Source organism: Diadema antillarum, unplaced genomic scaffold (genome assembly GCF_040938485.1).
Source record: "Diadema antillarum isolate AM-2024a unplaced genomic scaffold, OU_Dant_1.0 seq00001804_RagTag, whole genome shotgun sequence".
Classification (NCBI taxonomy): domain Eukaryota; kingdom Metazoa; phylum Echinodermata; class Echinoidea; order Diadematoida; family Diadematidae; genus Diadema; species Diadema antillarum.
The window spans coordinates 286,428-358,516 of record NW_027272480.1 but is presented as its reverse complement, the minus strand read 5'-3'; the positions used below and the strand labels follow the sequence as shown (position 1 = coordinate 358,516).

Here is a 72,089-nt window from a genome sequence, read left to right as displayed (position 1 = left end):
GCACGGATGAATGATTCCTCCGACGTAACTCCAGAGGCGCAGGTTACGATAGTCCACGGTATAATGTTCACAGCGAAATATGCAAAATCCAACGATCACGTCCAGTCGATGCGTTGAATGATGATTCGCTCAATAATGTTCAGCTAGGAATCCAGCCCGTCACAGCTTCGCCGTAACAATGTCCGTTGACATTAAAAATGGAGTCTATCTCCAATGTAGGCAAATTAATTATCTGCAGGCAAAATGTCTCCCAGGCCTTATCTCCACAAACATAACAGGTCAGCAGGTAACACAGGACTGACTATAACAAGTCGCTTCAGAGCCAGAAGTGACGTAACTCTCAGAGCAGAGGTGTTGGGTACTCTGCCTACTGCAGAATTTCTCTGGCTTATATACTATCCATTCACCCCCTTCTAGCACATTCTATAACTCTCTCCAACCTACTAGCCAGTCCAAGTTCCAGGAAACCTGGATGACTCACTGCCTAACTATGTACAAAACATCATTACCAAGAATAACTACCAATCACATTGGGCTACAGGGACAGTGCCTCACTCAGCCAAACATGTAAGCACTTCCCAGAACTTTCTGGAATGGGTGAAATCATTCTAGATTGAGTGAGCTATAATGTATTTCCTGTTACATGCATGTACTGTATAGCTACATTGTATACCACCTAGAAAATTCTCCACTTCTCTGGTCAGCCTGTATGTACTATATCTATACCACATAGAATGTTCTCCATTAATCTGGTCAACCTGTGTACATACACATTAAAACAACCATGCATACAGTACATCATACATGTATATAACTACCAGTGTGTACATTTGTGACAAATAGTTGTTATCTATTCTAAAAACAGTTGTTATTAAAGTTATTGTTTTTAACATAATTGATTTTGTTGTAATAGCGCTCTCATCAGTTTCCTGTAAAGGCGCTAAATAAGAAGCTGTTATTGTTATCATCACCATCATTATTATAAGTAGTATACACGTTATCATTAATATTATCGTTATTTTAACTATATATCATGCTAAGTCTTCATCACGTTTTCACTGCTTCTGAATAGGATGTCTTGTATTTGGAGGTAAAGTGCATGATTCTATAACTTTTGAAAAAAAAAAGATTTATTGTCTTTCTATGTTTTCTCTTACCGCCTGCTCTGAATCTCTGAAAACTATTCATTTATTTGTCGTATAGAATCTTTGTAAACATTATATCGTCTTTTAACTACTGTTTGTTATATTTTGTGTTATAAAACAGAAGGCAGCTTCACCCCCCCCCCTTTTGAACAATTAGTTCCATTAAGTAGGCCAAGGATATGAAGAGTTTGTTTGCAAAAACCGATGAGTCCATTGTTGAAGATTTTGAAGTACGGTATCTGTCATAAAGTACAAAATAATACTTTTTAAATGATATGTTGGTCACTACATAAAGGTACATTTTTGAAGTTATGGTAAAAAAAGGCAAAAATTTTCTTATTATTCTCTTTATTTTTCTTGACCTTTTATCGCAAATATCTCCATTTGGCAAATATGGACTTCTCGGTTTTTGCAAACAAACTCTTCATATATATATATTGTATTGTTGTAATATTACGTTTTGCTTTCTTTGAATCTGTATCGATTACAAACATGTTTTATTGGAAATAAAATCTTATTTGAATTGAATTGAAACTGAATTGATTAAAAAAGGAAAAATTATAGAATAGCCCCCTAACAATCAATAGCAGCGAGTATACCCATTTTATAATGAAATTTATAAATGAAATGAAATGAAATTTTCTTTAGTGAATATGGGCGAAAGTCACATTCTGCTACGTCTCCCTCTTGTGGCAAGTTTGAAAGAGAATGCGCATTGATTGATACAGCTACTGGTATGTCCGTGCATGCTAACTGAATATCAGCCTGATCCTCGATAACATGGAAACGGAGAAGGATACGGATACGAATTATGATGTAACAACAGGAAGAGAAATTAAGTAAACATGGGCGTCACCAGGGGGGGTGCGTTGGGTGCGAACGCACCCCCCTTCAGATCCTTAAAAAAAAAAAAAAAAAAAAAAATCAGTCTGCGAGCGACCTCAACGCCGAACGCTAAATAATTATTCTTTTCTAATTTTTTTTTCATATTTTGGCCCAGAGACAAAAAAAAAAAAAAAAAAAAAAAAAAAAAAAAAAAAAAAAAATCGTCGGCAAAAACAATTCGCACCCCTGGTTCTGGCAGCACTGATTTTATACATATCTACTAGTATTCTACAGTGTTTACTATTTATCGACCGTACTGTACATCCGTACGATACGGAGCACTTATACACGTTTGCATGTACGTGTGCTACTTACAAGTATGTAGGGTCTATGTACGTTACTTCTGACCAATCCATATTGCCAGCCCAAGAGCGAACCTTAGCCTCATTAAAAAAAAAAAAAAATGGAAAAAAAAATGGAGGGGTAAGCATATCATTTTGCCCCCCCCCCCCCCCCTTTCCATAATTCCAGAGACGGGAAGATTTTCTTATCTTTTTTTTTTTTTTTGACAGAAAAACAAAAAGTTACCACCATAAAAATATTGGAGGGGCAAGCATATTTTAATCCCCCCCCCCATAACTGATTATTCCCGAAATGAGAAGATTTTCTTGCTTTTGAAAGAAAACAATAATGTTGCCCCCATAAAAATATTGGAAGGCAAGCGCACCATTTGCCCCACCCCACATAATCATAATTCCCGCGATGAAAAGATTTTCTTGCTTTTTTGTTAGAATTCAAGAAATCTGTCCAATTATTTCACCCAAAAGCAGTGGCGTAACTACGGAGGGGGGGTGCGCCCCCTCCCAATCCGCTGCTAAAAAAAAAAAATACTTACCGAAATAGTAATTCAAGTGTTAGTAAACTGCTTTTGAATGAAAGGGTGATCAAGAAATAAGATATTTTTCTGTGATTTCTTTTAACCATAATTAAATAGGTATATAGTGTGAAACATCCTTCAAAATTAAAGCCCGGACTCGACAGAAGATTGTGATTCAGCGTGATTCCTGGTTGGCATTCTGCATATAAGCAGGATGTGCGCAGTATACTCAGTACATCCGAACGAAGAGTCGCTACAATGTTGCGCAATGTGATGTAGAATGTACACCTTTGTACCTTACGCTTCGTTATATCAAAGCTAGATCATTGATTTTGCAGTGTTGCTTTACATACTAGTCTATATAAAAATGTCTTGCATTGCCAATAAAAAGACTTGACCTGGGCTAATTCCTAACTTTTCCATGTGTATAATACACACACACAAACAAACACGCACAATTAGTTTAGGGGATGCTCTAAAGTGCAGATTTTGGACATCCTTCCCCCGCTTGGTCACTTCGACGCCCCCTCGCTGGTCATACCTCCCCCAGTCATGAACATAAACCCACTCCCTTGACTCCCAGTGGCGGATCCAGGGGGAGGGGTGCACCGGGCGCCCCCCCCCCCCCCTTTTAATTTCCAAAGCGAAAAAAAATAATACAGCTTCAAACGGCAGTTTTCAGACAGTAAAATGTCAAAATTTTCAAGCTCGCTCGCTCCGCTCGCTCGCATTTAGTCGTAATGCCATTTTCCTGAAGTTGCTGCCAGTAATTGCCGGCAGTTGCATCTGGTGCGCCCCCCTAATTTCCAAAGCGAAAAAAATATAGCTACAATCGGCAGTTTGGGGACTGTGAGAATGCCAAAATTTTCAAGCTCGCTCGCGCCTCTCGTTCGCATTTAAATTCTCTTGATATTGCTGCCAGTAATTGCCAGCAGTTGCGCCAGGTAGGCCTACGCCACCTTAATTTCGAAAGCAAAAAAAGCTATAGCTTCAAATGGCAGTTTTTGGACTGTAAAATGTCAAAATTTTCAAGCTCGCTCGCATTTAATCTTTATGCCATTCTTCTGATGTTACTACCAGTAATTGTCAGCAGTTGCGCACGGTGCGCCCTCCCCCCCCCTTAATTTCCAAAGCGAAAAAAATATAGCTACAAACGGCAGTTTTTCTTACTGTAAAATGTCAAAATTTTCAAGCTCGCTCGCTCGCTCGCATTTAATTGTTAAAGGGAACGCAAACCCAAAGAGCAATGTGGATTGAGTAAAAGCATTAACACTAGTAGAACACATCAGTGAAAGTTTGAGGAAAATCGGACAATCAATGCAAAAGTTATGAATTTTTTAAGTTTTGGTGTTGGGACCGCTGGATGAGGAGACTAGTAGAGGTTATGACGTATGAGTGGACAACCATATAAAGAAAATATAAAAGGAATTCCACAAAAATTAACTTTTCTAGCAAAATGAAAGAGTACTTGACTAACCGCTTTCATAAGGCAGGGAGATAAGTGCTACTCCTAACATATGTCAGTATCAAGCTGATGGAATGTGTAATTTTCATGAAAAATGATTTTTTTTTACGGAATTCCCCTTCATTTTCTTTTGTAGTCCACTCATACGTCATAACCTCTAGTAGTCTCCTTACCCAGCAGTTCCAACACCAAAACTTAAAAAATTCATAACTTTTGCATCGATTATCCAATTTTCCTCAAACTTTCATTGATGTGTTCTACTGATGTTACTGCTTTCACTCAATCCAACTTGCTCTTTGGGTTTGCGTTCCCTTTAAGCAATTCTCCTGATATTGCTGCCAGTAATTACCGGCAGTTGCGCCCGTTGCGCCCCCACCCCTCCTTTATTTCCAAAGCGAAAAAATATGGCTCCAAATGGCAGTTTTGGGACTGTAAAATGTCAAAATTTCAAAGCTCGCTCTCTTCGCTCGCTCGCATTTAATTATTATGCCAATCACCTCATGTTGCTGCCAGTAATTGTTAGCAGTTGCGCCCGGTGCGCCCCCCCTTCATTTACAAAGCAAAAAAATATGGCTATACAAACGGCAGTTTTTGGACTGTAAAATGTCAAAATTTTCAAGCTCGCTCGCTCCGCTCGCTCGCATGTAGTCGTTATGCCATTCTCCTGATATCGCCAGTAATTTGTTGTATCACACCGTCATTCCATAATCCATTTATAGGGGGTACAACCCCTCCGGCACTTCCACACCCTCCCCCCACTCTTGCTCGCTCCCTCGCATACTAACACCCCCCCCCCCCCTTCCCCAAGATGAAATCCTAGCTACACGCCGGTGCCCTTTCCCCGCTTGGTTTCCCTCAAAAAACAGTAAAAGTCTAGGGATTGAGAGCTTCCTATATTCCAAATGTCTGTCCAAAAAATCTCGTAAACATTTGATGTCAAAACGCACCCCCCTTGAAAAAAAGCTGGTGACGCCCCTGGTAAATGTCCACCAAAGTATGCATTTCTTTGCAGTAACATTACTTTTGATTTCATTTTCTCTCAAAGCAAAGTATAAACCTATAATAGGCTTTATAGGAAAACGCTATAATCCTGTCAAAACTTTACGACCTGTACATCACTGTTAAGGTCTAAAACGAGCGGCTATATATAGCGCTATTACCTCCAAATAATTATCATAAGGTTCTAGAGAGCGAATACTGTCAGCAGTTTACAATGAGCTTATGCCAATAAGGATGGGGAGGGTTGCAATGACCAAATGTTGCAGTTTGAGGAATACTTAGATTAATATAGTAATAAAATGGTGATGATGATGGCGGCGGTGGTGTTAATAATCTTCATGTATCTATCTATTCTTTCTAATTATATCAATATATACTTGTGTAATATGTGTGTGTGCATGTGAATGTGGTGCATACCCAAACTGTGTGCCCAGTGGCACTTGCATGCCCAGTGGCACAGGGCCACCAGTATCTTAGAAATTACATGTTTTGGTGACCCAATTGGGCCACCCAAATTTGTGAGTGTGTATATTGTTTATCTCATACAAAAAAAAAAATAAAAAAATAAAAAATCGAACAATAAGTCACGGCTGAGTAAATGCATTAATTTCAGCTAGATGCCGCTACTAGTTTTGCCAGATTGCAACGAGTTTTTACAACCAAACTCAGTCTTGTTCACGACCAAATTTGGTCATTACTTGACTCACAGCAAAATCTTGCAACCATTTTTAAAAAAATCTTTCAAATAGAATTAGATGTTTTCATATGCTATTAGTAATCATTCTATGAATATGTGAAGAGTTTGTTCGCAAAAACCGACAAGTCAATTTTCGAAGATTTTGAGGTATGGTCTCTGTCATAAAGTACAAAATAATACCTTTTAAATGATATATTGGTCACTACATATAAAGGTACATTTTTGAAGTTATGGTCAAAAGAAGCAAATTTTTTCTTATCATTCTCTATATTTTTCTTGACCTTTAATTGCAAATATCTCCATTTGGCAAATATGGACTTATCGGTTTTTGCGAACAAACTCTTCATGTGGTGTCATGGAAAAAGTAATGTTGACTCCTCTATCAAAAGTTCACAGCAGCTGGTACTTAAAGCCCCTTGTAATATTTGTCAATTTCAACACAATTTTAATGGTTAATATTTGTTGGATTTTTAAAAAAAAATTAAATTATTTGATTTTGTAATGATCTTTCCTAGTCACAGTATATTTCATTTGAAGCTGTATAGATATCGAACCTACCAATTTTTTCCCCCTGATAATCATTATGATTCTAATTTCTTTAGGGAATTCTAATTGAATGTTAATTATTTTATTTCTGATATTTTCTTTATATTTTGGGGTCACAAAATTTTCTGTCGGCCAGCAACAAACATGAAAAAAAAAAGTTAGTATTGGGCTTTGTGTAATTGTAAGAAATATACACACACAGAGACATATATATATATATATATATATATATATATATATATATACACACACACATATATACAGATGCATATATTTTCAATATATATATTCATAGGATGTGTGTGTGTGTGTGTGTGTACGTGCCTACTTGTAAACCACTGTTGAACACAAACAGGAAAGAATGAGTGCCAAGACATTATGCATTATTGTGAGTGCTACAGGACTGTAACAAAACAATTTCTATTTCATCAAAAATTACATTCAACGTGTTCAAGAATCACAGAAACAGACGGGCCTTTTTACTTCCCCTTTCAGTCTCCTCCAATCCACTTCACTCATTTCCACAAAGGATCAGGGAATTCAAGCTCTTATAAAAATATGAACCTACTCATCATTTATCATCTGTATACTGTAGTACTGTACGAAACATAATATATGAGATGATTTGCACAACCAAGAGTTGTGACCTGAATGGCACACACTATGAAATTAAAAAAACAACAACAACAACAACAAAGACAGACATACTGGCAATATTAACCTGGTACCATCCAAGTAATGCATAAGCCAGATATATTCTCAACATTAACCCATTAGCAACTGAAGATTCTGTACATGATGGCCAGTTGTTTACTGGAAGACACAGCAATAATTTCTCTCATTTTGACAATTTTCGACACTATGTAAAATAGCTCACTGCATGTTTATTTTTGCTCATTATTAGTTATGTTAATTTGATTTCAGATTCAGATTTCGATTTATTCGACACTTTCAGTAAATAAGAGGACTTTTATACAATCCACAGACTATGAGATTTTGTTCACAAATTTACATCAAGAATTAAAATCAAATAACCATATTGTGAAACCATTTAAAATGAATCATAACAAGTGATATATCTCAAGAATAATCTTCAAGGGCACCTCCTCAATACATACACCACATACATACACTCACACACGCACATAAATCTAATGACATAGGCACTCCTCATTCACACCATGGGCATAACACACACTCCAAATCTTCAAGGAAGCATAGAGTGAATCTGATACTTCTCTAGTTCTTCTGAGGACATCTGCATCAGTTTGGCAACCAAATAACTTTAAAAGTTAATTGACTCGTATTACCGCAAACACCATTTAAAGAGATATATGATTAGAAAAATTCAAATGAAAATTACACCCATCCTATCATAACTAATTTCTAATTCTAAACCATCAAATTTCTTAAGAAGGCAACGAAAAGAAGGAAAGAAGGAGAAAATTAATACTAACAAGAAGATAAACATTATGAAGAAGAAAGAGGAAGATGAGGAGACTACGATAAGACAAGTCCCACATACCAATATAATATGCATCAATGCAGTGGGGACTGCACTTATCATCATCTTTATAATCATAGAAAGTTTTTATGATGTCAATAAAATTTCACAAGTCATCATTAACTGGAATGTAAACCACAACTTCAAGCATAAAACATAATTAGAAAACCGTATGTTGCAAGAGTGTTCACTCTTCATGCTGAAGGTTCAAATTTTGCTCATCTATTTAGAGGGACAGAATAATGTTGGTGGATATGAGGATTGGACCTTTAACTTTTGCAAGATACCAAGAAGACACTTATGAAACAGTACAGAGCATACCATTCAAAGAGGAATTCAAAGTATGTTTGATGAAAATCGGCTTTGGAATGGTCGAGACAGCCAAAAACAAAGAAAAACAAAGCGATCGTAATAAAAGCTGGGTCCCACCTTTTTACAAGGATCACTTTGTTTTTGATAGCTCAGCCATTTAAAAACAAATTTTCATCAAATAAACATTGATTTCCTTTTGGAATTACATGCTCTTTCACATTTCATAAGAGGTTTCTCATTATCTCACCAAAAAATGTTTGAAACTTGAAGTTATAGGTCTCAACCAAAACTATATGATAAGGATTACATGCAGGCAACTTGTAGCTGCTCTTGAATCACCACCATCAGTACCACTCACACATTGAGGAATGAACGTGTGAACTTCCAACATGTGTACATACCTCCTTTTAGCATTATTAGGGGTTGAAAACACGAGGAAAAATATGAGGAGAAATACATAAACATAAAGAGAAGGAAGTAACAGAGGAATCAATTTGCATATCACTGATTCACACCTACAAAAGTGAAAGAAGGGTAGTATGACATATTTATTGTGTTGATTCGTATTTAGTTTGTTGTATTAAAGAAATTACTTCTGTTATTTTGTATAATGCATGCAGAGTATAAGTTATTTTGATTATGGTTTACAATTTGGTAATCTAGGGCCACCTCTCATCATATTATGATGGAAACACCACGCCCAAAATTCCAAATAAGAAAAAAAGTAATGCAAAACACACATACAGCAAGACTGAACATATATACTGTGTGTGTCACATACTAGTAATTGATAGTGTAGCGTAAGTATGTAGCCCATGATATATACAAATTGAATAAAAAAAGTTATTGGAGACCATGTGAAACACACACATGAACTACGTGTATACATAGTGTTGGAAGATTGAACACATACTGCGTATAATTGTAATAACAACGATAATTATGTCTCATGTTATACAACATGTAAGATGAGACAATTTATTACTTTCAAGTTCTTATACATTAATACTGTGACACTTCGATGATCAAATTTCACACTACATATTGTATATCACATGAGGTGCATGTGCCTCTTTCTTCTTCAACATGCACAGGAACGATTTATGAATGTATGGCAAAATATTTTGACACAAAATCAGAATAGAAATAATTTATGGAAGAAAAATCAAATACATCAACCAAGGACAAAAATAGTACTGTTTCATCAGAGTACTCTCAAGACAATCATAAATAAAGTACATAAAAATTGCCACAATAGATGGCGAGCCGTCAGAGAATCAGTTACAGTTCATTATTCGGAAGGTCCATGCAAAAATATATGGAAAATAACAAAAGATGTTTGGTGACAACCAACTCGGCATCTACAATCATTACTCCTATGAATATCATGACTACTAGTTCATTGCAGCACAACAAAGATTGGATATAATTCTATATGATGTCCTTATGATTTACTTGCGATTTTATTGTCAAACAAGGGATTTTTTTTTTTGCTCTTTTATCACTTCCGTGAGAGACTTGCAAGGCTATGGCATCATCACTGCATGAAATTGGCATGAAATGTGGCTGCCGCTAATGTGACTGTTTCATATAAAAAAACATAGGTAGTGAAATCTCCGAGTTCAATGACTTTCCCAGACTTTAATCCACTTTGATGGAACTACTTCCATGCTGTTCATACGAATTCATTTTCATTTTCATCAAATCCACACATCCTTGAACGTGGTTGGAAATTGCACTGGGATATTCCCTTTTTCCATGCAGTTTTCCGTGTAGTCCATCTTTGTCTCTTAAACTGTTTGTTTTTACGTCTTCCTGTCATTTTATGTCCTTGCTTCTGTATTTGGATTTTTAGTTAAGGGCAGATTCTGAAAGAGCAGACTCTAAGTTTTAAAATGATGATGTATAACACAATTCAAATGGACTCTCCTAACTTATCTAAATATTGTGGAAAAGTATGAACTGAGAAAAGAGGCTTTGAAGTACAGGATCTATTCAAGCGCTCTATCTTGTACTATGTCGTGCTACCTGTGCAGTGAATGGGACAAAAATAGGATGTAAACCACCTTAGCAACAACATAAAGGGATCATCAGATTAAGCTGAAATTAAGCATGCTTTATCAACACATTCTGCCCATGATTAATGTCAACTTTCATAGCAGTAGCTTTATCCTTATTAGAGTTGAAAGTGAATACAAACAGCTCTTTCAGAAAATATGTAAAACTCAAAATTAACATGGTTGACATAAGTTTCACCTTTTTTGACTTCTCACGTAAAATCAAGGTGTGTGACTTTTTGTTGGTTTCATGATGCATGGTCACAAATGTTGTCCCGCAACCACACGGCACAATTATCTTCATAGTAATAATCCATTTTCCCTTATCATCATCAATCAAAGTATGGGTTATATGCTTATAAACAGATGTTTCCTCAATCTATTCAAACATTATCCTGTTTTGTTTTGTTTTTCCTTCCCAAATCACAACATCTCTTAATAAAAACAAACAGCTACCAGCATCACTGGTCTGACAGGTAAACAAGCCAAGTCCTCATATTTCCCTGCTGTTGTTGAACAAAGGATGGCAACCATTTTGCTACATCAGGTTTCAGTATACGCAACAAAATGAAAATAGCAAGACTCTCAAATTATGTCAACAGTGAAAACGCTTTCGAAATCTTGAGTCATTCAAGGAAACGAGCTGGACTGTGTAGTGGCGTGAAACTGGTTTGACTCAGGTGATCTGGTTTTTATCAGAAGTGAAATCCGAGAGACAGAGAGAGAGAGAGAGAGAGAGAGAGAGAGAGAGAGGGGGGGGGGGTGGGGTAGAGATACATGAAATGCAACAGAGACAAAATGTCTTTAATTATGGAATTTCCCTGACTAGTGGTAACATATCTACATTTGTATATCTCACACACTCACCACTCAGTCACAAGAAAATCCAGGAAACAAAAGCAGCAACAATCAGAAGCACAAGGAAGAGATTGACAAAAACGATAAAACAATAACACACACAAAGACCCTAATAAAAACCTATTAATCCTGTATGAATAACCTTATGCAATATATGTGTATCTAACAAGTCTATTTATATCTGGTGAGTCTATCTTTTTTGCCAATCGGTACTTTCCACTTAAGTCTGCAAGTGGCTAAATTCTTGATTGAGAAATGACAGAAACAGAGAAATGTACGTGTGCACTTTTCATTTATGCCAGGATCAGTCTTGATATATTCATTCGTTGTTAAATTTGCGGATAACATCTGACTGGCAAAATTGATGGAGATTAGAATCCCTTGAGATGAAATGACAAGCGTTACCATGGTGACGAACTGATGAGTGATGTTGATATATGTCCCAGACAATGTAACAAGCAAACATACACTATTAACTCTTTATGTGCCACGTTCGCACATCCGGCTCAGTTGACGGCGTGCCAACTTCACATATTCTGCTCAACAAACAAAGCCGCCAAAACCGATCGTTAAGTCGCTAATCCCGCGGTACAATCAAAGCGTTTTTTCGCGCTTTTGTTCCTCTCACATACGGCTTGCATTCTATGTGGTGATTTACTATCAAGCAGTGTTCCCAACTAGATTTGCGTGTACATTCATGTGCAAAAGTCATGCCTTTACAGTAATGTAGCAACTAGTAATTCAAAAGAAAAATTGAAAATAGAATTGTTATACATTGTATATGGAAGCAAAGTTTGGCATTCCTCTTTAACTTTGCTCACTATTACAAATGTATGTCCAGCTTAACAGAAATTTGTAGAAGTTATACAAATGGGAAAAACATAATTCTTTCCCAACGCATGACTTCCTTCGTGTCTCAGAATAACATGGCACACAGGGGGTTTCCACCATGGCATATAAAGAGTTAAATATGCATTTACTCCAAATATATGACATGTGGGTTTAGGGAATGCTGAAACATTACAGGAAGACATCAGTGACATACATTGTATGAGGGGAATTAGAAGATCTGTTCAAAAGTTATGAATATATAAAGTTTTGATTAAAAGCAATGTGCTGTCAACTCTGCTATGGATATTAGAAGGCCACAAAATATGAGATGTCACAGTAGAACAATGACATATGAAGAAACTACAGGGAGAATTTCAAATATTTTCATTTTCCAGCATATCAAGAGAGCTCACGACTTGCCTCCTTCAGAAAGCAGGAATGATTTTACCCATAACATATGTCAATAACAAGTCAAAGAAATGCATACATTGTAAAAAAAAAATGCTTTTGACCCTGATAATATGGCATGTCTTTGGAAACAAGTGGGGTCAGAATGAGAAAATCAATTCCTTCAGGTGTACAAGTCTCTTGCACTGAGAAATCCAGACAGTAGTTGATTCAAATATGATATACCTGGAACGTCTAACAAATTACAAGGCAAGAACATGTTGAACTGGTTCACCTGTGTGCTGAAACATTTAATCTTTGTACTTCCCTACAATACTTGTTCAAACCTATACCTGAAAGAGTATGATGTGTGTCTGTCTGTGTGTATGTGTGTGTGTGAAAGTCATTTTGTTCTAGTTATTGCTTCAGGAGTATTAAACTCAAGATGTGTTATTTACATCTTATCTGATATACATATGCATACCTTTATGAACAAATTGTGAGTGGTGACTTTTGTTCACATTATTCTTTTTTTCTTTTGCATGTGATCAGATCTAGACTTGTACAAAGCTTCTGTTTCATCCAGTGTGTGTATGTACAAGAAGTATGTTGTGTTCAGTGGTCAAAGGCTTAAACTTTCAACAGGAATCACCCAATACATATTTTTAAACCCATTTTGGCAGACTGGGATAATGATTTGATAATATTTATACACCAGTCAACCTCACACACAAAGCCAGTTTCATGCCTTGTATGCTCGTGGCATTATAACCATTACTAGTGAAATTTCTACCAACCTCCACCACCCTAGGGACCATACCAAATGCACCTCTTTGTCCTTTTCCCTCTTTCAGATCGCACCATCTCTTGTGAAAGTACAAGAAACACATTCACATAACTTGGACATGGACATGAGGATACAAAGGGTTCAAGTAAAAACCTCTTCCATTACATAAAACTGTGCAGAGCTTCTGAGACCAGTCGCATGGGTTCGACCAACACGTGTGATCCGGCCGACACCAGTCTTCATCGTGCTGGCCCGCGCTGTTGCCTATCTGTCGATGTTGGTATGGAATCAGGGTCCCCCTGACTCTCATTATGGAATTAAAACTGCAGATACAAACAGTGCATGATGATAAATACAGAATGCCCCCCCCCCCCCCCCCCCCCCCCCCCCCCCCCCCCACTTAGTGGACTTAGCTCATCTACGAAAGAGCATCCTCACTTTGTAAACTGAGACAAGATTTCCAGACAATACATTGAATGTTTGGAGTACTGGTGCTGACATCACGTGCAGAATGAAAACTGAAAATGCAGCTACACATCATCTGATATGCACTCAGTTGGACATAGTACTGTATGCGTACTCTGAGTTTAGAAGATTAAAAATATACATATACATATACAAATATATTGATATATATATCTGTACACAGAGACTGCAAATAGCCCTGAGCTTGCAAGAACTTTCTGAAAAACAACAACAACAAACAAACTTTGAAAGTTTCTTTATCTGGGATTAATGCCAGTTCGTTGCCAGGATTTGAGATGTCGGCTGTCGGTGTAGCCCCCCACCTGCTCGGTCTGCGGTGGGTTGGGTAGGTTGCGGTAGTGCTCAGAGGGCTTGGCATTCACGTTCGGCAAGTTCATGTAAACTGGGTCACCCTTGTCCTGCTGCTCTGTAATCAACTGCATGGACGGTGATGGCTTTGGCATGGATGGAGGCGGACGCTGGCTGGCAACGAAGCTGCTGATGTCGGCGTTGGTGTTCGTGTACTCCTCCCCGAAGTCATCGTCGGGGGGCTTGGAGTTCTTTGGCGGTGGGAGGGGCCTCGTCTTTTGTTTCGGAGCCACTCTGGGCTTCCTCGCCGTCTGTGGCTTCATCGCGACTCGTGGTTTCGGCCCGCTAATCTCTTCATAATCGTCGCCAAAGTCTTCCTCATCGTCCGCGTGCACATTGGGCAGCGGCATGGGGAGCCTGTGCTCCAAGTCGTGCTCCGCCGGCTTTCGAGGAACGTGGGGATTGTCGATCACCGGCAACATCACCTCGTAGGATTCGCTGTCACTGGATGACGGAGACTCGCGGCCGACCGTGTCCCGGTTCATCGTGTTTGCAGGCGACATTTCTTCATAGCTGCCACCATAATCCGCATCCTGTGATCGCAAGAAGGATGGTGCCGTGTGTGATTTTGTAGGTTCCATTTCCTCGTATTCACCACCATAGTCCTCTTCAGGGAATGGCCCGAGGGGGATGGCCTCTCTGATCACCTCGTTCTCGTCAATTACACGTTCTAATAGACGACATACGGAATGAGAAAAGTTAAGAAGAAGGGAAGACAAAGAGAAGGAGAGAAGAGAAGAGGAAGGAAAGTAGAGCACCAAAATGTGAAAATAGGGAGAGAGAGTTTCAGAGAAAAGGGAAAGAAAGTTGAGATATGATAAGTAAAATTGTGAAAATGACAGCAAGAATGAAAAGTTAAGAGACAGAGACACAAATGAATGAAAGACTTGGGAATGATGAAGCATGAGATATACATCAGAATGTGTGTCATTTGAAGGTTTGCAAGGTAACCATAAATTTTTCTCCCTCTGGGTATGATATAACTGCAAGAAAATAGATTCTGTCACTACCGTTTAATCTGAGCACTGATAAACCAAAATGCCAGTCAAAGCAGGACATTATAATAGCAGCATGTTATCACAATCCCTCTTGACAAGGATGAGATTTGTTTGTTTTTAATGTGACAGTTTTGTCATGTTGCACACAACAGAATCTTTTCATACTACATATGATGTAGGATGGAAATTCAATACATATGGAAGCAATTACCAGATTTCCTTCGCTAAATACAAAAGTACAAACTTTGTTCTGCGGAAGTTTCAAAAAGCTATCGCAGAAACAATAAATGTCAGTGACTTGATGACCAGTCCTAAGATCTTTTTATATTTCATTTTTTTCCACCTTTTTCTAAGGTAACCCGTTGAGGACAAGCTGATTTTACCATATCATGCATTCCCCATAGACACCTGCCCGAGTATTTTCGGGACTAGTCTTCAACAGTTTAAGTGCATGAAATTAGGCATATTATGGACATGGCTCATAACAAAATACCACAAGGAACATATTTCAATATAAACTCTGAAATCTTAAAATGAGGTAGTTAATTATGAATCTTTGATTTCCAAGTAATTATTGATGCTATAGATATATATACTTTTTGAAATTTCAAAAAAAAAAATGAAGGCCATAACCAATAGGTTTTGTGATAAAGACACACTTTCTGACCTTGTTGAGTATCTGTTGCTACAAAAACAAAAATCTAAATAACTCACGTGGCACTGGAATCTCTTTCTTGTTTTTCTTCTTCATTTTGATCTGTGGTTTGGAAGGAGAGGGAAGACTCTTCATCTTAACCATAAGAGCCTGATTGAGTTCCTGTGTGACTGGGCTATTGAGTTTGGAGGGGAAGTCTAGGCCCCTGTTCTTCACAGGTGCAGGGGGTGGGCTCCTTGGAGGGAGCTCCTCCTGGATGGGGGGTGGGATAAAAGCAGGGTTCTCCTCCCCAGCTGGAGAGGGTCTTGGTGTCGGCAGCCGGACAGGTTGGGCGGGGTCGGCTGGGGGACGAGTGGGTAGCGGTAGCTGGAATGGCCGTGGGAGCCCAATGTTCTGATTGTCTATTGGAGGAAGGGGGAGGGGCTTGAAGGGAGGTGGGCTCAATGCCGGTAGCTGCTCCGGTGGAGGAGGGAGGGGAAGGTCGGGCAAGCTCTCCCTGGCGACCGGAGTTACAGGAGGAGCTGGAGGGAGCTGGAAGGCAGGATTTACAAAGTCATTGCCCGCTGGAGGTATCCGCGGAGAGGCCACAGCAGTCAGTGGGGCTTTTCCCGGTACATTCTCGTATACGTCATTATTGTCAGAGTCCGTCTGGTCCGGCTTCAGATACTCGTCGGCGTAATCGTCGTCATCATCGCCGTCGTAATCGTTGCCTCTGCTGGGTCGGAAGCCCTCGGGGAGACTGTTTCTTGGAGCTTTTCCAACATCAACTTTCCCATGACTGTCAAGATTGCCATAAGGCCCCTCCTGCTCCTGCTCCTAAATATTTGAAGGAGAAAGCAGACACTATTACTGCAATGGAGTATCCTTAAGATGCAATCTCATCAGACCCACATGCTCATATGGTAAAGCCTGAACTATTCACCTGATTCCACATTAGATTAACACCATCAACTGATTCAAGTGAGTTATTTGCATGTTTTAACTGTTGCTTTATTGTCCAGCACTTATTCCCTTAATCACTATTGAATACGCACACACACACACACACACACACACACACACACACACACACACACACACACACACACACACACACACACACACACAAGTATACCTTCACCAAAGTTAAGTCCAAAACCAGCCATCAGAAAATGTAATTAGCTGTCAACATTCATCCAAAACATCATTGCAAGTGATACTGTTTCCTTGTTTGTTTGTGTTTGTTTTTTCTTCACTTTTGCTAGTTTGTTACAAATGATTCATTTTCCAAGAAACAATCAGGAAATAAAGCTTAATGATATCAGAAATTTGCCTTGAGGACTATACCCCCACAAAGGTGACAAAAATAGCCAGCAGATTAACTGCACTCATCAAACTAGAAACAAACACACATGCATACACACAGCTTTGTAGGGTTAGCAACTTCAGTAGGATTACGTGGTGATGTGTCATGCCTTCTTCACTATGCATGCGTGCATTTGAGAGTGTTTGGTGTTTGGTGTTTGGTGTTTGGTGTTTGGTGTTTGTTGTCATGGTGAAAACTTACATGCAAAGTGTGCAGTTCTGACTCCTTGTAGTCCTTGTGCTTCGTGACGAGAATGGACATATAACACAAGACAAAACAAAGGAACAACAAAAACAAAATAAAATCAAATCCTGTCCACATTGAGTAGATTCTGAAGTGTACATGAGAGAATGAGTGAAATTACTAGCTGTTATTTTCGCAAGATCCTGTTTTCACGAATTGGCACAGATCGAAGCCTTCATAAGCGCACTACTACCTTTTATAGCATATGTTGACATTATTGCGTGTTGTTAAATTCGCAATCCAACTGTGATTCGCGAAATTTGTGAAAATTAAACCCTCACGAAAGTAACAGCTTCTACAGTAGCTAGGATGGGATTTGTGAAACAGTGCAGACAATTATGCTACAGGTGTGGAAAAGTTTGTAGAAAGACATTATCAATTAACTGCATTGAAGCAGCTAGAGTAGATGCACTATTGCAGCATGACCTGAAAAATTTTGGTGGCCTAAAACTGTGTCACCTGATATCCACCGCTTACAGTTTGTTATTCCGATGGTTTGTTATTCCGAAAACCAAATAAGTTTTGTTGTCCTGTAAAATGAAGTTCAAAAGGTTCATCACTCCGCAGCTTTGTTTATCTGAAAATGGGGGGAATTTGTTTTTTTAACTAATTTTGTATGTTTGTTAATCAAAAAATTAAATACGTTTGTAAGTTAAGAAATTCATTAAGACGCACCTCTTTTCATTTCCAGATTAACAAACCTCATTTCATTTTCGGATACAAAAAATCTTTGGAATTACGAACTTCAAATAATGAGCCTTATTTCATTTCCAGATTAATGAACCATTGGGAATTAATGCTAACAATATTTAGATTAACAAACCCATTTAATTTTTGGTTTAAAGAACATCTAGGAATACAGAATTTGATTGCATTGGAAAAATGAACCTTCGGAATAATGCCGCAAATGTTTGGAATGATGAACCCAATTTTGTTTTTGGATTAACAAACACCTACAAATATGGAATTTGAGTGTTTCTGAATAAACAAACATTTAGAATGACAAACTATATTTCTTTTTCAGATTAAAAAACCGTCGGAATAATAAACATTACCCAGCTTTACCATCCCCTACACCCTCACAACTTTCTCTCCCCGCCCCCCTTTTTTTTTTGGGGGGGGGGGGTGGTGGTCTACAATGCATCATTCCTCTGCATTTGTCTGTTCTTCTCTTTTTTTGGGGGGGGGGGGGGGTCATAGAAAGTATCAGAACATCAGACTGAAATTTTCCTTAAACTGTACTTTAGCTGGAGAATGTGCCACAGGGTCCACTCTGCATAGTCAAGCCTACTCTAGTCCCTTGCTGGAATACTGTGTTATGATCACTGTTTGTGTATTTATCAATGGCAGTTTACCGCAACTATTATAAAATGGTATCATGGTAACTGAAACATCTTTTAGATGAATGCATTTAGGTGCGCTTGCAGTCTGTGCTTGTGAGTGAGCTTCTAACGTGCAAGCTATGGTGTGATCCGAAGACCCGTGCACTGAATTTCATAAAACAAATGATGACCACTAATTTCTGACCTCAAATTGCTTCACTGGGGGCAAAGGTCTAAATCTCCAGTGATCCTGACTACATGGTGGTGACTGTGTCGTGACCTTAATTAGACAGGAAGTGGAAAGTTTGATATCTTTTGGCAGGACATGCTATAAAGTAGGACACAAAGTTATGAGACATGCATCATCTGAAGATTGTCCAAGACATGTTCTCACGCTAAGCATTTATTACATTACATTACATTACATAGAAGGAGCTCAAAAACACTTGACTTGATAGATACAATGCAAGAACATCATGTCCTGTATAAACTACTTGAAGCTCCTCTACAAGAAACTAGGATACAATGTTTGGACTGTCAGCCAACACTACTTTCTATTTATTCTACTGACGGTGTTCAGAGAATTCCTCACATAATACATTCTTACATCCCTCAATGACTGAGTGGGATTGGGATTAGCCAATTCAACCAAATGCATTATGTTTGGACGGTCATGTCTATACAAAGTGCAGTAAAAATCACTATGTAGCATATTTGCAGTGATAATGACCTAAACACATGATCACTCCTATTCTTGAAGAGTATGCTTTTAATAGTTTATTGTGGGTTGAGAGGAAAGGGTGGGGGAGGGGACTGGGAGGGCGAATGGATTATGAATGCAACATGAATAAAAGATTTCTGGAGTCTTTATTACAAGTGCCATTTGAGTCAGTTTTATGTCATGCTTTTTAAACAAATGTTTGCTTGTTGTTTCAATGTAATCTTGTAATGTACGAATCTATTTATGATGTACTATTTAATGTTTTTGATGTTGTTACCTTAACACAATCATTTATGTAATGTAAATATCCTGCACTGAATTTCCTATAGTATTACCAGGTGCCTGGTGGATGATTAAATAAATTGAATTGAACTGAATTGAAAACAATTGTAGGATTATGCAATGATATCATATCCACTATACAACATGATAACTTACACAGCAATAAAATACCCTTTTTTTTTGGGGGGGGGGGGGGGAGACAATTAACAGAAGGCCTATTAATGGGACAAAATGATACAATCTGATACCGGCTATTCATAAATAGCTTTGTATCTAAACAAATAAACAGCTTTGCTAATATGCATTCTTGAAGGGATAATGAAAATGACTTGACTAAGTTTTTTTAGACTTGTGTTTCTGCCCACACTACAAGTGTTTTCTGTGCAGCAGTTTTTCAGTTGATCTAAAAATTATACAATGATGCGGCAGGAGTGTAGAAATGTTGACTTTCAAGCATCCTGACATGTTCTCACGCAAGAAACAGAAGCAATCAAGTTTGTAGTACATGCACAACTACATGCGTACATAATAATGCATGTACAGTTGGTAAATATGTGAATGTGTGTGTAGTAAGCATACATTCTTTTTAAAATAAAAGGCTTCAACTGGGGATATGACAGTTTGCTCAAGGTTAACAGGCCTATGTCCATGATTTGTTTGTCCTGAAAAAAATATATATACATATTTATCTTTATTCTGATGAATTGACTAATCAAAATTGGAAACCATCAAAAAATAAATAAAATCAGTTTATTTAAGAAATTAGGCTTCATGTAGTGTATACATTGTAGGTGTATGCACAAGAATCAAGGATATGTGTAAAATATGAGAAATTTTTCCACTTGAATGGTATAAAGTACTATTCGCCTACATATGCACAACAGGTAGGTGCACTATATATGCCTAAGGTACAATTATACCCCCAGGGCCTTAAGAGGGCACTTTTTCATTCGTTTGAAATACATGAACTTTAAACAGACTTGCATATATATGCTCAGTGTAAAACACTATAAATCCACATATGAAGCCTCTTCCAAGAACAAATGCACACACAGACGCATATTAATGATGCCTGAAAATAACAATTCCTACACTCCTGTACGGTGTATATGATTTTATTGGCATTGTGTAATACAAACTACAGGCAACTCTAAGGCTAGGAGAATAAGAGACAGTGAAAACAATTTCTAGCCTACCACTGGAGCTGGCGGTTTTCTCCTCCGGCAGCATCGGACACAGCAAACTATGATGACGGTGACGACCACAACCAGAAGAACGCCTCCGACAGCTGCTGCCACAGGCACAACCCAATTTGGTAGTTTGTTGTTTTCTCCTGCTTCTGATGTAGTCTCAAAATAGACAACTGATGTTGCCAGGGTGGTGGCAATCACGGTGCCAGTAGTGCTTGCATTAACAGTGGCATTTTCAGTATATTTCATGGATTCAGTTGTATATCCGGACCCCTGTTGGGAATAGCAGAGAAAAGAGGATGGGGAGAAAATTAAATGGAGGATCAAAGAATTGAAGAATGGAGGAAGGATAGAGGATAAAGAAGTGATAGAGAAACAAGGGATAGGGGAGGGAATGATGAAGTAATAAATAGAGGGAGGAAGAGATGACAAAAGAACAGCGACAGAGGGAGGAACAGAAAGATGAGATGGAGGAAAGGAAGAATAGAGGAAGGAAGGCAGAATGGAGGAATGAAGAGATGAATAGAAAAGCGATGGAGGAAGGGATAGAGGTGGGAAAGGATTGAGAGAAGGGATGGAGGAAGGAATAGAGAAAGGAAAGGATAAATGGAAGAATGGAAGATTGGATAGAGTGTGGAAGGAATAGAGGAGAGAAAGGATGGAGAGAAGAAGATATAAAGACAGAGATGGAGGAAGGAAAAAAAGAGAAGAAGGAGTTGACGAAGAAAGGATGGAGGGTGAAGGATTTGAGGAATGAAGGGAAGGAGGAAGGGAATGGATGGAAGAATGGATGGAGGAGGTACAGATGGAGAAACAGATCAAGGGGAAATAGATGAAGGAAAGCATGGAGGAAGAGATTGAGGGAAGAATTTAAGGGATAAACAGAAGGAGCAATAGAGAATACAAAGGATAGAGTAAGAGATAGAATGGAAGATAGATTAGATTTAAGGAACAGGGGTATGGAGGGAGAAAGGGGACAGAGGAAAGAAAGGATTGAGTAAAGGAGAAATGAAAGATGGATGGAAAATGAGGATGAAGGATGGAGGGATGGAAGAAGGGATAGAAGGTTAAGGGGACAGAGGAAGGAACAGAAAGATGAGATGGAGGAAAGGAAGAATAGAGGAAGGAAGGCAGAATGGAGGAATGAAGAGATGAATAGAAAAGGGATGGAGGAAGGGATAGAGGTGGGAAAGGATTGAGAGAAGGGATGGAGGAAGGAATAGAGAAAGGAAAGGATAAATGGAAGAATGGAAGATTGGATAGAGGGTGGAAGAAACAGAGGGAAGGAACGATGGAGAGAAGAAGTGATGGAGGTAGGGAAGGAGGGAGGAAAAATAGAGAGAAGGAGTTGAAGAAGAAAGGGTGGAGGGTGAAGGATTTGAGGAATGAAGGGAAGGAGAAAGGGAATGGATGGAAGAATGGATGGAGGAGGTTCAGATCACGGAAAAATGGATGGAGGAAGGCATGGAGGAAGAGATTGAGGGGAAAAGGGACAAAGGGAAGGAGTGATAGAGGAAACAAAGGATAGAATGATAGATAGATAGAGAGAGTAATGGATAGAGGAAAGACATGACAGAGGTAAAAAGGGATGGAAGAAGGGATAGATTAGATTTAAGGAAGAAGGGATGTGGAGGGAGAAAGGGGACAGAGGAAAGAAAGGATCGAGTGAAGGGGGGATGAAAAAGATGAATGGAGAAATGAGGATGAAGGGATGGGAGAAGGATAAAAAGAAGGGGTAAAGGGAGGAACAGAAGGATATGGAGGGATGAACCCAGAGAAGTGTTTAAGAGAAAAGACAAAAATGAAGAAACAGGAGAAAAATAGTTATAACTTTTAGGTGATGATGAGGAAGATAACACCAAAAGACAAAGTTGACATAATTTCAGCATTGTACATACTTCAGCATTCTGATATATGCAATGCTCATGCTCATGAAACTAGACACATTCTAAACAGTCAGGTAATATTTCAGTATCAATAAGCATATAAATAACTGTATATCATGTGGCATATTTTGACATTTCTCCTTCATCCAGTAATTCAACAACTTGCAGAAAAAGTCATGCTGTATGTAACAGGAAAACAATTGTACTTCTCCAAGTTGAGAAATCACTGACTTTCCTTGTTATTTACTTGTGTTTTATTTCTGTCATCAAGGCAGTTCCCAACAGCAAATCAAATTATTTAAACTGTAGTTGCAAAATTGTTTTGCAAGTCCAAAATATGGAATTAGTAGGCCCTTCACTTGCAAATGCATGTGTGTACAGAATCATCTGCAACAGACAGTCATGAATACATTGGAACCAAATCTAGGAAAAGAAAAATGTAGGAGCACAGGGCATCGCAGAGAGGGCTCTGAAGCTTTGACCAAGAGGTTCTAATAGTTCAAATCCTGATGCATTCCTATGACCTTGGATACACGGTGAGGGGGGTGGGGGGAACACACAATTAATGTCCCATCTGACGGATTTGAAGTGCTAACAGGGGACTTTTTGTAAAACTAGAAACATCTTCTATCATTTGTGTTACAGGTATAGTATCCTGTTGTAATGTTTACTCTATAGTTTTTGCTTTATGTTTGAAATGTCTGTGATATCATGTGCCCTTTATCTGGTTGAATATAATGATAATAATAGTAATAGTAATAATAATAATGATAATAATAATAATAATAATGATAATAATGACAGCAATAACAATAATTGACAAAAAATGCACATTGGCCTTTTTCATGGCATCAGAAAGGAGATAAATACTGAAGATTACTTTGCTTGTGAATGAACTATTTCAATATGGCACCCACAGGACCTGTTTGTTCATAGAAGTTTTAAGATGTGACTTATATACATTCCTCTCACAAACCAGGAATACTCACTATAGTTAACTACAGGGTGCTACATACAAACACTTGCCCGATTGCCCGGAGCAAGGGAAAATCAAATTCGGGCAAGTGTTTCTGAACAATGAGAACAAATTCTTGCCTGAATTGAGCAAGTAAAAAGTTCTGAAACCACCATTTTTTCCCTCATTCCCCTCCAACAAACCCACAAAGTCAACCATACAGAAGCCCAAAGATAATGATTGTTTTAGTGATGCAACACACTTTACGTTTTATTTCAGCAACTTTCCAACACCTTCATGAAGAAGTCCCAATGCAATGCAACGGCAACACTTGATCGGACAGAGTTTGTTAGGCTACTCTATTGTGCTTTAGCATTCAAATTAATGTACCTACTGTTTATTCAAATGATTGTGTTTTATTAAGCCCTAGACTTACACATGATTTTCTACATTATTTCCTTATATTTTGGACTTTCTTTTTGGGCGACTAAAACTAATGTTGGGTCAAGTGTTTTGCAGCAAATTTGAAAATCTGCTTGCCCGACTGGACAAGTGGTAAAATAAAGTTATGTAGCACCATACTATATTACTGTATAAGCTGTAATTTTCTAGGGGGGTTTAAATTTTTGTGAATTTCGCAAATCACTGTTGGACCGTAAATTGAACAACACGTTAAAATATTACCATGCGTGGGTGACCTCCTCATTTGCGAAAATGTCTGTACATGAATATAATAGCTTATACAGTAAACTGTGCAGCCACACACAGGGCTGCAAAGGAATTATTTTTGCCATGATTTCACAAGTGTTTTTCCTCATCACTCGAAGGGATGATATATGAAACTCTGTCATGTTTGGTTACCTGTCCGGTCAGGTTACAATGATATCACCATTCCACCCCCCCCCCCTCCCCCATTGCTCTAATGAAAGCGTTTTCATTCTCATTTTTTGTCAGACATATGATAGCATGCAAACATACTTTAAAGGGATTGTACAGTATTGGTGGAGATGAGAATTGGGCTTTTAACTTTTTGCGAGATACCAAGAAAACACTTATGAAATAGCACAAATTAAAGAATACCATATTAAGAGGAATTCAAAGTTTATGTGGAAAAAAAAAAATCGGGTTTGGAATGATTGAAACATCCAAAAATAAAGTAACACAAAGCAATCGTAATAAAAGGTGGGTCCCACAATCTATTAGAATTGCTCTGTTTTGGCTATCTCAGCCATTTCAAAACCAATTTTCATCAAATAAATGTTGAATTCCTCATGGAATTACATGCTCTTTCATATTTCACAAGAGGTTTCTCATTATCTCACCAAAAAATGTTAGAAACCTGAAATTAGGTCTCAACCAAAACTATACGATCCCTTTAACAGAATAGAATTTAATAACAGACTATAATCCTTTCTATACTCAGGAACTTATACTATAGCTTAACCCTTGAGGATGGGCTGATTTTGCAACATGCATTTCCCATCGACACTTGGCCGAGTATGCTCAGGATTCCACCTCAACGTGTTAAGTTACTCTAGAAGATTTTCTACTGATCAGCTTTCAGTAATCCACTCAAACACGACCTACAGTGTAGTTGTAGATTAGCAAACCCATTCAGGTGCGGCAATGTGCCTTTAGTCCAACAGGAATGCAAAGATTTGCATGATAGGGACTATGGGTGGATTTGGCAATTTCTACTCTTTACTATATACTGTAAAACACAATATTTTCGTGGCATGATATTTTCACGAATTGGAGCCAACGGCCTTTTTCGCGGCATGAAATTTTTGTGAGTTGCCTCTAACATTCAATGCATATAGTGTAGACAAGGACTTTCCCGTGCATTTTAATTTCGCGAATCTTGGCTCTCGCAAAATTTGGGAAATCAAAATGCACATGAACATTCTTTGTTTTTCAGTAGATAGCTGGTTGTCATAGATCTGTGCCTATCAGTGAAGAAAAAAAACCATGCAGTGCATGCCAATAGAGAAACAAAGCATGGTATTAAATGGCAATTAATCCATAGTTTGGATTTGCTAGAAATGTGATATGTCCTTCAAACAACAATGCTATTCTCCCCTACATGAGACAGAGAAGTCTAAAAGTGTCTATTCAAAATACAGTACTCTCTGCTTAATCGGGTCGTGTCAGGCAGAGCATTTCATACCCGATTAAGTGGAGCACCCTTTAATAGCCTTTCAGTGCACACACTATGCACATATCTGCACCACATACACAGCATACACAGTATATGTCAATACAGCCACAGCTCATTTGCAGTCACATATCTCTCTCTGTTCTGCCATATGGACATCACTGCCCGTTGGCGATCAGCGATGCAGTAAGCCTCTAGTTTGCAGGCACAAACCCTTGTTGGTCGTATAGAAGTCTGCATGCGCCAAGACTAATACACGCACCACTACACTGCAGCCTCTCCCTTGTTGGGAGATGCTTCAACACAGGGCCTATGGGACAGTGCCAAAGTGGTGCATGTAGTAGTCTTGGCGCAGACTCCTTTACGACCAACAAGGGTTTGTGCCTGCAAACTAGTAAGCCTCCTCCAGCTCCCTCTATCGTCTCACGAATACAGCAAGGTAGATGCTCTCTCGCCAACTATCCCAGCCATTGTGGAAAGGAAAGTGAGTCGTTGTCGTCCACGTGAAGTCACATATAGTTTTCACAAAAAGCTAGGTTTCTCTCATACACCGTACTAGCCCAACAGAATTATTAAAAGTTTTACTGTACTATTTTTTAATTGTATAATTTCTTAAGAGTTCATATTTAGACACACACATTTTAAAGACTTTCTCCGAGAAACAATGACAACTGAATAGAATAGAAACTGAAATGCATACCCAATTATCCGGTAAATATAACACGGATTGGAACTGTTTGTTCACTTTGTATGTCAATTAAATGGAGTATCCGATTAAGCAGTACCCGATTTATGTGGAGACTACTGTAGTTGAAGTGAGAGTTCACTTCCCATTTGAACCAATCGATACAGTACAATTGCATTATCAGAAAGGAAGGAGCATCTTTGAAATTAGACATGGAGAAGCTGAGGATCATATGTTTCACATCTATTTATATATTAGTTTTACAAGTATTAATTACGGAGTTCTTAGACACAATGCCATATACAGATGCATATGTGACCTGCTACAACAAAAGGACCCAAAGTTCAAAGGAGGACAATTTTCTGAAGATGACAAGACATTATTCCCTATACTCTTCCACTTTAATTCCGTGCATAACATGACTCATAAAAGTACTCGGTTGCGGGGATATCAAAGATTTTATTAGCGCATGTCGAGTGGTTTAGGAAATCAGCATTTCGAGAAAACCGCCTTCAAAGTTTTCTTCTGATGCTATCATGATCAAGGGGAGGCAAGACAGTTTACACCTCTTAACAACAGAAGGTATGCTCCTAGCAACCTCCGCAATGTTCATTCAAGCTTAGCGCCAGTGGTCTACGCACGACCAATCAGTAACCAGGATGCCAAGCACTGACCAATAAGATCACTACCTTGTTGCTAGGCGCAGAGTCTAGCTAAATCCAAATCTTCTGACACGTTTCTGTTCCATTGAAAGTTGGAAAGTCATGGCCCAGATAAACACTAATTTCTTGCCTTTCCTTTGATCATTCAGCTTCGAAATTTCGGCAGATGATAGACGATACATTAGACTACAAAATTATGCCAAAAAAGGAAATCCAATCATTTTGACAGATTTTGATTATCTGACTTCAAACTCGATTTCCTCAGCTCAGCCGTCAGTGACTTTAGGATCCTTTTGTTGTGGCCTGTCACATTTATATTGGATACAATGATGATGACAATCTATATAGTTTTATAAGACCCTCTAGGTTTCCCTTTGACTAGTCTCCTGTCAATGGCCCTGGCGCTGTTGGATTCTGTAGAGTCAACATTGATATTGGGTTTGCTTCAGTTGCCTGATACAATGAATTATTTGCACCAAGGCCCTCTTGATCCCCGCCTGACAAATATTATACATATATCGATTATGCGGTGAGGGCATCATCACCTTAGTTATCAATTTGCACATAATATGTGACTCAAAGATCGCAAAAGTTGCTGATATGGATTCTCTGTAATGGATCAAAATATAATATTTGGGTTGACTGACTCAAAGTTTTGGAGCTTGTCTTTATTTACCTGGGAGAGTAATCTTTTCTCTACCTACTGTCAAAATTTGGCAGCTTAAAGACACACAGTCGTGGCGAGTGGTTTGTGCGGCACGGAGACGAACGCAACATGCTGCCTCCCCCATTCTGTATCAAATGTAGTGACCCCAAATGAGAATAGCGTTGGCTCAATGGGTCAGCGAACAACATGCTAGACTACAAGAGTTCTGTGCTACAAATCTCCTGACCCAAAATGGCTGTCCGAGCGAGCCACGAGAGCTTCCAAATGGACGCACACTCTCAGTGCGCATGCCCATGAAGAGAGGCCAAAAGAGCCACGCGTCTTCTGGCCTCTCTCCTCCAATCACCGCAGCTCGCGGTCACAATGTTTGTGTATGATGCGTACACACACACGCACACACACACACACACACACGTGTGTGTCAGTGGCAGCATTGTCCCACGCGTTAGTCTGGCATTGCGCAATTGCATGCACAAACTTCGGTCGTTCGGGAGTGTACGTACCATTAGGGATGACGATCGACCATCTTTAAAACAAAACTGAAATTGAGATATTAGCAAATTTTTCTAGACCATATTTTTTTCAGACAGGCACTGCTCTTATTAGGAAGTAGAATATATTTTCATTGATATTTCTGCACAGCAAGCCTTAGTGACTAAAATGTTAAACTCCTTTATTCTTCTTTTCTATGAACCTGCATCTCCCAACTCTCTCTTATTTCAATGACTTGTTGAATGGGTTAGGATGGTTCAATCTTAAATAATCTTAAAGGGACTGTACAGTACTGGCTGATGTGGGGATTCATGTTTTGAACATTCTTAAGTGAAATAATAAGAAACCTCATATGAAATATGAAAAAGTATGTAATTTTAAGAAGGATTCAAAGTTTATTTGATGAAAATCGTTTTGAAATGGCTGAGATATCCAAAAAAGTGATAATAATAAAAGGCGACATGCCACACTTTTATTTGGATCTCTTTGTTTCACCTTGTTTTTGGATATCTCAGCCATTTCAAAACCGATTTTCATCAAATAAACTTTTGATTCCCCTTAGAACTGCATGCTCTTTGACATCTCATAGAGTGGTTTCTGAATATCTTGCAAAATGTTAAAGGCTAAATTTTCACCTCGACCAGAACTGTACACACCCTTTAATATCAAGGCTTACAGCTTTGTCTTATAAACTAGCAATGTAGATAGAAAAGTGGAAAATCATTTTGGCCTGATTTTTGTGTGTTTTTCAGGTTGGCAGTCACATATCATGTGATAGTGACTGATTGTTTAGTTAACCCTTTCTGAGCCGGGGACTTTAGACAGTGTATGGGGTTTTTCTGTACCAATTAGTGCTCAAAACACACAAAGGGGTTAAAGAAGGTATCACTATAAAATTCTAAGACTATTTGCAGGCATACTAAAACTTCTCATTAGTGTATTGTTCTAGTTTCATATCCCTAAACACATTTTTTGAAAAAAAAAATATATTGAGTGGTGTTTTTATTCAGTTCACTGCCTCTAGAGAGTACAGGCTAGGCATCCAGGGTGGCATAGAGTAAATCCTGTTACATAATAAGTCTGTAGTTTTTACGTGCCCTCGTTACGCTCAATAAACCAAGGAGAATATATCCCAAGCAGTGGTAAAAATACCTTCCCAAATGCTGGGGCTTTCATGCTACGATGTTTTTTAGTTTTGTTTTACTTATTTGTCCACGTACAGGGAACACATTTTATTGCCACGTTGCCTTACACTGAGGCGTGCAGTTAGGCAAAAAAAAAAAAAATTGTTGCATTGGCGTAACCCGCCCGACCCTAAAAATTCCGCCGACCCCATGTTTTTTTATTATTTTTTTTTTTGCTATCGATATCAAATATCTTGTTGATTGTGATCGCGATCGCACAAACCCGGAAGTGGAAACGGCTCTGGGGATATCGGATGTACGAGGGAGAGATCTAGCGCCTCGCATAAGCCTTCTTTGATCAGTACGTCATCTGTTTCCAACACGGACACGTACTCTAACAAGATTTATTCAGTGTATACGTAGCATTCAGACTGCGATGTATTGTGCACAGTTTTGCCATAGGTTTCTTGTGTGGAGAACTTACACGAATCTGTATATGTGGGACTGTAATAGAGATCGCCGTGTGCGATGAAAAGATCGTACATATGGGTCAATTTGCATCTATCTTATCTAAGTCAAAATAGTACAATATGAAGTGAAAACATTCAGGATAGGGATTTCAACATCTTTAAATTCTGTGAAGGGGTATAATTCCAGTAATATCGGCCTCATAAATGATTTGTAGAATAGATGAACACAGCACATTTGGTGCAGCAGTTGTAACTGTTTACTGAGCTGAGCACGAGTTTTACACGTAAAATGCAGGTAGCAAAAAAAAAAAAAAAAAAAAAAAAAATCCGCCCGACCGACCCTATTGAAAATCTCATGTTATGCCAATGCAACAATTTTTTTTTTTTTGGCCTTAGTGGGTAGCTCTGAAATAGTCTGCTTTCTCCCAATGTGAAAAAAACATTACATACTGTAAACACGGAAATTTTTGCATTACATGGATTTTCATGTGTTTCATGCTAAGTTTGGCTAGCTTGAATTCTACATCCTGTGAAAATATTTTCAAGATTTTCTCTGCACATATTGAATACACTGACAATGTGCACATTGTGAATTCAAGGATCCGCAAAGATGTGTTTGAGCAACTCAGCACACACACACACACACACACACAAATCATCAAGCGAAAATATCAACGATATTGAATATATATGTGACCCGCTACAACAAAAGGATCCTAAAGTCGCTGACGGGTGAGCCGAGAAAATCGAGTTTGAAGTCAGATCACCAAAATCTGTCAAACGTTTGGACTTCTGTTTTTACATAATTTTGTAGTCTAATGTATCTTCTATCATCTGCCGAAATTTCAAAGCTAAATGATCAAAGGAAAGGCCTGAAAATAGCATTTTTCTGGGCCATGCTCGGCTCGCCCGTCAGCGACTTTAGGATCCTTTTGTTGTAGCGGGTCACATATTTTGTTGCCTAATAATCAGCTAATATCCCTTCCTGCACATCCCTTATACAAGTATCTCTCATAGAAATCTGAGGTAGAAAAAATAAAGGATAAAATGTGAGGAAAAAACAAAACATACTTATCTCAGCAGTCACTCATAAGATCATAATCAAAGTCTTTCACTCATCAGAAATCTACTTGCCAAATAAATGTGGAAAAAAATTATAGCTTGGTGCAGCTGACCAGTCCCTGTGTAGCACAGACATAAAACATTGTCCAGAGTTTGCTTTCCTGAAGTATTCTGAAAATGTACAAAATGCATACTCTATTTACAGCTCAATCTACAACAAATGTTTGGCCAATTCATACATAAAAGGCATGAGTCAGGCCTATCAATAGCCATTATTGAAAGTGCATTAACCTTGGGAAGTTTACAGTGGGGTTATTGGTCTGTCTGTTTGGTTTGATTTTTTTCCCCCTAAAAGACCTTCAAATGCTTCAAAATTTACATTTACTACAGGCAGACAAACACAAAAGTTACATTCATATGGAGGCCAATCATGAATGGAACCATGAGCTTAGTGTATATACGGCACCCCGTAAGCTACAACCAGCATCCATACAATGCCTAATCTTTATTCAAGATGAAATTTTTCAACATGGATAGAGTGTAAACCACAAGAAATCTTGTAGAGTGTAAACCACAAGAAATCTTGTAGATCTAATCATCAACTAATCTTAATAGTGATTGCTATTAAACTTCAGAGTGCATCTACACAGGGATAAACTAAAAGCTACTGGTAATCATCAAAGATTAAAAGGATGGTACAGTTTTGGTTGAGAAAGGACTTGATGTTTCCAGTGTTGCTTGATGATTAATTTTTGAGATAATGAAAAACCTCCTATGAAATATGAAAGAGCTAGCTTATAATTCTAAGAGGAATTCGAAGTTTTTTTGACAATAATCTGTTTTGTACTAGCTGAGATATCAAAACAAAGTGACCCTAATAAAAAGTGGGATCCACCTTTTATTAGGTTTCCTTTGTTTTACCTCAGCCATTTCAAAACCGATTTTCATCAAATAAACTATGGATTTCTCTTAGAATTGTATGATTTTTAACATTCTACATATTGGTTTCTAAAGTACCTCGCAAAAAAGTTAAAAGCTAAATTCTCACCTCAACCAATACTATCCCATCCCTTTAAAACTTTGAGTTTAATGGGTTAAGTTCAGGAATGTCATGTGAACTTTACTACAAACTATGAGAGAGAAAGTGGAGCTCCATCTCCCAAATTGTGTTTCCATTCTATTAATTTGTTGCAGTATTCATAGATTTAGCAATTAGGAGGCGTTGAAAATTCTGAAACCAAAACAAGCAATTTCATTGCACAGTCTAAACAAAAATTGTGCAAATGAAAGATGGTGTTTTAACTCCACCTCATTAAAGGGTCAAACACCAGAAAGTACAGCCACAAAACCACATACAATAATGTGGTTTACATGTATAAAACTTAATGAGAAAAAGGTCCACCATACAAAGGGGTCATCGCTACTTTACAGGATTAAAGGACAAGTCCACCTTCATATACATAAGGATTGAGAGAATGCAGCAATATTAGTAGAACACATCAGTGAAAGTTTGAGGAAAATTGGACAATCCGTTCAAAAGTTACGAATATTTTAAGTATCTGCGCAGTCACTGCTGGAAGAGAAGACTACTACAGTGTATGATGTCACATGCGTACAACTAAAGGAAAATAAAAAGAGAATTTCACAAAACTTTACTTTTTGAATAAAGTGCACATTTCTTTGACTTGCTACTGACGTATGTTAAGGGTAATATTATTCCCCCTGCCTTCTGAAAGAGACAAGTCGAGTGTTCTTTTGTTATGCGAGAAAAATGGAAATATGTTGAATTTTCCTTATTCTTTCTTTATATCGTTGTACTCATGGGACATCACAAGCTATAGTAGTCTTTTCATCCAGCCGTGACTGAGCAGAAACTTCAAAAATTCATAACTTTTTAACGGATTGTCCGATTTTGCTGAAACTCTCACTGATGTGTTCTACTAATATTGCTGCATTCACTGAACCCACATGTCTATGAAGGTGAACTTGTCCTTTAAGGAACAGAATTCTGTTTTCTTTTAGAAGAAAAACTACAGCAGCATTAATAGAGCAAGTCACATGACTTTTTATTAATAGTACTGCTCTCAATTTGCACTCAACACCTTTTTTCAGGTCATGATTTAGATTGCGATGAAAATTCCAAAATTTTACATGTACGTTGAGGACAGAAATAATACAGTTTTGTGAGATTCATGAACCAAATCACACAAATCAGTGTGATTATTTTTTTTTTTTTTTGCAAAAAAGACCTGAGGTTGTGCGGTGAGAACCATGACAACAAAAATGTTGAAACTTTATATCCCACAATGCACTGCACATGTCATTCCTTGCTATTATTGCCATGCTGTGGTGTGTCGCAGTATATTGAACTGGCCTTGAGACTAGTAAAGTTTACATACAGTGTGTAACATTCATAACATATGCTCGGGTCTCTTTGCAAATAATCGTGACCCAACAAGTCTTTTTTTTCACAGTTTGAATGCTGAATCAAAAGAACGTGATGCTGATCACGACCCAAATTTTGAAATTTTCGCAATAAGAATGGAGCTATTTTTTTCTTTTTATAGGGTCTATTATGCGATATTCGTTTTCCAGATGGATAGAGACATGTTCGCTATCACATCAAACCACTCAGATTTAATTTGCATACAATCGCATAGATCCTCACACTTGACTTTAATACAAGACATATGTCCACTTGATATCACGCAGACCAAGTGATGCTTTCAAGGAATTAAGTGAAGTATTGAGTGTTGATGAAAACTGTCCGTGATGTCTTGAGAAAAGGAATATATCTTCAGCTAAGAACAAGAAGGGCTTTACTGCAAATGGGGGAGGGGGGCAGTATTGAGTAATTGGTATCCTGGTGTAGAGCTCGATTCCCTATAACCACATTATGGTGTCAATCTTAAATAATTATCTCATTTTATGTCTTATTCATACGAGATATAATTGTATACTTAGAGAGTGGCATTTCATTATGCAATGAGACATGAATCCATTGTTTTCATATCTGCGGGGCAGATCCAGCTTTACACATATACTTCAAATATTTTTTTTTTCAGTTGTAGCATCAAACATGGGTTCACGGGGAAAAAGACTATAGGGATTCCATCTCTTGAACTTCCTCGGTGTAGGTAGGGCCTTAATGGCTCCAACAGTAACAGGCAACATTCAACACATTATGAATCGATTATTTCACTGCATGAATAGTGCGATGTTTTAGACATACATACTAAATCAGCACTGAAATGTATGGTTGCCCATAATGGCCAAACAATAACACTTTAATCCGTTGAAGACGAGTCCGGAGTATACTCGGGCAAGTGTCTATTGGAAATGCGTGTTGTACCAAAATCAGTCTGTACCTCAACGGGTTAAGATGAAGGCTAGCATGCTTACAGTACCAGGTAGTTTCATTTGCATGATACAGGCATGCTCAACAATAGCATTAACAGAGCTAGACAGTGATGTACTTGAAATGTCCACACTTAAATTTATGCAAAAGGTCCATTTGTATCAAGCACAAGTCACTTCACTGCATTTACCAAGTTTTTACGATAATGGCTGAGAAGTGACCAGTTGGAGACTAGCTCCCAAATATTTTGACTTTGTGTGATTCTGTGTGTACTATCTTTTATACCTGGATTGCAATTGTTAACTCACATTGGACATTATTCAAGCCCTGGGTTGTTGAACCCATCACTACGAAATACACAAAGCGGAATCCTACCTATACTACTGATTCAAACTGACTGATTCAAAGCCCCATATCATGCAGAGCCCAAATGACAAAGAATACAAGGACACTATATAATCAATTCTTTAGCTAGCTTTCTGGCCAGTTTAGCAAAGATCTAATGTGTAATGGCTTGGGCTAAGTAACAGTGCTTTGGGAAAAAGGGTTGGCTACAGGATTGTGGTTAAATTAGTAGTTTAGACCCCGATGTGGCATTGTAAACATGTAAAGGGTATAAAAGTGTCACAGGTATTAAACAATGCTAGGTAAAAATGGCATCTAGACATCAACAAAATACAATGTAAAAAACAAAACGAAAACTAAAACAAAGACAGAAAAAAACCCTGAGGACAAAGAGTCCCATCTGCCATTAATGTCTCAGATCAAGAAAAAGGTGGTAGTATACAGAGAGTCACAGGAATTATTACCTGAGGTGTCAAACCCTAAGTTGTTTTTCTTTTGTTTCATTGTCATAAACTAGTCAGATGGACCACGAACCGAATTTAGCTTCAGTTAGCTCTGTCACCAAAAAAAAAAATGATGATTTGTAGTCTGTCAACCATTTCAGTAATTTTCGCCAAACCAGTACTGACAAGTACAAATATGATGTCAATACTAACAGCAATTATTCTTCCTGATGTGCCACTGATATTGCAAAGCTTTGATCTTCTAAAGTAAGGCTATGATAAAGACTGTTATCTGAACCAGAACAATTTCTAAAAATGTGACAAAAAGCATACTGAAATCACTAAATATTTGAGGCACATTATACAAAGGTAGGCCTACTGTGTTAAAGAAACCTGACACTTCCAAACCCAAATCTCTATTATTGCAAGCAAATCCATGTTTTTTGGCTTTAATAGTAAGAGAAATAAAGGAGGTCCTTTATGAGCAGAAAACCTCTTCAATTTTCTCATCTGCACCAGGATGCGGTGTGTCAAGCAGCACTTATCAGTGGATACTGCATATCTTTTGCCAGCATAGTATTTCACGAATCACGATTTAGAAGACAAGATTTTATGAGTGGCTGAATTGATGATCATGAGCCATAGCCATGGAATGAAAAATAAGTGCTATCCTTTGCGACGAGAAAATTTAGCAAACACTTTCTTCTTTTGGAGATGCTATACATTGCATTTCTGTCACAAAAAGTAATTATCTTTTTTCTTTAGTTGTTAATTTCTGTATCAGTTTAAAATTCAGGATGAAACATGAGTACCATTCCTTTGAAAGATTGGTGTTTATTTGTGTTGATGTAGGGCAATTTTTCAATCAGCTAGAAATAAAGCAACTTGATGCGAGATCATTAATTTGAATGAATAACAGTACCCACAGCTATAATGGATAAGAACCATCACTGTCTATCACATGGAAGCTTAGTTGTCTAGTGCATGGATATGACGCCTGTCTAGCAATCAGCAGGTTGTTGGCTTGAGTCCAACCTGAATACCAGTACGGATGCCCATGATTTCTCCTCATGGTTCCTACTGGAACAATAAATACTCAGTATTTACTTGTGTCAATGTAGGTTAATTCTCAATCAGTTGCAATAAACAAAATTATTACAGAAAAGTTCGCAGTTTTCATACTAAAATTATATGCTAAACATTGCTTAATTATGAGAGTCGTTAGTATCACAAATATCTGTCAAGTCATGACTTTTAAAGAAAATAACCCAGACACAGGGCAAAATATGTAGTGCGTACATTGCAGTGTACTGCTGGTATTAATCAACCTCCACTTCATTGAAACTGTTACTGTACACACTATATATTTCACAAGGTTTTTATTTTCGCAAATTTCCCCAGTCAGGTTGCTGTTCGCATATTCAAAAAACACATGAGAATATTAACTATGATCCTGTCATGAATGTAATATTGGAGGCATATTCTCCAGTCATTACTGTATACAGTACTCAATGATAGCAAATTTAACCACTTGTAATATTGTTGGGAAGTCCCGATTTGCAAAAAATTGGATTCACTATTTAAAGGGGAAGGCTAGTAACTGATCAGTGGGAATCAGTGGAAATACTGGGAGATGATTGTTCCAATCCTTATGGGATTCATTCAAGAGTTCATTGTATATCTATTGTTGTGTGAAAATGATTCGCTTCAGAATGGTCTCATATTCAAGTAATGTGCAGTTTAATGCTTCCAGGTTAGCGTCCCTGGTCAGTGACGGAGCATTAATCTGCACATTACTTGAATATGAGACCGTTCTGAAGCGAATCATTTTCACACAACAATAGATATACAATGAACTCTTGAATGAATCCCATAAGGATTGGAACAATCATCTCCCAGCATTTCCACTGATTCCATCTGATCGGTTACTAGCCTTCCCCTTTAAAACATTATACAGCGTATACAGTTACTTCTTTGGTATTAGACTCTTTGTTTCTACTGCTGACAATGCACACGTAATGGATGTCTGGAACAATGAGCTACTACCGGCTATTAACCCTTTCAAAACTAATCATCTCAAACCACCAACGGAAATGCATGTTATGAAGATGCTCAAGGTAAGGAGAGGGTTAAAACAAATGGCATCATTGTTGCCTCAAATGAATACCAGTGTGTGGTCAACCTCAAGTAGCTATGAACTTTCACTCCTACCACTACAGAGATGGCAGACATTTTGTGATATCATTTGGTCGTATGGTTGTTGTTGGTGTTGTTGTTGTTAGGATGTACTGTGAATTTGGTGGGAGAATAATGCAAACATAGTGGAGGCACATGAGCCATAGGGACATTTCTAGTTGATTTATTCATGAATATGTTATAATGTTCATTGCAACTGTCATGGAAACAAGTAACTGTGATGTGAGATGTGTTTGTATTATTGTGCAGATGTCAATGGGAGCAATATTTCTATACGTATGTCCTATCATAGATCAGTACAGATGAATCTGAATCTGAGTTTAATAAAGGGAGGATTAGGTCATGACATCATCACTTCATCTCATTTGCATAATATCGGTTGAGAGCCAGAAGGGCATTATTACGATTTGGGATTGGGGGGTATTTAAAGGACAATTTCACCTTCATAGACATGTGGGCTGAGAGAATGCAGCAATATTAGTAGAACACATCAGTGAAAGTTTGGAGAAAATCTGACAATCTGTTCAAAAGTTATTAATCTTTAAAGTGTTTGCGCAATCACTACTGGATAAGAAGACTACTACAGTGTATGATGTCAGATGCGTACAAAGATATAAGGAAAATAAAAAGAGAATTAAAAAAAACTTTACTTTTTGGATAAAGTGCACATTTCTTCAACTTGTTACTGATGTATGTTGAGGGTAATATTATTCCCCCTGCCTTCTGAAAGAGAGAAGTCAAGTGACCTTTTGTTATGCAAGAAAAGTGAAAATATTGTGAATTTTCTTTATACTTTCTTTATATCGTTGTACACATGTGACATCACAAGCTTTTGTAGTCTTCTCATCCAGCCATGACTGAGTAAAAACTTCAAAAATTCATAACTTTTGAACGGATTGACCAATATTCCTCAAACTCTCACTGATATGTTCTACTAATATTGCTGCATTCACTCAACCCGGGTGTCTATGAAAGTGAACTTGTCCTTTAATTACTGGTATCACAATGTAGAGCTCCATCTCCTACACATACTGGTGTCAATCTAAATTATTTTCATTTTCAGTAACGTATTGAAAATCAAAATCACAATGGTGCTATTTGACCTGACATTTGGAATAACGCTTTAATCATAAAATCCACCCACTTTTGATATGCTCAACCTTAGAATGCGATAGTGCCCTTCTAGTCCTCAGCTGCTGATACATGAATGTGGATATGACTAAAAGCATTGTTTTGTTAAAACATGGGGGTGTTATTTTAACACTCAGTGATATTCTTATTTTTTTGTCTGGTTGCAATGGACCGTATTCAGTTCTGTTTGCTCTATACCGCTTTATTTGCTGAAGTCAGCTTTAAAATAGAGCGACCTTTCACCATGGTTTCAACAAGATGTTTATTTCTAAAACTGACAAAAAGCCCCTCCATCTTAACATCTGTCCTTGAACAGCGTACACATTTAAAAGTCAATATATATACTATACAGCCATTTTCCACACTTCATTTGGCCATGTTTTAAAGGGATCGTATGGTTTTGGTTGAGACCTAATTTTGGGTTTCTAACAATTTTTTGGTAAGATAATGAGAAACCTCTTATGAAATATGAAAGAGTATGTGATTCTTTGAGGAATTCAATGTTTACTTGATGAAAATTGGTTTTGAAATGGTTGAGATATCCAAAAAAGAGTGATTCTACTATTGAAAGTGTGGGACCCACACTTTGTTACAATCGCCTTTTTTTACTTTGTTTTTGGATGTTTCAGTCATTCCAAACCCGATTTTCATCAAATAAACTTTGAATTCCTCTGAAAATGGTATGCTCTGTACTATATCATAAGTGTTTTCTTGGTATCTCGCAAAAAGTTAAAAGCCAAATTCTCATCTCCACCAATACTGTACCATCCCTTTAAGGAATTATCAAGTCTGACTAGCTTTTAAAGAAAAATCCATTCCAGCCATTTTCCCCACTTCCTTTGGCCATGTTTTAAGGAATTATCAAGTCTGACTAGCTTTTAAAGAAAAAAAAATCCATTCCAGAATTGTATTTATTTCATAAGAAAGGGGGAAAACATAGCTCTGAAGAACAGTGCAAACAATGTTCTAAATCAGATTTCCAAGAATAAGGAAGGTATGACATTCTGAAATGTCAAAATTTTTAAGAAAACACTTTTTGACCAGTAGTAGTGAATATTCAAATCAGCAAGCTGATGATGTCATACAGAGCTGCCAACTTTTGTAAAGACCTTTCAGTACTTTGATGGCTAAAATCATTTTATTTGCCCCTTTTTTGACTGAAAATCAGTAATCCTTAACAGTGTAATAGAATATATAACAGACATTATTTCTAAAATCAGTTATTTGCTTGTAGGGCAATTCCACGGTATATATAGGACACAGGTGCCAAAAATTCAAAATGATATTTGTTTCAAACACCATACATTTTCAGACAATACTCGAGTTGAAGTTTTAAGAATCATTATGCTTTTCAATAAAAGCGGCCATTTTGATTTTCAAAATGGCTGCCAAAATATACCTATATATAAAACTCAATGGTAAAAAGAGTGTATTGTCACATAACTTACTCTCTGTATATCCACTTTACTAGTACTCTAAACAACAATCTTTTATATGTATGCAGTTACCAGAGAAGTCTTTTACCACATGATAGAAAAAAAAACTGGTTCCTTTAAAGAATTTGATAAAAACTTTTAATTAGTTTGACAATGATGAGTGTAACGTCAGTTACCAAAAACAAGGAATTTTTAACTTTATTCATCAAAGAAAGTGAGCTGTATGATGTAACTTGGGATTTCTAATGTATGTCCATATGCCTTCCTTTTAATACCAGAAATAAGGATACTTGGCATACTGGAGAGTCAAAATGAACACTTCAAAATGTGTAACATCAGTTACCGAAACGTCATACACGAGTATGTAATGTCAGTTACCATGACAGTATAACTGAGGCAAATTTTTTGACTTTAGGCCATTTCAATACATCTGGGAAGTCAAAGGTTATCAACAAAGAGCAGCAATCCCTTTGATAGGGAATGATGTCATCACCATGGTATGTCCATGGATACATTTTTGTTTTCATTTTATATATGTTTTGTTTATTTTTTTATTCATTTATCATAATTATCATTTTTTTTTTTTTGGGGGGGGGGGGCTTGAGCTTTTGATTTTTGATTCAGCACAAGTTTAAGGTTAAATCATCTGGAAGTTTAGGTTTACCACATGCAATATATGCACTCAAATTACTATACAGTACATTCCCAGTCCTACCGGATGATAAAGCTACCAAAGATTGTAGGCCTAATCAATGACATGGTTGCATGGTAACCACCTTTTCTATACAAAAGCTTGTGTACAGCTTTATACCAACAGTTTTATAATCTTTACTAATGATTGCTTTTGCTAGCATTTTTCTTTTTTGCTTGAAGCTTAGTGAAGTGTCTACCTCAAGGCAAATGCACAAACAGATATATTTCTTCGCTTGCACTTAAATGTGTGGTTTAGTTAATGTGGCACATCTTGTATTATGGTACATAAGGCATGTACTCGTTACTGTTTGAAACTTAACACTGATGTTGCCAAACGTTTAACACTGATGTGGCTCAAAGTGAGAGGTGATTCTAGGGTTTTAAAAAAAATGTTCATATTTGTTGATTACTTTATTTCATTCATGCAGGGACATTTTGTAATACATGATAATTATGAACAGGAAGATTTGTTTATATTGATCTTAGAATTCTTTTGTTGCAAAGTCCTATTTCTTGGTATCTGGGATGTATTTGCAAGCCTTGATATATCATTGAAAAGGAAAAGAAAAACAGTTATATTACTTCAAGCAAGGAATAAACCAATAATGCTCTTTTGACCAAAAAAGCATAATGTTTCTTCTTCACAGAGAAATATTAAAAGTGCAACACTTTTTATTCAAATCAATTGATGATGGAGATCATATTTTTTTTTTTTGTTATTTATGGCCCTAACAATGCCTTGAAGGAGAAGGGGTAAAATACAGAAAAGAAGAAGAAATATATCACAGTAGATTTCATACATATTTATGTATATTTATGAGTTGATATGTGTTTTTTCCCCATTACCTTAAAGATATTTTTTTTTCACACACAAAAATATCCGTGTTTTGTGTAGTACTGCAGGGTATTATGGGTGGGGCACTCTAGATAGAAACTTTCCTGTTCATTAAAAAAACCCCCTTAGTTATGTCAATATATTTATACTTGGAACTGCTGAATCTTAAATGGCTCTGTGTAATCATAACTGTTGAATAAGCATTCAATCTTAAGACAAATGTCAAGTAATATCCTCTGGTGCATTTACATTATTTTTGCCCAACTGTGCTATGGCATGGGGGAGGGGGGTTGCCCCCTAAGGGCCCCACCCCATTTGTGTCTTAAGATTTTTTTTTATTTGTTGCTAAGTAATTGCCTGGGATTGTTACTGGTATACTGCAGCAGTATAATAACCTGTTAAATAAATTAGTTCTCTGTAAACCCCATAGCAAAAGTATGTGTAACGTCAGTTACTGACATGTTTACCTTTAAGTTTTCATTAAACACAAAGAAAATGGACTAATGTTTCGTTTCATTTGTGTATTTATAATTGATGAACCAAGGTATGATTCCATATCAAACAAATCATTCTGAAAGGTCAGAATTATGAAATATCACAAAACTATTCCCAATCATGATTTTGCGTGTGTAAACCCTATGGCAAATGTAAGCGTAACGTCAGTTACGTAACATCAGTTACCGTCATGCCTTCACTGAAATTGGCATGGTGCTAAAAGGAAATATCTAGGGTGCACATTATTTTGCACACCTGTTTCTAAGAACCTAGGTGTATTGCCATATTAAACACATAAAGGCTAGAAGTCAGGGACATGAGATATTTCCATTTAAATCTACACCATGATTTTCCATGTCCTTTTTCCGTAACGTCAGTTACCGACACATTTTCACTTGCTATCTGATAAGAAATGCAGTTTGAGAGAAAAACTTTCCACCTATTTCTTCATTCTCATGAACTCATTCATCAATGCTAATAGCAAGCCCCAGGTGCTTTCATTCACAAAACTACAACGTAAACAATTTCATGAAAATCCTTACGCGTAACGTCAGTTACCGTGGAATTGCCCTGTAACCTTCAGTACTCTTCTCCAATTTCAGTAGAAATTACTGAAATTCAGTACTAGTTGGCAGCTCTGGTCATGCTTTCACAATTCTTATTCATTTCATATACAGAAATAACAAAAATCTATTATTTTACCTGTGTAAATATAAAACTTGCTTTAAAACCACCCAAAATGAAATAAACAAATATGTACTCTCATTGTTCACATTGTATTTATCCTGTGATTATACAGTAAATAAACAAACAAATATTTACCAAACACACAAACTATTGAATTTAATTGAACATGGTACTGAATCCATAAAATCAAGCAGTCTCCATTCATATTCAAGCAGAACAGACATATTTTAGAGATTCTTGTTAGGCCTATTGAATCATGATGTAAGAATTATGATATTTGGTTAAAATTTTATGTTACAATTTAATGAAATGTATGATGTCATAACAGTAAGTCGTGAACAGCGTGCACTGAAAAACAAAATGGGTGATAATACCTCAGATGTAATAAGTGGAGTACAGCCATTTGAAACTGCTCTAGTACGAGAAAGGTGTCCTCGTCCACACAATCGAAAAGTTCCTAATGTGAGGGATCATGAGCGTGGAAGGATATCACAGCAATGGTGTGTGTGTGTGTGGGGGGGGGGGTTGTAGGTGTGGAAGGGGAGTGTCTTCCCCCCCCCCCCCCCACACACACACACACACACACACTTTCCACTGTACAGAGCTTTGACAATTTTGCATTTTTAAAGGGTGTGTACAGTTCTGGTTGAGGTGAGGATTTAGCTTTTGACGTTTTGCCAGATATTCAGAAACCACTCTATGAGATGTCAAAGAGCATGCAATTCTAAGGGGTATCAAAAGTTTATTTGATGAAAATCAGTTTGGAAATGGCTGAGATATCCAAAAACAAGGTGAAACAAAGAGATCCTAATTAAGAGGCGTGGCCTGTCACCTCGTATCATTATCACTTTTTTTGATATCTCAGCCATTTGAAAACCAATTTTCATCAAATAAACGTTGAATCCTTCTTAAAATTACATGCTCTTTCATATTTCATAAGAGGTTTCTCATTATCTCACTTAGGAATGTTCAAAACATGAATCCCCACCTCAACCAGTACTGTACAGTGCCTTTAAGGTGCACTCTGGTGCATACTTCAGTGAAGATTTCAACACATGCATAAAGAGAGTGTGCCTGTGGGAAATCCCAAAAGTTTGGGAATGTTCGGATTTTCAGGGATTTGAGAGACATTTCTCCTTTTTTAACTTTTTGTTTTTGGGTTCAGCGTGAGAATAAATTCTTTCATTGGAGTGAGACAGTTAATTAAAATCTGGTGAACTGTGTGAGTCTCACGCTAAGATAGTAAATGAGAATTAGGAGCCCTTTGTCCAAAGTCCCTGGCACAGCTAAAAGGTTAATAATACCTGTTCAGACTGCAGGGCCCTGTTTCATAAAGCTGTTCGTAAAGTTACGAACAACTTACGAGCGACTGGTGATCAGTTCTGATGTGCTATACTTATCGGAATTTCCATAATTCAGCACAAGAACTGATCACCAGTCGCTCGTAAGTCGTTCGTAACTTTACGAACAGCTTTATGAAACACACCCCTTAACCCGTTGAGGACGAGTCCCGAGTATACTCGGGCAGGTGTCTATGGGAAATGCGTGTTGTAGCAAAATCAAACCGTCCTCAACGGGTTAAGAGCCTTTAAATGAGCATATTATAGGACATATCAGCAGCAGCAAAGGAGGAAGTATTCTGACTAAAACATTTTTCAGCCCCCAATATTTGTAGAGGACTGTTATGTCAATGCAAAGAGCAAACACATTCAGGATTTCCAATGCCAGTAAACAACATCAGCACAAACACAGTGACATCATGGCCTCCAAGACTAATTACAAAGAACAAACTCATGCAGACATCACATACAGTTTCTTACAGGGGAATAAAATGTATGTAAATGAATTGGCCAAAGTTCGCAGTGGGTGTTTCACGGAGAACTAAGGTAAAAGGTCAGAAACTAATAGGCTCTGTGCAAATTAATGCATTGCATGTGGTTTCTCTGAGTTGCTGTTATTTTATTTCCTTTTTACAGTCTAGTCTGGAAATCACACTGTTAAACTGACAGTGGTAAGGCTATTTGTTTGCATTTGTGTATTGGGGTCTACTTTGTTGGAAAGTGTCCTTTTATACTCATTTTGACATAAGACTGATGATTGATCCATTAAAAACATATTCATATGGGCACAACTGACACCCTATGAAGCATAATACTGAAATAAGATAGAAAACTGCAGTTCCTCCCCTTTTTTTGGTAGTGGAAGCATGCAAAGAAGCAGATAATCAGAAAAGATGATCTTTCACAGGATGTTAAAAAAAATAAATAAAAGATAAAGGAAAAAGTATGAAACATAAATTAGTTGATTTCATTAATTAAGACATTTTGGTAATTAACTTACATAGGTCTCAGTAATCATAAAGAAGTTTGTAATCTGTAGGTACATTGTACTAGATACAAGATGTGATTCTATAAATCACCTCAAGCAGCACAAAATCTTTCTGTTTTTTTATTGCTGAACAAGCATTGCACACAAGTATTTGGCAGGTCAACAGTAGGTCATAACATCATTGATGCTCAATAATGCAAACTACACTTGTATAGTACATATAATATGTTCTATTCTAAAACTGTTACTTTTTTTTTGGTAATTCTTCACTCCGAAATTATAATGTAATGGACAAAGGGGTTGCGCCACACAAGTGGTGTATGAGAAGCTGATCTCTATAGAATAAATCCTGAATTACAATATAACAAGCTCTTGTCGCTTGTTGTTATCTAATTAATGTAAAACCTGAAAAGGCATTTTTGTTGAACACTGAACATAAACAGTGTGAATTATATCAAACTGCATTAAAGAAAGATTTAAAAATTTAGAACTACTTAAACCTCAACATGATCTTGAAATGTACATGTAGTATGATATTGTACTATACTATGTATGACATAAATTTGACATTGATATCATGAATATGTTTTATAAATAAAACAAGTGTATTTCTATGCAGGAGGATTAAGAAAACATACATTACTTCACAGTCAGCTCCATCAATCTGGCCAAAAAAAAAAAAATGATTGGTATGATTCAAGGTTAGTCTAGTATGTCCTGTCACACTCAAATGTCAGGCAAGAGCATGGAAACTCTAAGCTACTAAGCCTGAGAGTAATGACTGCCTGAAAACAAGACTAATACACTGTAAAACATCTCTTACAATTTTGCAGTTATGATTAAATACTGAATGTTCACTGTCAGAGAAATTCCAGAGCAAAAATGTGAGTAGAACCAGGAAGTATAGAATATAATGATGTAAAAAAAAAACAAGTCAGCCTTGATATTTACCATAATGTAGGTTTCAAGTAATTGATTTGTGGTTGATGTTAGTTTTGCAATCTTCATAAATTGTCTGACGCTAGCACACTATCTGTCATGTATGACAAGCTATCAATGAAGAGCAAGTCACTGTATGGATATTGCAACAGTGCTTAACCCACTGAGGACGGGCTGATTTTGCTACAACACGCATTTCCCATAGACACCTGCCTGAGTATACGGACTTGTCTTCATCGGGACAATATGCCAAATCTTGATAAGACTGTATTATTACAGTTTACTGTAAGACCAGAAACATTCACAGCACAAAACTTACGCAAATTGGAGCCAACTGCCCTTTTCACTGCATAAATCTTCTGTGAACTGCCAACCATTAGACAATTGATCAGTATACTGCATGTTAATTTACCACCTCTTTGCTCCCTGCCAAATTCGTGAAAGTTTCATGCACAGGAAAATTTTTGGTTTTACGTGATACATAGGGCCCATAGCTTTATCTATTTTCTCATGAGCCCCTTGCTAATAAAAGGTCTTTCATCAGGCATGTTTGATATCATGAAGATGGTCATTTTATCTGAATTTTTTTTTATCTGTATTTTTTTTATTGATTTTCTTTTGTAACTTGTTCAGTGCTTGCCATTTATTGTATATCATTGTATATGTTTGCATTTTCGCCATGTGTATGTATGCTTTGTTATTCGATGTAAAACACGGCCTTGCTGAAATACAGCTGTCCAGCTGCAAGCAGGCTTTTATTTCTGTGTATAAATAAAATAAACTCAACTCAACTCAGAGACAAGAAAATGGAGCTTTTATCTAGGCATTGCCTAGAGTGGGATTATTCCCGACCAAATAAAAGATTATAGTCTGAAATTTAAGAGTTAAAATTCCACAAGTATACGAGAAAAAATCTAACTGAGGCTTGGAAAAATGAGCAGAGTTATGAAATTGTGAGTTTTCACTAGACTTTCACAAAACAGGGTTTATACTGGACACCTCATATCATCTCTCATCACCATGAATATTTGTTACAACTGCATCACCTCGTATTTTACTTCCAACTGAATTCGGTGTAGTTTAAAGGGTGTGCACAGTTCTGGTCGGGGTAAGGATTTAGCTTTTAACCTTTTGCGAGATATTCAGAAACCACTCTATGAGATGTCACAGAGCATGCAATTCTAAGGGGTATCAAAAGCTTATTTGCTGAAAATCAGTTTTGAAATGGCTGAGATATCCCAAAACAAGGTGAAACAAAGAGATCCTAATAAAAGGCGTGGCCTGTCGCCTTTTATTATTATTATCACCTTTTTGGATATCTCAGCCATTTGAAAACCAATTTTCATCAAAGGAACATTGAATCCTTCTTAAAATTACACGCTCTTTCATATTTCATAAAAGGTTTCTCATTATCTCACTTAGGAATGTTCAAAACATGAATCCCCACCTCAACCAGTGCTGTACAGTCCCTTTAACTACTGAGCAATAAAACATATGCAGCAATGGCAGATCCAGGTGGATGTGCACTGGACGCACGCTCCTCTTTAATTTGAGAAAATAAAAGAAATAAACATAAACAAAATAAAAGGAAGCCCGTGCCCTTTCAATTTCAAAGAAACCATCTTTGTCAACCCATTATAGTGACACCAGAAAATTGTGCTGTACCCCCCTTTTTTTGCTTGTCAGCTGATTATACCTGGAAGTGGCATGTGAAATACTTTTTGCGCCCCATTTACGAAATTCCTGGATCCGCCACTGAGCAGTTATGAGTGCAAAGAGGGAATGCAAGTAATGAGGTAAAATACAATGTGTAGTGAACCAGGAAGTCTCACGTTATAAGGTCACTGCCTTATGATTGATTGATGAATGTGTGGTATTCCCTTAAAGAATTCAAACTTATGGCACATCACAAAGTTCATTATTTTCTGTGCTTCTACAGAAAATAGTCCCTCGTATCACGATGCAGCAACCACCTAAAAATGTGTATGACGGATCACCATGCAAGTACTTTGCATCACAAACGACCCGATGTGTTTCTATAGACAGGAAAATTTGAGGCATTACCCACATCGCTGCGTATCACCTCCCACCGCCTCCATAGTGTTCAGTAGAAAGATGCTCATCATTTGGGGCATCTTAATACAACTTAGTCAGCAAACATCTTTAATTTTGATTTTTGTGCAACTCTATTTGCAGACAAATGAAAGAAGCTCACCAGGCTATGGGAAAGAATAAAGAAAAGATTTTAAGTCAAGACATCAATGAAAAAGAATTAACCTAGTTGGAGGTTTGGCAAATATCCAATAAGTATCCCCTCAACAACTGATGAGGTGGACACCAGGAAGGAAAGGGAAGAAATATAATTGTCAAATGTGTTTAAAGTATATAATAGAATGTTCCATTAGTAAGATATGAAATGGGCTCTCTAGAGCTATCAGGAAGGAAATCAAAATATGACTCAAATTCATTGACTCTTAATGAGGACTTTGCCTCTCATGTGTGGGGATTCAGAAATATGACTAGTTAGTTCATATATCAGTCACATTTGAGGAACAATCCATTTAGAAGTTATTTCTATAAAAAGTTGTGGATAAAACCATGTGTGCTGCTATCACTGGGTAAGAAGGCCACAGAAATATATGTGACTCGCTACAACAAAAGGATCCTAAAGTCGCTGACAGGTGAGCCGAGAAAATCGAGTTTGAAGTCAGATCATCAAAATCCGTCAAAACGTACGGATTTCTGTTTTTGACATAATTTTGTAGTCTAATGTATCTTCTATCATCTGCCGAAATTTCGAAGCTAAATGATCAAAGGAAAGGCCAGAAAATAGCATTTTTCTGGAACATAATTTTCTGACTTTCAACGGAACAGAAACGCGTCCGAAGATTTGGATTTAGCGCCACAGCTAGACTCCGCCCTTAGCAACGAGGGAGTGATCTCATGGGTCGGTGCGTGGCATCCTGGTTGCTGATTGGTCGTGCGTAACTGAACATCGTGGAGGTTGCTATGAGCATGCCTTCTATTGTCAAGAAGTGTAAACTGTCTTGCCAACCGAGTGCTTTTATGAGTCATGTTCATATGACATTAAAGTGGAAGAGTAATGGAGTAATGTCCTGCAATTTCCAGAAAATTTTCTTTTCCCGACTTTTGGATCCTTTTGTTTCAGTGAGTCACATATGCTGTCACAGTCAGAGAACTATAGAAAGAATGTTGCATGATTTCATTATCTAGTAATTTTATTTTAGAAGCACATGATTCACCTCTTTCAGAAGACAAGGGAATTATATTGCCTTTAAAAGGCATCACTTACCATTTGCAGATGAAACAAAAACCCAGCTTATTTGCTTCAGAATAGGTATAACATGTGAGTCAAGGATGAAAACAATGTAAAAATGTTAATATGTATAATCAATGTTCAGTATTGTTAAATATACAAAATGTGAACAATAATCATCATATAGAATTGTTTCTAGACTAAACCATCTACAGTTACAGTTCATTGAGAAAAATAGTGACACCTCCTTATATTTTTAGGCTTTATTGTAAAATTTTCATATGGTAGGATGTTTGGTGATGCAATTGACTTACACTACATGCATCATCCTAAGTACCCGAACATTTTTAAAATCACTGCTCCCAATGGTAAACAAAGACTTTAACGTACATCAGAGACAAGTCAAAGGAATGAATGCACAAAAATATTAAATTCTTATGTGTTTTTTTCTTTCATTTCCCTATTGTGACATCACAGACTATTGTAGCCTTATCATAATGCAATTTTTAAAGGACAAGTCCACCTTCATATACATAAGGACTGAGAAAATGCAGCAATATTAGTAGAACACATCAGTGAGAGTTTGAGGAAAATTGGACAATCCGTTCAAAAGTTATGAATTTTTAAAGTATCTGCGCAGTCACTGCTGGATGAGAAGACTGCTACAGCGTATGATGTCATATGCGTACAACGATATAAGGAAAATAAAAAGAGAATTTCACAAAATTTTACAGTTTGAATAAAGTGCACATTTCTTCAACTTGTTACTGACATATATGTTAAGGGTAATATTATTACCCCTGCCTTCTGAAAGTTAGAAATCGAGTGCTCTTTTTTTGTGTGAGAAAAATGAAAATATGTTGAATTTTCTTTATTCTTTCTTTATCTTGTTGTACACATTTGACATCACAAGCTATAGTAGTCTTTTCATCCAGCCATGACTGAGCAAAACCTTCAAAAATTCATAACTTTTGAACGGATTGTCCAATTTTCCTCAAGCTCTCACTGATGTGTTCTACTAATATTGCTGCATTCACTCACTATGAAGGTGAACTTGTCCTTTAAAATGTATGATTGTCGCTCTCATCTCTCTCTCTATTCATCTCTTCTAGATCAGTCTGTGAAATATTTTCTCTCAGATAATAGGAGATTTAGGCTTCAACCAACCTTTCGACTTGCTGGCTAGTCAAGTGATTGTACTGTTGCTTTGACTAAAGGTTGGTAGAAGCCTAAATCTGCTATTGTACGATCTCCCCAACTGATGAAGGTTTTCTGCATCTCTCTCAGATGTAAGACATCCCTTTCATAATGTCCTTTTATTGAATGAGCATTTCTACTTGACGCATTGTTAATCTACATTAATGCCACTTTGCCAAGACGTTTTTATTGCTCTACATGTTTCTGATCTGTGTCAGCCTTCTACTACATAATACCTTCCTATTTCTCTCGCTGTAGGCATTGTCTTTAACCCATTGAGGACGGTTTGATTTTGCTACAACACGCATTTACCATAGACACCTGCCCGAGATTACTCGGGACTCGTCTTCAACGGGTTAAACAGTGTCTTCTATCTTTCTCTTTCTATCTAAAGTTGTATTGTCCAGTCACTGTTTATGATACACGATTCCGAGGAATTTAATCCCAGTCATGCACACAGCTCTGTTTTGTTTTTGTTTTTGTTTTTTGTTTTTTCCTCTGAAAGTCTCCTCCACTTGTACAACAATGTACCTCAAAATATGTTAATGTTTTACTCATTACGCACAATATGTACCGGCATGCTACATTTTCATTCATATACCTAACTGTGTGTATTTCTGTAATGAGTACCAGGTAAGTTTATTTATCACTCATTTTGTCATGTTATACATGTAGTTTTATGTTGTTGATCAATCCCATTTTTTTTTTTTGTACAGGTCAACAAAAGGAAAAAAAAACCAAGCAACTGAATTGAACTGAAAATATGTGACCATGCATCACAAAACAAACAATAAGTTGCACCCCTTGATTTTACGTGAGGACTCAAAAAAAGTGAAATGGTTCAACCAAGTTAATTTTAGTTTTCCATATTTTCTGAAAGAGCTATTCTTCTTCTACATTATTCTTGAGTTTGGGATCATAAATTGAATGGAAAAGTGGGTTTACAGCAGTTTTTTTTTTTCTAAAACCCCCTTTTTTGGTAGAGTATTGTGATCAGGTTTTTTTTTTTTTATAGAGGTCCCTTTCATTTCTTGAAAATCCCTTCACTTGACCCTCTTCACTTCCAACTCTAATATCTTTTGAAAGGATGATGCTAAGTATTTCTCTGAATGTTTACATTTATCAAGGTCAGAGTGTAGTAATAGACCATGCTCATTTTCAGCTTAATCTAATAATCCATTAATTGTTGGTGATGCAGTGGTTAACACCATGTTTTTGTCCCATTCACGGCACAGGTGGCACGGTTTAGTAAAGACTAAGCTCTTTCCAGAGTGTGTGCTTTCTTTCCAGTATTATGTAGGTTAGGAGAATCCATTTGAATTGAGTTATACATCATTTTAAAGCTTAGAGTCTGCTCTTTTAGAATCTACACTTAACTAAAAATCCATGTCTGGAGACTTTTTGTTTGTTTTGTGGTGCAGGGTCACATATCATTGCGTGGTCCTTTGTCTTACATCTTGAATTTGTTTTCTTGAGTTTAGGGTTATATAAATTCATTCTTCCTCCATATCTTTGGACTTCTTTGAAGGACCTACAAATTACAAGCACTGCTTTTTACAGGGTTCCTCCATTCTTTGCTGAACTTATCTTCTAAAGGTACCTTCTTTCATATACCTTTGTAATATTTTCCTCAATTGCCAATTGTTACTGTAATAGGCAAGCCTATTTGTCTCATACAGAATTGCATGAATAGCTGACAGATTTCAAGTGCTATTACATATTTCATGTCATTTTGCAGACCTTGTTTGTGCTTGCTGAAAAGTGAAACAAATTCTAAATTGGATCTGAATGAATTCATCAGATCATATTTGCTATACATTTTGTGCTAAAATTAAAGATAGGGAGAATCATTATGGTTTAATATCGCAGCCAGTAAAAATATTCTTTGTAGATTTGTAAAATCAGAGCTCAGCACTTTGAGTGACTGTTTATTGTGAAGCATTTTGCTTTCTATTACATACAATCCATGACATACGGGGGGGGGGGGGGGGGGGGGGGGGGGGGGGGAGGGGGGGGGGAGGGGACAAGTTCCTGTTTATGTTCTTGCTATAACTCAAACAACAAGTTAAGCCAGGCATACACATGAAGGCCATGAAGTAAATCAGAATCTACCCCTTGAATGGATCAGCAACCAAACAGAACAATCCAACCTTTGGAATTTTAAAGACATTTCTGTAATTTACATTCAAATGGATTATGGCTCTATGCTTCACAGAAATGCCTGTCATAAATTCTGGCACCTAGATCGCTGTTGAGGCAAATATGCATTCATACAATGATCACTATTGTGGCAAAATATGCATTCATGCATAGACCTACATTATAATTGTATTCAAGAAACTGTCCTTATCAGATGAATGAAAGACAAATCGAAAACTTCTACTAATTTGAATCATGTTTTCTTGAGTGCAAGGTCATGTGAATCCAAGTGATCATATGAATGCTTTAAAAATCATTCTGACACAGGAATTTGCAAGCAGTTTCATCTGTATGCAACATCACAGACTCCACAGTGAAAAGTTTTTCCTTTCAATTCAGTTCAAGTATTTGTTCATTTTCATCATCAAAAAAGAAAAAGAAACAATCTCTTCTTCATCAATATAAAACACTATCAAGTCCACACAGATGGTCAATATATGAAATATAAAGGACCGGGTGCCATTCCATTACCCTTGATGACACTGGCACTCGTCCTTATAAATGTAGACCATCAGGGGCACCCAACGTTCATACAACATGTTATCCTATGTATTGAACAGCATGGCCTGTGACCACATTATTACCATGATGTTATGCAGCAAAGAGGTCAACGACTTAACTTCAGATACTTGGTACTAACTTTGTTGCTCTCCTCTGAACCGATTCAAGCTTTTTTGCATCACTCTTTGTATACTTCATTCTATACACAAGAGCAATATTCAAAGAGTGGTATATGGCAAGGGCCTTACAGAATACAGTAGGACACTCATAGTTTGCCTGTTTTTATTTCTATTTTGTTTTTATTTGTCTTTCTTTCTTTCCCTCCTTTTACACGTACAATGTACATAAAATCTTAAGTGGGAGACCAGCCATAGAAAGGCCAATGGCCTCTGCTGGCTCCTCTATTTTCTCTCTTAGAATTTCATTTTTTCAATCTTTTTTTCTCTCCATTGTGCTTTCTTTTTCTTGCACAACTGTTACTGAATGTAATGTTATTATCTTCACCTTGTTCTCTGTTACATGTACTTTAAGGAAAAATTTGGAAATAAATGAAATGAATGAAAATGAAATGAATAGTGATGAGCTGAAATGAAAGCAGGATGTTCTTGAATGATATTAATGAAAATGATAATGTTGAGGTTATTGAGACAGTCAAAGAGGAAAAGGATCTTGGGATATACTTTTCTCCTAACCTCAATTTTACTCTTCATGTGCACAAAGTAGCTGCAAAGGCGAATGAAGAACTCCGTCTGATCAAAAGGACTTTAATATTCATCTGACTAGGGAGTGTTTGTCCTACTGTATAAGGCCCTTGTTAGACCACTCTTGGAATATTGCTCTTGTGTATGGAACAAACTCTCAAATAGTCCAGTGTAAAAAAGCTTGAATTGGTTTAAAGGAGAGCAACAAAATTGGAATCTGAAGTTAAATCATTGTCATGATTCTGTGAGAAAGTATTTGGGGATTCCATCCCTAGAGTATCGACGTGAACGTTCAGATATGATTCAAGTGTTCAAGATTTTGCATGATATGGAAGACTTCCATGATCAAGCTGTTCTCTTTGTTATCAATGATCAAGTAACACGCAGTCATAAGTTTGGTTACAGCTTGTTATTCCGAAGGTTCGTTATTCCAAAGGCTCTTTGTTCCTAAGATTCGTTATTCCGAAGGTTCATTGTTCCGAATTTCATATTCGGATTAACCTATTTTCGGAATAACGAACCTTCGGAATAACGCCACATATTTTCGAATTAACAAAGCCTGTTTCATTTTCGGATTAACGAACCTCTAGGTGTAGGGAATTTGCGTGTTTCGGATTAACGACCCTTCAGAATAAAGAACCTTCGGAATAACGAACAGCACCCACAAGTTTAACCTGTTGAGGACGAGTCTCGAGTATACTCGGGCAGGTGTCTATGGGAAATGCGTGTTGTAGCAAAATCAGTCCATCCTCAGCAGGTTAAGTTGTATAAAGGAAGAGCCTGTGTCAAACTAGTAAAAGGTTTTCACTCTTTCAGTTAGAGAGTTGTAAATATTGATTGGACTATCCTTTGTGCGGAATCTGTCGAGACAACATCAGTTAACAGCTTCAAGTCTATTAAAGCTCAATGATCACTGGAAAGAGAAATATAACAAATTTAATTCAGATTGCATCAACTGACCACCAGTGGATACATCACATGGAACTCCTCAGGCTGAGGATTAAATCATTTGAATGGCCCTCTACAAGTCTTCAACTTACTGGGCGTCATCATACAAAGTTGTAGGTAATTCAGGAAATTGAATATTCTCACCTACATGTAACCTCATTTCCATTCTGTGTCCATCTATAGATCCCAACTTGGTGGTATGCAGTATAATGTATCTCTCATGACAAACTTACAAAGGATGCTTTAAAAGCACTGCACGTCTTTGAAAAAAAATAGTAGTACACTCAAATGCACAGTGTACAATCATAGTAGTTTTTGAAGAGTCATCTAGCCCAATTTCCCTTCTTCGTGTCAAAGGAACAAGGCACTGCCTAGATTCTTGTGCAACGTTGGCATTCCTGACTCAGTCAATGGCGAGCCAAGTTCACATATTCTTCTCGAACACACATTCTTTTCAAATGCACAAACTCGCCCAAACCGATCGATTTATCGCCAAATGCCACAGTGTAATGAAAGCGTTCCTCGTGATTCCATTCCTGTCACAGGTAGCTTGCATTTCATGTGGTGATTGACTATCAATCAGTATACAAATGACAGTTGGAATTGTGTGCACAAGGTAACTATGGAATGCTTAACCCATGAGGTGAAGCCGAGTGGGTTTAGGCTTAATTCCATAGTTTCCGCATGTACACTTTATTCCGACAGATGCACGAAAAGACATGTGCGTCGTCTGTTTTATAGAATGGGTAATTTTCTTGCCAAAAACTCATTTTCTATCGTGTTACCCGATGACAAATTTACTAGATGCATTTCCTTTTGGCTTGCCATAGACGAAAGCCCGTAAACCATGCATCAGTTTTTACTGGAAGCATGGTTTCTCTTCAGAACCATGCATCCAGTATTAAAAAACTGATGCATGGATGTTTTATCCATGTACATCTTGTACTGAGTGCGCAAACGCTTGCTTCTAAAATGCGTGAACCTTTGTTACAAGTTCGTGTACTCTTTGCAACAAGTACGCGATAACATGTTTACTACTGTGACTCAGCGTGCGGCCAGTACAAAATAACACATAGCTCTTGACCGATGAGATTGCAGGATTCTTGCTACCCATTCTATAATCTTCCCTACTTGATATGCAAGTAAATTCTAAGTTTCTGTCACTGTGCAACAGTCATGTCTACAATATGGTCACTTGACAGAAAGCAATCATAGATTTGTCATACAATTAACAACAAAGCAAAGCTTATAGGCATTTTTACTATAACCTTGCTCATTATATGTCCAGGGTAACAAAAGTCTAGAAGTTACATTGATTCAAAAAACAGAATGTTTTCCCAAAGCATGACTACATTGCTGTCTCAGAATAATGTGGCACACAGGGGGTTTTAACCATGGCACATAAAGACTTATAATCAAATTTCATCTTTTTTCTGTTTCCATCTATCACAACTTGTAATTGGTATGATACCTGCAATCTGATCCATATTTATCCCATTGATCACACCTTAATACAGAGGTTGTTATAGTTTTGACTCTTGAGTAATTTAGCCCCACCCCATTTTCCTTTCAAAAGGCTCATATGGATGTTGGTAAGATAAATGGATAACATGAAAACATTAATAGTTTAAAGATACTGCCATTATGACGAAATACAATGTAAAAGGTGCTTAAAGTAAACAAAAGTGGTTATTATGAGTACTCTATGTACAATGACTATATTACTATTATGAAATTACGACACAATTTTCACTTTCTATTCGCCTATGGTGGGGTGATTAAATCTTTGCAGACCTATCACATCAAAGTGTCATAGGTATCGCATACAAACAAGTTTCAGATGGCAAAGAAAGAGTTAATGAAGAATACCTGATAAGATAACAGGCTAAGCAATGGCAGTAAAGAGGTAGGAGACTACCAGAGGAGAGAGTAAGAGTAGTCGTTAAGGATAAAAATGTCGAAACAGAGACAGATTTGTTGCTTCTGGTTTCGCATATATATGTCATAATGTCATACCCTAAATGTCATTAACTGTTGCCAACTACCCAAAAAAAAATAACATCTCAACACTAGGCCATAGGTCTTTCTCTACCTCCACAAAAACAACAAACAAAACAAACAAAAGAAAACCAAAAAAAAAAAAAAAAAAAACTAAACTAAACAAAAAAACCTTAAGCAGGACTGCACACTAACCCATTTTCCTATGCCTGTCTGTGTCTGTGTCTACATAATGTACAATGTATTTTACTGGTCCGACGGTGATTTTTACTGGTCAGTGACCGTCGGACCAGTGCCAGTGTGCAGCACTGCCTTAACCTGTAGAGGACGGTTTGATTTTGCTACAACATGCATAATTTCCCATAGACGCTTGCCTGAGTATGTATACTTGGGACATGTCCTCAACGCGTTAAGACATTGCAATAATTACAAAGAATGATGAAAGTTTATAATTTTACTTTAATGTCTCTCTCCACTTTGGCTAATATGGACATTATCACATTAAAACCTATGAAGTCTCACACATTTAATAGGTTTAAGACTTATTATGCCTCAGAGGTCTTTCTTGCATTCACATGCTTGACAAGCTTTAATTCTCACATAATAGCACCTACCTCACAAGTCACAACCCCCCCCCCCCCACAAAAAATAATAAAGAAAAAAAAATTCCCCCAAATATGGATTTCCAGTCCCCCAAAAAAGTCACATTGTGGGCCAGTCTTTTCATTTCATTACAATGATTTGAAATAGCCGATGTTATGGCACGATTTCGGCCCTACCGCTTAAAAAGTGCCACAAGTTCCATACTGTAATAACAGGCACACCCACCTCCAACATCCTCCACCTGATCGGTTCTTTGCTTCCAAGGCAATGTAAAATCCCATGCCTAGCTGCTCTCTGACTATGGTATTTTTGTCATATTAATACCATTTATCAGGACACACCTCCATAAATGATTTTATTAAGAGACCATTCCTCATGAAGAAGTTGTAGAAGTAGCTTAATTGGCAGTGCAGTGCAGGGCCGATTGCGATGGGGTGGCCGGCGGCTTGCAAGACCAAGAGTAGGCCTATGTTTGTTTCCAAAATCCACTCATAGAAGGGGTACACTAGTGTTGTGGTGGTTTGAATTATGGTTGCATTGTACAAAGATCTTAGTACTTATCTTGACAAATATCCATCCACATTAGTATAATGAGAACTTCTTACCAATATGGATGCAGATTGAAGACCAACAAACTTGGTTAATCGTGACAATTTAGAGTACGAACATATTAGAAAATAACTTCATGCCAGTCCCGTAGGCGTATTAAAGACTAAGGCGTCTTTGTCAAATCAAAATGACTCACCTGATGTACGGTCATTAGAAATGAATATAAGAACAGCCATTTGCATAAATCCTGTACCCTGACGGCGTATTCCAACAGTTTCCTACTTCTTGGCATCTCTGCAACTCCCCGAGAGAAAAACGTCCCTGTATTTTCCCATCGCATTGCATGCGAAGAATCACCGTTAGTTCTGTTCGGTGCCAGTGTCCTGCGTGCACGGGTGGATGACCGCACCGTGGGCACCCTTCGCCCCAGCTCTACCCCCTCCCAACAGTTCGGCGAGCACTCCGTGTTTTCTCTTCCACGACCAAGAAATCTTCGTCGATTTTTGCCCGTTTTGCTTGCTGTTCCAATCATGATTTGAAGCAGCCGACCTGACCATCTGAAACTCTATATCCGTAACTTCATCGCTGGTGGCTGCCTAGTAGCTGACAGGTTACATGTTAGTTGGACTATCACGAGATATTTGAGGAAGTAAGTTTAATTTTATTCTGTGAAGTAGCGATTTCTTGTATCACACAGCCCTTACTCAGATGCGTGGGTTCGGCTTGTGGTTGACGCACACACAGGGCCAGGGAGGCTAGAAGGCCAAGGAGGCGCGGCAGGCGGTGAGCCGACGCAGGCGATCCCAGTGATCGATATCTCGTGAGCGCATGCGATTACACCTCGCAGGGGAAATCCCTCTTGACTCCCGTGAGCAACTGTTAACCAATCAACTGTGAGCGTCACAATCAGGTACTGCTAGTATGTAAACAGGGTTCATCTTCGTACAACGGGGCTAGAAAACGGGCAGGGAAACACGCCAAACGCTAAAGGTGTACTCTGTACATGGAACAAGGTTCGCAATGGTAGAAAAGCGGTAATTGAGCGGCAACAGTATGAAAGAGGATTCCTCGCACAGATCTCTTCGTGAAAGCATGAGTTTAATGGAATTCAGTAATAGTTTTTTTTCTTCTCCCTCGTTGGCTGAGACACAAATCTGTTATAACGATTGGTCTGTGAGGGACGCACACTGATTTTATGTGTTTTTTTTTCTCTCTCTCTCAACGGTGGGTGAGCTATATACCGACTACTGGTGTTTTTGCTCTCTGTTTTTTTTTTTTTTTTGGTTATCCCCATGAAATTGTAATAAATGTAATAAAATGTAATGAATATGATATATGCAGAAAAATATGTTGGTATAGCATATTATGGATTAAACTTCCTTTTGAAACTATATGTCATTGGAAATATTTGTACAATATGTCTTATGATATAAATCATATCTTTGCAGAATATGTTCAACCTACTTTTACAACACTTGGTATATAGTGCTATTATATTCATAACTATCTATAGCTTTACTTTCATTATCATAATTAACATTTAACATTATCTAGCCCACATCTACAATATTCAAAATGCTCTTGAGCAATTTCACCTCAAACTGAACACCCACTTAAAACATTCAAAGTATCCTGCTGAGCACCACCAATACATATCTATCTAAAACATGCACATACATTTGGAATAAATAATTGCTTAAATTCTTACGTGTGATTCTAAATGTTTTGAGTTTTAGTGAAGAAATAACTCTGCACTAATTTTCACATTTTACTTGCCCACACACCACCAATAATTATTGTTGAAATAATAGTATTACCTTGGAAGCCCACACTGTATTAGCATAACTGCATTTAATAGAAATTTTGCGTTACGTATGCCATGCACTCTAAATCATTCTTGATAATGAATGCTAAAATGAAATCATCCTAAATTATGATATGAATATCTATGGTGTATGATGTAGTTAAGCATGAGAATAATAACAACAACAAAACTTGTCTGTGTGTTTAAGAAAAATACCACCTGAATGTATTGACCTAGTGCATCTTTTTGCTTTTCCTTTCTTTATTTCATGTAAGTTAGCAAGGGCAGATCCAGGAATTCCATAAAGAGGGGGTGCCTTTACAGGGGGGCACACGTACCCCCAATTTTTTTTATTTCTTTTGTTTTTACAAAAAATAAAAAATAAAGGGGGAGGTGCCCCGGTGCACTCCTCCTAGATCCACCACTGGTTATATTGTGAAGTCTCCCTCAAAGTACTGTTTTATTTCTGTTCTCTTTTTTTTTTCTAGATCAACCTTGTAAGTGTTTGTATTGATAACCGACCAAGGAACCCTCACTTCAGCACCTTCCTGGACAAACATTAGCCTGTTCTCTTTGTGTCCGTGTTTGTGTATGGGTGTGTCTGTGTGGTGTGTGTATTTGTTTGTAAGTGAAGTAAAAGGAGAGTGAATGTGGGTGTTTGAGGTCATGGGGGAGGGGGAGGGTGGACAGTTATAGGATCCAGCCAGAATCAAGATGATAACAGGTAAGAGAATAGTTATATTTGTCTGCTTGTGTATAGGGTATCATATAAGGTTCTCAATGTACCAATGTATACCTATTGTATGATCAATGTACCTATGGTACAGCTGTACAAACATAGTAGAGAGTACCTACTATTTGGTCCAGTAAACACAGGATAAAATGCAATTTGTAGCAATGTCTGTATGATTGTTCTGTTTTTTTCCAGCTTTCAGAAAATTCTGTCACCACAAATGCCAGAAAAATAAAGGAACAGTACGTCTCTTTGTATTCGTCACAGGATACTAATTTGCTATGTAACACTCTCACTCTATCATCGTCAATTTATCATCTGCATCATCACATCAAATACCTTTCATCTTTTGTATGATTCATCAACACTTCTCAAGGTCAGATCCAGGAATTTCGTAAAGGGGAGAGGCCTTCACAAAATTAAAGGGGGCACACACGCTTTGCCCCATTTTTTATTTTCACTTATTTTGTTTTGACAAAAAATAAAGAGGGGGAGTATGCCTGGTGCGTCCCCCTCTGGATCCGCCACTGCTTCAGAATAAAGAAACAATTTACATAAACTCTAGTATTACCAATCTCCAGTTGAGAGTTTATTGAGAAAAAGGAAAGAATGTGACATAAAGACAACAAATAGAAAGGAAAAAGAAAAAGTTGCCTGCACACGACAACTCGAACAGGCAAGGTACTCTGAGAGATAAACAAAACTGAATGACAAGACATAAATCTTTCATTACTACTTGCAACCTGGTTGCACATAAATGTCAATGGCAGTTTCTGACACTGGCTGGTCTACAGGGGGTTGACATGGTAACATGGCTTGTCTACTCTTCGAGTCAGTACATGACCTTTGACCCTTTACGCATAAAGCTAAATCACATACATCACTATGCTAGACCTGCACGTACATGAACTTGCCCCCTTTAGGCTTGTTTATTGTGGCAAGTATTTGTACTGTTGATCTCTCCCATAAGACATAGGATACCAATATATCGTTAAAGCAATTGTCTCAAATGTCCATGTATTCTTTTACAATCGATGAATCATAAATACATAGGTAGTGTAAACATCTTTACATCAAGGTTCTCTAAATTACTAACTGCCACATCTACACTGTGTTTACACACCAAAACATTTCTATTGACTTTAGTACCAGCTTCTTTTATATACATGTATATATATGTATATATATATATATATATATATATATATATATATATATATATATATATATATACCAGTATATAAAATATACATACATATTTTGAACTGTCATCACAGCAATTGTCAGATTTGTCCCTCAACATGAGTGTCACATTGAACAATTTCCAATTTATAAGTTTATAAAATATACACGTATCTCAAATGGACATGGTATATTTTTGTTGTGTGGTTTCTTACCAAGAATCAAGGTAGAAGAAATAAGACAATGTAACAAAGAAATGGTGAAAATATACAAAGCCAACAACAATATTCACAAATTTTTAAGCAGAGAAATATAAAGGCACAAATGGCTTCACTTGCATGATGCGTTCAATGAAAACAATGTTTTTCAAACTGTAGACATACAGTTGAGTCTCATACACATTTTCAAACTTAAAAAAAGGACAAAGATATCATCTCCATATTGTTGGTAGATCATTAATAAAGGTCTGGGTTTTAAATCTGGCAAACTTTACTTTTCATGATGTCATTACGAAGGCCTTTATTCAAATATTTTGTTGAAATATAATTCCAAAATTACCTATGTACATTCTACACTGTTTCTTCCAGCTAAAGAGAGAGAGAGAGAGAGAGGGGGGGGGGGGGGTGGGAAAGGATCCCAGTGCAGCTGTATGTCATTAACCTTTCCTACAATCTTAAGCTGTTTCTTCCAGGAAGAGGGGTGATAGAGAGAAAAAAAAATCTTAGTAAATGACAATTTTGTGTACATCACTAACCTTCATTATTGTACAAGAATAGAATCCCTGAAACATGGCACTATCAATTACATACATGCATGTCACATTCCAAACCACACACCTATCTGTTCAAACAGATACAAGTCCATTTACGATAATGCAATATCAGCATGGATACGAAGCTAAACATCATTAATTGACACAAGCTTATGGCTGCTGCCAATTGATGGGCCAATTAACATGGTTGAAACTATAATGAAAACAAAGTTTCAACAAAAACTTAACATGACACCATTGGCCTAAAGAAGTGAGTGTTATCTCTGTCTTAGTGTGCAAAATAAACAAATAGACCAGGAAGTAGGACATATATATCATAGTAAAATACATTAAAGGCTGGAGGGTAGCAAGGTTTGTATTATTTTTGTGTGTGGATCAATACAGGCATGAGACAGCAAATAAAACTACTGTATAACCTATGGACTTTATCAATGGCTGCTTCAAATTATCAAATTAATGACTTTAGTCAAAGGCTTGGGGGCAACTCTGTGTCATTCAGTGATGTATTCATATTCTTCTTTTGCTCAATCATTTACTGTTTAGTATTGAAATGATATTAATAATGATAATGATAGCGATGGTAATGTAAAAAAATATTTTTCATAAAACATTTACTTTGTATAAAGTACCTCTAAACTCTAATGTGGTGTTAAAAGAATGAGTTACATTGACTATATACCGCTGTCACTTGCTACTTGTATTTTGTCCTTTTGTTTACAATGTGTGCTTGAATTTGTACATAAAGACAGACCTTCCATGGAGTACTCTATATGTGTAAAAATTGTGCAGACTTGTTTCAGATACCGATAACTGAAGCTATCACTGCTAAAGATCGAACAAAAATGAAAACCCACTAATCAAAATCCTCATCACCCCAATCAAGACGACAGTCATGGTGGCGATGATGACAATGATGACAATGATGATGCGGACGATGATGATGATGATGATGATGATGATGATGATGATGATGATGATGATGATGATGTCAAAGGGATGGCACAGTTTTGGTTGAGATTGTGGATTCAGATTTTATCTTTTTGTGAGATGATTAAAAACCACTACTGAAACATGAAAGAGCATACAATTCTGAGAGAAATCCAGTTTACTTGATGAAAATCAGTTTTGAAATGGCTGAGATATCCAAAAACAAAGTAAAACAAAGCAATCTTTGGAGATCTCAGCAATTTCCAAACCAAATTTCATCAAACAAACTTTGAATTCCTCTTAGAATTGTATGCTCTTTGATATTTTGGAAGAGGTTTCTTCATTATCTCACAAAAAAAAGTTGGAAACCTGAAGCCACATCTCAACCAAAACTATACCATCTCTTTAAAGACTACAAGTTGTATCATCACACAACACACTCTGGTGAAAACTTGTTAAATAGCCCTGCCATTTTACAACAAAGGTCGCCAGATGTTAGCCCATCAACCAAACTGATATATGAGAAGGCATAGCATAACTTTGATGAAAAACTAAAAATGTCGCTACAGCGACTGCTGTACCTCCGCCATATTGCATGGTTCCCCTACTAGGTCTACACTACATCTTGAAAATGTGAAGACAGTTTCACATGATTGGCCCAAAATTTACTGGAAATATCAATTTTTTTTTTTACAGCAATACTCTGAGGTATTTTCCACATATGGGAAAAAATTGTGACATTTTAACATTTTCGATGACCTTTGACCCCATGGACAAATCTTTCCCTACAGAATCATTGTGTAGTAATGCTTGTATATACCCAGTTTAATTACATGCATACGCATCATGTCATTAGCATTCTCTATTAGGTATGAAGAAAGCAGTGTAGTCTTCATTTGCACAGAGGACAAGAACAACATGAAAGAAAATCCACAAGCAAACTCTTGGTAAATTGAAATATTTTTTCTTTTCATATGTTGTAAGAAACTTCACATGACATCAGGGTCTTCTGATAAAATCAGATTTGTCACAACAAAAACAAAAAAAAAAAAGAGAGAGAGAGAAAAAGAAATATTTGAATCACACAGATATATAATCATACTTTGAAAAACAAAATGTTAAACTATTCCCTCCACAAAACATCCCTATAAACCCAAGCAAAAGAAAGCTTTGAAATAGTCCTGAATCAAATAAAAAAATGATGAAATTTCAATACCAATAATATTGTCTTGTAATGTGGAACCTTAATTTTGCGACATACTGTACTATAACAACTACAATTTACATCTAATATAGAAAATTTACGATCTATGATTTTGAGCACACGCAGTGGAACAGGAGCAATAGACAAGTGGAAAGTAGAGCAAACTGTAAAGATGGTGATGTAATCTGAAAGTCGCTTGAACAAGAATGGCGATGTGCAGACATCAAAATACAGGAAGACAAAAACAAAAACAACAACTAGCATAGTCATATGACCTTGACACTGTTTTTTTTTTATATGATTCGTTGATTCAAAATCACACACGAAAATCTTGTTCTCTTAAATCCTCTTCAAGTTTGCTATGGTTTAGCTGAATTCAACACTTTCATGTCCTGTCAGAGGTCTATGTACTGTATAAGTGGAAATTTTCGTGGTGTTGAAATTTTCGCGCATTTCGCGCAACCAAAATCTAGCGCGAAATTAAAAGCATGCGAATAATTTTGCTTGCCATATGTTCCTGTGCGTGATATCTTGATTCCGCGGAATTAAAAACACGTGAAACTCTTCTGACCCGGCCAAGCGCGAAAAATTAGTCACGCGAAAATATCCACTTTTACAGTAACTTGTTGCTAATTTTGTTTCCAAAAAAAAGATGATTTTTGGCTTTATCCGTACAGAGTGAGCAAAGAAAGCAGTAGTCACAAGAAGAAGATAGCTATCTTTACTGGTGGACAGCAGGGCACAACAGTAGATGAACTGATGATGAAATGATGTCAAGTTCATCATTAATTCTGTTAACTTGTTAGCTCTAATTTTCACAAGTCTGCTGAATTTTCATGGAAATGAAACTATAAATCAATCTTTTCAAGCATATATATATTCTCCTATAAAACAGTGATATTCAAGTTCAAGTAATGATACCTACTGTGTTTTGAACACATGTAATTCAGTCAAACATTGACTGATAATCAAGCTATTCTGTGTTGTACGCCCAGTACTGTCACTTAAAGGGACTGTAGAGTACTGGTTGAGGTGAGGATTCAGATTTATAACATTCCTCAGTGAGATACAGTGTAATGAGAAACCTGTTATGAAATATGAAAGAGCATGTAATTTTAAGAAGGATTCAACGTTTATTTGATGAAAATTGGTTTTCAAATGGCTGAGATATATCCAAAAAGTGATAATAATGAATGGCGACAGGCCACATCTTTTATTAGGATCTCTTTGTTTCACCTTTTTTTTTTTTTGATATCTCAGCCATTTCAAAAGCAATTTTCATCAAATGGTCTTTTGATTCCCCTTAGAATTGCATGCTCTTTGATATCTCATAGAGTGGTTTCTGAATATCTCGCAACATTAAAAGCTAAATCCTTACCTCGACCAGAACTGTACACACCCTTTAACACCAAATAGTTTTGACAGGCACTCCAACACACTGATTTATTCAGCCATAATTATGCAATATCACCCATCAACATAGCAGTGTCAAATTTCCTCTTTATCAATGTTGCTAGCAAATTGCACATTCACAAATATTTGTCCAACTTTCAGAAGTGATCATCTGGTATAAGGCAAAGACACCATAAACATTTGCCCTTAATCATGCACAAAACTGAAAGTCTCTATTTTATTTTAAAGTGCAATTCCACTTCATGTTCAAGTTAGGTTTACTGAAAAGAGTGAACACAGGCTTTACAAAATGGTACGGTTTCAACAAAGTGTGTTTAAAACTGAAAAGTTACGGAATTGGAAACTGAAGTAAAGAGATGTTTTCCTTGTTTTCATATAGTCGCAACTACATACCTCAAAATTGCAGGCGTAACATAATAAATCGACCCTACCAAATCACCTATACTCTGTGAAAACCTGACAAAATCCAAAGCTGTATCACTTTATGTCCTATTTTATGTCTGAATTTGCTGAAATTTTGATCTTATTGTTTGTCTGATTTTATCAAAGTCAACTTGAACATTGTGTAGAATTGCACTCTAGACAACTATTGCTGGCCATAGACGAGGTTCCGTGATGTTAAATGGCGCGTTCACTGAGGGGCAATAATAAATGTGTGCATAGCTCTAGCGCGGGGTACACGTACCACATACCCGCCTGCCCATCATTGGATGTGGGATGTAACGCTTACGCGCTTGCCCACGTGTCTGGGAGACCCCCATACACAGTTTTTGCCCCTCAGCATGGCTTGGCAATGTCACTGGAACCATATCCATATTAAGAAGACTGACGTTCATCATTTATCGCAATCTGCATTTCATGCTACCGCGACTACACATGCTTCACTGGTAGACTTGCAGCACTGCTTCCATTATAGGCAGTTGAAAAGACAACTGATAATTCTTCTTTTCTTTTCATTTAAATCCACATCAGCCAGGCTGCATGCTTCATACATTTAGTTGTTTCAAACCAGAACACCTTTGCCTTAGCTACATATCAAACATTTCTGATAAAATTTGACTTTTTCACATAAAGCTAATGTTTCCTTCATTGCCATATTTTTGCAAGTCGGTATTTATGGCTTACAGAGAAAAGTATAAAAATTCTAATAATTTGTGACAATGGGTGGATGGTACACTCATCAAATACTGGCCTCAGCTTACAGAGACTCCAACTCTCCCGCTTTCGACGGGAGATCTCCTGTCGAAAGCCCATTTTTTGCAAAATCTCCCGTTCTCCCACTTGAGATTTAATTTCTCCCACCCTGGCTCTGTGTCTCCCACTTGAAATGATTTCTTACTTAGTGTGTTGAAAAATAAGCCTCAGATAGCATGAGAGAGCATCTAGAACCCTATCATTTCACGCTTCGTACATATCACGTTGGAGTCTCCCGTTTGCTAGGGGTTTCAGGCAGGAGAATCTCCAGATCACAAGGTGCTTGGGGTTGGAGTCTCTGAGTTTACCATTATGTTTCTATCTAATAGCATGTAACAGGAAGCTTTACAACTAATCTGGCAGTTCATATGAAATAACAAATTTATGCACTGCCAAATCAACACTCCTTGGAATGGATCTATGAATTCTTCATCATACATAAATTGTGATTCTATAAATGAGTGGGCATAAAAAAAATCCATGAACAATTATGTACAACTCAAAAAGCTCAAGGTCAGAGGTTAGTGACATTTTCAACCTCCCCCCCAAAAAAACAACAACAACAACCCAAAAATGATAAAATGAAAGATACTCTTCAGAGCATACAAGTGATTAACAAGGACAAGGGGAAATCAAATACACACAAAAACGGAGACTTGTATGGAATAACATGCATTGAATACCAAGGAGAAAACTCTTCAATCAACTCTCATGAAATCGATACGCTGAAGAGCCAAACATGCATCAGCTACCTCAGTCGAAGTAGAGTAAAATCGATACCAAGGATAATCCGACCAACAAAGTTACATGATGTCAAAACAAGGAATACAAGTGATAACCAGTTAAAAAATTAGACAATCTGTATAAGAATGTTATCATTCAATGGTTGCTACTTTTGAAAACAGGTCAACTTCTCCACTTTCCTTGTTCAGTCGCTTTTACTACTAGGTAGTCATTTACACATTGTTTACACATACGATTTCTTACTAGCAACAAGGGTTGTAAACATAACAAGGTTTGCTCAGGTGCAGCCCGTCTTTGTGTTCGACGTATCACTTCAAATTTGCTCTGTACACATCAACTTCCCATACACAGAATTGTATCACTCAATTTCTTGTCATCTCAAAAAAATCTCCACCTTGAGCTTCATGTAATTAAAATACAGTTCCGTAAATCAGTTCAGATGTCAGTACCGTAAAACACGATATTTTCACAGCATGAAATTTTCGCGAATTGGAGCCAAGGACCTTTTTCGCGGCATGAAATTTTCATGAGTGGCCTCTAACGTTCAATGCGTATAGTGTAGACAAGAACTTTCACCTGCATTCTAATTTCGCGAATCTTGGCTCTCGCGAAATTCGCGAAATTAAAATGCATGCAAACATTCCTTGCTTTACAGTATGTTGATATCTGAATAGCCCAATGTACATGTAGCTACCACTGTAACATGTTAACACTGTATCTTGCATAGCTCTCCTAATCTACTATGGCATGGCATAGCAACAATGTCATATTTCTTGTCTTTGTTTTTTTTTTTCAAAAGCTAGTTCTTCCATAACTTTGCTAAAAGATTGGACTTACGGCTATAAATGTTAGGCAACATTTTTCAGTACATACAAATGTCATACCTTGGTGGAAAAGCATGACAAAGTCGGTGAGAATATCAAGTGCAATGGGAAGACCAAGACAGAAAATATCAAAAGCTCTCCCCTAAAGGCAAATCGAGCTCAAACTGTTGCTGTAATTGCCAGCTGTTTACCCTGCTTGCTAGAAAGGTACCAATTCATTGGCTAAACAGAATTTACGACACACATGCTACAATAACAAAGAAATGATACATTCTGGCAACAGGTGTGATATTTCTTGAAGGATAAACCCACAGCACTGATATCGCATAACTATAAAAATGACAGATGTGTTTTTGTTTACATTTCCTTCTCGTTTTTATCCCAAACTGGTCTTACATCCTGATGACGTGCCTACAAAGTAACAACGCCTGCATGAAACCCCTTGCTATTCCAACTCTCTCATTTCAGATAATGGCAAAGAAGGCTTTCTGCTATTTCTATCTCAACTCTGCAAAACTCAATCCTGCATCCATGTCAAATGCTGCCAATGTAAAAATGTGACATATCGTAGTTGATTACATCATGTAAATCACACACTAGTAATGACGTCATGTAAAATCGCGGCTGCCTACACAAAGCCTATTTTCTGGTTTCAAAAGATTTGACTTACAATGTATGCAGAGTTGTTTGTACCCTTTTATACACTTTTATGGTTATATTGTTTTCAGATGGCCTTCATGGTTCTACAATAATTGCATTAGTACTAAAGATGGCTACTATTCACAACATATTCGAGGTGCAACATCCACGAAGTCATTTCCAGACATACAAAAAAAAAAAAACCCAAACCCAAATATATATCAAATACTGAACTAAAAGTATGTTCACTCTTGTGCAAAATCTATCCCATTTGTTTGAGTTCACTATACCTTATGTGAATTGTGAAAAAAAAATGCTGAAACAATTCTTGCCTACGAAATGTAAAGAAAGAAGACTCCTCCAAATTCTTATTGAGTGATTTTTTAGCAAGAATCGCCTAGATAAGCATCGTCATCTAGACTAAAAGTAACTATTAAAGCTAAACTGCTGATGTCCTCAGATCTGGCACATGTTGATTTTTCTGCTTGACATTGTGACTGTGGGATACATGGAGGAAAAGGAGGAGGAGGAGGATGAGGAGGAGGAGGAGGAGGAGGAGGTGGAGGAGGAGGAGGAGGTAGTGCAGATGGGAATGGGATGAGGAGGGCAAGGGGGAAGTGGGAGTGGAAAGCAATGTAGAAGGGGGGGGGGGAGGGAGGGGAGGAGAGGAATCCCTTAGAGTTCTACTTTGGGTATCTTGGATGTCAGGTAGCTCTCCAGACCTGAGATGCTCCTAGCTCCAGAATGCTTCTCTACGAGGTTCCCGTCCTGGAAGAGAAGGAGGGTGGGATAGCCACGGATCTATGAAGACAATGAAGGAAGAGGAAGAGAGAGTCAAAATTAAATGACAATTATTCAAGAGACTCATGAGTGAATAAAAATCTCATCCAATCAAATATCAACACCAATTCTTATATTCCAATTCATCATATCTCATCATAACTTTGCTTGCATTATTGTTTGTTTGTTGGTGTTTTTTTTTACTCCAAAGATTTAATCTGTCTCTTTTGGGGCAACGGGGAGCTGAAATTGGGAAAAGTTATAAAACAAATAGGGCCTCACTGAAGTTGGGGAAAAGTTATAAAACAAGTAGGGCCTCACTGAAGCTGGGAGAAGTTATAAAACAAATAGGGCCTCACTGAAGCTGGGAAAAGTTATAAAACAAATAAGGCCTCACTGAAGTTGCGGAAAAGATACAAAACAAAAAGGGCTGCACTGCAGGTGGGGAAAAGTTATAAAACAAATAGTGCCTCACATCATGTTTTGTGCAGAGTTCCTTCTCCTCTGTGCAGTCCACCTTGGCGATGGATACTCCCTGGACTTTGTCAAACTTCTCTGCAAGTTCATCCCAAGTTGGTACCAGTTTCTGACAGTGGGGGCACCTGGTTAATACGACATGGAGAAAAAGTAATGACTAAATCACTGGTGCTATGAAGAAGATAGTCTTCAAACTTTTATGAAACATTGCTTCTTATAAAAGCGCGTAAATTAAATCTGTTCAACTGGGCGTACTCAAAATCTACATTTTATATTGCCTCTGATAGAGTAAGAACATGACAACATAATGGAAAATACAAATATTCAAAATGATACCCCTGGTAGAATGCAGCAAACTTCGAGGAAATGCATATATAATCAATAATATTTGTTTCTGTCATCTTTTATTACTCTTTATATATAACTAGATAAATATTAGCTTTCATATTAGCTCTTGTGGATATTCTGGTGCAGAGTGACTTTTTCACAACACTTAAAAGCTGACATGACAGCAGAGACACATTTTTGACAGTGCATCACAAAACCAACAAAAAGTGCAATGATTTTGTAATGACAGTAGGTGAAATGGGTCAACCCAGCCAATCTTGAGTTTTTCATATTTTCTGGAAGAGCAAGGCTTCTACATTATGATAAAGTTTGGGATCATGAAACGAACAGGAAATCATGTTTTTCACACTTTTTGGTAGAATCATGTGATTAGGTGTGTCATATAGAGTCCCCTTTTCATTTCTTTACAACCACGTCGATACTCTAGGAAGGATGATGCTACTGTATTGAAAGATGGCATTAATCATCTACAGAATGTGTTTATAAAGCCTGCTCGATTTTAGCTAAATCTAATAATCCCTTCATTGTTGTTGTTCCAGTAGTTCACATCCTGTTTCTTTGTTCCGTTCATCACACAGCTAGTATGGCTTGGTAGAGATTAAGCACTTGAATAGACACTGTACTTCAGAAACCGCTTTTCTCAGTTCACACTTACCAGAGTGTGTGCTTTCTTTCCAATACTAAGTTAAGTTGAAATAGGAGAGTCCATTTGAATCGAGTGATACATCATCTTAAAGCCTAAAGTCTGCTCTTTCAGAATCTACCCTTACCTAAAAATTCATGTCTGGTGACTTTTGTTTTGTTTTGTGATGCAGAGTCACATTTGGTCTGTGAAGACCCATAAAAGCTGAGCAAATAGAGCTTGATAAAAGCCCCAAACGTTATCACCCGCAACTGGTACATGGTTTTGAATAGAGTTCATACATACATGGCCTGATTAAAGTCCAAAACGTTATCAAGAAGCAGTATGCGCATGGTTTCGATGAGATAGTAGCTTGACTTCACCACAGGCAAAGGACAGTGCCCACCCGGATGTATATTTCACATATAAACAATGTCTACTACAAAAATACAGTGACTCGTGTCACAAATTCCTACTTAAGAGCATCATATCCAAAGCAAACCTAATGTGGATGATTTTACTTTGAAAA

The 72,089-nt window shown here is 37.3% G+C and overlaps 2 protein-coding genes across 2 annotated transcripts in view; both read right to left on the bottom strand.

Moving 5' to 3' along the window:
- Positions 1–14,012: 14,012 nt before the first annotated feature.
- Positions 14,013–58,614, bottom strand: LOC139712422 (uncharacterized). Its single transcript, XM_071624244.1, has 5 exons — positions 58,094–58,614; positions 20,887–21,153; positions 17,324–17,362; positions 15,837–16,593; positions 14,013–14,794 (listed from the first exon to the last, which is right to left on the bottom strand). Exons 1-5 carry the CDS (start codon positions 58,427–58,429, stop codon positions 14,013–14,015), a joined length of 2,181 nt encoding a protein of 726 aa, XP_071480345.1. The 5' UTR covers positions 58,430–58,614.
- Positions 58,615–69,986: 11,372 nt separating this feature from the next.
- The window catches only part of LOC139712434 (thioredoxin domain-containing protein 5-like), an 18,134-nt gene continuing 16,031 nt past the window's right edge, over positions 69,987–72,089 (bottom strand). Inside the window, exons 8-9 of the mRNA XM_071624256.1 lie at positions 70,589–70,715; positions 69,987–70,134 (exon numbers count right to left, since the gene is read on the bottom strand). Of these exons, the coding sequence (XP_071480357.1) occupies positions 70,009–70,134; positions 70,589–70,715 (253 nt within the window). The 3' untranslated portion in view covers positions 69,987–70,008. The remainder of the gene's footprint in view (positions 70,135–70,588; positions 70,716–72,089) is intronic.

Bases quoted from the DNA above. Each gene is read 5' to 3' on its own strand.
- LOC139712422 (XM_071624244.1), bottom strand. From the start codon at position 58,429: ATGATTGGAACAGCAAGCAAAACGGGCAAAAATCGACGAAGATTTCTT. The intron at 16,594-17,323 runs GTAAGTTTTCAC...TCAAATATTTAG, and splicing joins CAGAACTGCACACTTTGCAT to GAGCAGGAGCAGGAGGGGCC. The intron at 14,795-15,836 runs GTGAGTTATTTA...GTCGTCTATTAG, and splicing joins GAAAGAGATTCCAGTGCCAC to AACGTGTAATTGACGAGAAC.